The sequence below is a fragment of the Vicia villosa genome, linkage group LG4 (genome assembly GCF_029867415.1).
Source record: "Vicia villosa cultivar HV-30 ecotype Madison, WI linkage group LG4, Vvil1.0, whole genome shotgun sequence".
In the NCBI taxonomy this organism is placed as follows: Eukaryota; Viridiplantae; Streptophyta; class Magnoliopsida; order Fabales; family Fabaceae; genus Vicia; species Vicia villosa.
Window position 1 is genome coordinate 21,987,265 of NC_081183.1, and position 72,089 is coordinate 22,059,353.

Here is a 72,089-nt window from a genome sequence, read left to right on the forward strand (position 1 = left end):
AACATGATGAACCGAAAAAAAGAACATACTAGTGAATGTGATTTGGAACACTACCGGCGTAGATATTTCAATGAGTTGAACAAATGGTGATGATACTCTTAAGTCACTTAATGAGAATGCTGCTGAAGATGAGTTGCTTGTCTGGCCTTGGGTGGTAGTTCTAGCAAATAATGTTACAAAATTTGACCCGGACTCTCGTAAGTATGTAGGAAAGAGTAATAAAAAAATTAAGGAGGAACTGATTGCTCAAGGGTTTCAGCCGCTGAAAGTTAATACATTGTGGAATATTAATGGGCAAACACAGTTTGTGACAATTGAATGAAATGAATGGGATGGTTTCGCCAATGTTATGTCGCTAGAGAGAAGCTTTGAAGAAGAACATTGTGGCAAGAGAGATTACTTGGGTTCAAGGGAACGAGGAGATAAACTCTTTGGGTGGATAGCACGTAGCGATGACTATAACTCCAGTGACGTTGTTGGCAAACACCTCAGTGAAAAAGGAGATTTGAAAATTATTTTCGGAAAAGAAGTTGAGGATAATAGGAAAGCCTTGATGCTTCAATCTAGTTTGGAAAACACTTTAAAGCAAAAGAAGAAGGAATTAAAAGAAATATCAAGAAAGTATGACGAGATGGTTGATATTAAACCGGCTGCGGAGGCATCTAAAAGAAAGTTTTCTGCTGAAGAGAATTGGAAAGCATCTAAGATTAAACATGATGATGAAATGAAAATGAAAGAAACTCAGTGGAATGATTATCAAGGGAATTCCAAGGTATGACTTGTAGAATTATGATTGTTCAAGGTTAATGTTTCTTTTCGTGATGCCTACTGCATAATAGAAGACCATGATTGTAATATATGTTTGATATATATATATATATATATATATATATATATATATATATATATATATATATATATATATATATATATATATATATATATATGAAGCATGCAGGAGATATTAGATGAAAATGATGAAAAACAATGGAAGTTGTCCCAACAAAGGAAGGACCGTTAAACTTCAGCAGACCAGAAATGAAAGTAAAAAGCTAAGCAATGAGGGATTCAATGCCAATCATGTAATGTTTTAGGAAGTTTAGGAGAAAATCTAAAGGAATCTTGAGAAGTATTTATATAATGATTATTATTGTTTGAGTAAAAGTTGTTGCTAAATCTTTGAAATATATTTGGTTGTTTATTTCTTCTCAAATTAATCCCATCAAAATCTTTCAGTAGTATAAAAAACCCTACAAAAATCTTTCAGTAGTTTCCCTTGAATTAAATGTTAGTAGCAACATCCGAATTAAAAAATCATTTTGAGTTTAAAAAATGACACATTGTATTTGTTATACCAAAAAGTATTACTCAATTAAATATTATTTTTAATATGTAATAATATTATATTAAAATTTACGTATTATTAGAAAAATGTCAATACATGCAACTTGCAAAAATAATGAAGTATGACTCAAGTAAAAATAATTAATGACTTCCAAATAAGGGTTACCTAACGTCTATAAAGATATCGTATCAATTTGATACTGAAAATTGTAGCACCAATTTTTTTTCTAAAATTTAGTTAAAACTTGGAAATGTCATAAAAGAAAATATGCGACTCAAATAAAAGTAATTAATGGCTTCCGAATTAGTTAACATCATTCCTATAGAAAGATATCACTAATTTTTGATATTGAGGTTTTTTGTTTGTATAAATTTATCAGTAACACAAAGATTTACTAAAAGGAGTTTTTAATATGGTATTTTTTGAACTTTTTATTTAAGGTAAAATCAACGGCCGACAATAGCATCCGAAAGCATCTGAAGTGAAAAATCGTATTGAGTTTAAATATGGTGGTGTAAAGCAATGAGAATTTGAATTAGAAATTTAAAATGACACATACAAAATTTGGTGGAACAATGTATATATTCAACTAAACTAGTAATTGTACTCCTGTGATGCATGAAAAATGATCTTAAGGGAAAGTTAAAATAAAATTAAAAAAGTGCTTTGTTATAAAACTTGATTTGGTTGGAGAAATGAACAGTGATGGATTTGAACTTCGAATGCGGAAGAGAAGGAGATGACCAAGAAAATTAACACTCTAACGTTCAAGTTAATATAAGTGAAGGAGAAGAGTGAATGAAATTGTTTACATGAATTCTTTGCACGTATCACATGTACTCATGCTCAAGGTAGTCCCCATACACTACGAGCAATCCAGACGAATGATAACTTCTTCAGAGCGGTTGGTCGATGGTCAATCTGATAGGCCCCAGAGTAGTTTCTCCCCAAGCCCTTGTCTTTGTATGATAGTGAAAGCGTTTGTTGTGTCTTCCTCGTCTGTCGATCAATTTTTTAGTTTTCCTAAAATCCAAGAGAATGCGTTAGTACTTCTTGAGGAATTGCGATTTTAATGAGCCACATGCTTTCAAACGTCTTTTCACATTTCAGGGCCTTTTTAGAGGGCTTAAAGCATTTCAAAAATCAATTCTTATTGGTTACCCCCACTCCGCTTGCAGACTCATGAAATGGTCATGCATCGTCGAGGAAGGAATGGCAAGTGGATGCATTTGTTAATGCCGAATGAATTATATGTCTACAAATGAGACGACCTATCTCAGGAGGATTTATATCCAAAGAGGCGGCTAATGGGATTTGTCAAGGATTTGGGTTATCCCAAAAGTGTCATACCTCGGGATGAAACTTCACAAAAGTGCTTAAAACAACTCATTAACACCCGCCTATTGATGAAGGCTTTTACTAAGGAGAAAAGGAAGGTTATTTTTGGTAAGCCTTTGATGGACTTGGCATATTAGTCTTCCACTAAATTATACATAATGTGCCTAGTTTGGTAATAATTTTCTACTTATTCACTGAAAGATAATGAGGCATTCTTCCTTTTAAGAAGGGGAATCCAACAAACATGAAATGCAACATGCCCTTCAAATGCTTCTCAGCTTGTCGGGACTTCTTCACCCTCATAGCCCTATAGGAATTTTGATGTTTCAAATGATCCCCAGTCGTCGTTGCATGAGTCAGGTCCTCTGGCTCTTATATAGTTGGCAGGGTCAGGACCCCACCCTTTTAAAGAACATTAGGCATCTTCTTTAGAAGAATATTGTTCCTAATTATCCAACCAGATCGGCATGCTATTGAGGAAGAACTGTCGAATTTGGCACGTTATACTCGACATGCATCTACTGCTCTCTGGCCATTGGAGGGGTCAGACGTTGGAATGCTTTTTTGTATGACCAACAATGCAAAGAGAAATAACGGCTAGAGTAAAGGGTTTGTAGCTTGACACTTCAGTGGATATGTACCTACAAGAAATACATAAAGCTTATGTTTCTATTACTGGGGGTAGGTGATGTTTTACGCACCCTGAATCTACCTGAATCTCTTGTCGACATAATAACTCTTTTGGTGAGTTGTGCAATAATGAAGGATTAATCTCTAGCTTCTACTCTGACTACTTTATTGTCTAATCAGGTATCTCTTTATGTAGTTCAAAGAGATTTAGAGGCTCTGTATCTTGAAAACGCCTCTTTTTCTCAATGTTTAATCGAGTGATCCACTTCTAGTGTCGTGGTTATTTCAGAGTCCTTTTAAAATGCCTTGCAGTCATTGGAGCATTTCCACCATCCTCTTCATATTTCGAGAGAGAGGATTTGGCCAGGCTAGATACTCAAAGATGGGAAGTTGTCTCCCTTCAGAGCTATTTTTTTGTAGCAATGCATGTTGTAAAGTATAATTGAAATGAATTGAATATGGTGTTATTTTTACTTTTTTACGATATATGCGTTCAATCCCGAGTACATTGTTATGAGCTCCGTGCAAACTTACGAGGTCTTCCCTCAAATTTTATAGAACGTCTCAAGGGGGTTCCCAGCCAAAGGCTGATTCTTCTCCCCTTCCCCAGGTGAAAACTAGATCTGAGGTCAACATGGGGCCAACCCAATGCGGCCTCTAGAATATCTAGCTACTAGAGGGGTGGATCGTTGTTGTCGTTTTAGTGATTTTTCCACTTTCTTTGTGCCTGCTTAATGTTGTGGGGTTATGATTGTTGTTTTCGCACACTCGTGGAGTTTGAAATAATACCCCAGAGTTTTTGTGGTTGGGCTTCGATCCATTCGATATGCCCTTGTAATACGGTGAACTGACTTTAATCAAAATGCCGCGGTTAAGCAAGAGTCGCCACCGACTTTTATTTTATCCAAATTAATTAGAAAGGCTAAAAGAACAGGAAAAACCTTTTAAATAAAAACAGGGTTCGTGGGGTAATTATGTAAAGGGAAGGTGTAAGGCACCCCTTACATCCATGGTTTTCCATGGGCTCTTAATTGCTTTGCTCGTTTTGAAAAGAAATGTAGAAGAATAGAAAACGGACTTTATCTCATAAATGAGCGTAGCCATTTTGAAGGTTTATGAGAAAGAATATGAAAACGTTTCAGAGCAAGGCAAAGCAATTAGGGGCAATTACCTGGTTAGATGAAAAATGTTCTTTTAGCCTTTCAGGGTGAAAGGGTCTATCCATGCCATAAGAGGGTAGGAAGCCTTTCATTTGGAGGTTGAAGGGTCATCGAGAGTTCGTTCGCCATAGACTGTCCCATGCGATAGAGAGGCACGTAGTCTAAGGGAAGAACCAGAATAGCCTTTCGTAGGCAGCCAGAGGATACCTCAGCCTTTTCGTAGGCAACTTCTGAGGGTCGGGTCATATTGGTGTATCGAAGGCAGCATCATTTAGGGACTTTATGACCTTTGTATTTACCGAGGCAACATGGCTGAGGTATCCTCGTATTCGAGGGACATGGCTATTCTGCAAAAAAACACAAGGCAACAGGCAACAGAGAGGCTACCCCAAGAGTGTGCGTGTGTGCAACAATCACGTGATTTGATTCAGATATTTATCTTATAATTAGTTATTCTAGGTTAATTACAAGCATGCACTCCCTAGAATTACTAACCACAGCAGTCAATAAATAAATACAATTAAAGCAATACGTGGAAGGGAAAAAGAAACCAGCGGGGGGAAAGGGAAAATGAAACCAGCGGGATAATAATGCTATAGGTCTAACACAAGTAATAATTAAGATCAGGGTTTAAGGGTTACCGACTATTTGTAGCTTTGGCAATTGGAAAACCCTAAAAAGGTGGGAAAAATGGCAAGCAAAAATAGGGTTAGTGTATTATCAGTTCAGGGTTAATTAGGGTTAACCCTAATTAAATAAAAATAACATTAAATAAATAAACGTTTAAAACAGAAAATAGCACTTAGCTTTAATTTGATCTGATATGGTTGGCGGTTGGAGGAAGCCTCGGGTTTAACCCTGAAAAATGGCAAAGAAGAGGCAGAAAAGTGAATGTAGGCAAGATTTATTTAAAGGCAAACCCTAATTAAAAGGACACAAAATAGACTTTAAAACAAATAAATACTTAGCTTTGAATCTTGACCAGGCACATAGCCAGAAGGCACCTGAAAAATCAACCCTGAAAAGGACACAGAAAAATAATATTTTTCAGTGCAGGCCCGTTCTTGTAAACCCTGATTAGGGTATAAATTGACTAAGTTTAATAGGATAAATAAAATCGTGTTAATTAATTATTGGTTTTCAACCCAATTAATTAAATCAGTGAAATACGGTTTTGATTAGTTAATAAAAGTATTAACTTACTTAAACAATTAGACAAATTAAATTAAATAAGAATTATTATTAAATCAAATTAATTATTAAAAAGAAAGTTCAAAATAAATAGTTTTTATATATATAATAAAAAACTTAAAAGAATTTTTGGTTAAAAGTAAATTTAAAGAAAACTTATAAACAATTTATGAAAGTACTAATTTTAAACAAAAGGAAAATAGTAATAAATCAATAAATATTTAAAATTTAATTGAAATAGAAAAAATAATAAAAAATGACTTAGCTGAGATAATCGAGTGTGGTGACCTCTGGGTGTCCACCATAGACTGGCGTATTCTGGGCCTTTTGATCTTGAAGGAGAAGGATCAGATGGTTGTATGATGAGGCGCATCATGATAGCATACGCATGGCACACATTAATCGATGTTCTATCCGCTTTTTTAAAAATTTAAGTGGAACCTTGGGATCGAACCCAGGCTTTGCTGCTTACGCCAAACGAGCACGGCCATCTATACCAGCCTCGCTATCTGATATCACTATGAAACAAAAGAAATATAATATAAAGTAAATCAAGAAAAATTAAAATGGAAAAGCTGCGCGCCCAAAGTCATCTTCCTTGTTCGTTGCCTGCAGAAAATATGTAATGACTTTTACCCACGGTTTTTTTTGCCGTGGCTATACGTCCTAACCTCAAAACCTGCAAATAAACTGATAATCGACGCAAAAGGATAACCTAAATTAACCATATACGACCCTGCGAATCTAATGACAACCTTAATTTGACCTGCCATGGCTACTATACGGAATCCCTCATTTGGAGAACATAAACCCTAACAATGGCACATGATTATATTCGCGTTCAAACTTCAATTAAAGGGTACAGGGAGCTTCCAAATACCATCACAATCCAAAACATATACTTACATGTCGTTTATGATGAATACATGAACGAGATTGAATTCAAATTTTTTGATACTAACCGTGGCCAATTTGTGGATGTTTCTGGACACTTCAAGACATGCGAACGAGTGAGATCGCTTCACCAACCTTCAGGGAGTATTTCTCGATCCTCAGAACTCTTTAAGTGCCCTGGCAGATTCAAACATGAATTCACTTTTTTTCCCAAACTTTGAAGTTCCACGAGAGTTTTTATGGCTGCAGAATCCTTGTCCTTCTCGTTTCATGCTTTGTGTTGGTCAAATACTTATATCAGCAGAATTAGGTTAATGCAAATTGAATAAAATCTCCATGTATCAATGGTTGAAACTTGATTGGAAATTGGATTTCAATATTACTAAATATGGCTAATTTCAATATTTGTTTTCTTCATTATCCTTTTGCACGAAAATTCAGTCATAAAGGGTGATTTTTGGATGATTATATTTGATTGGAAACAAAACAAATAAAATCTTCCATTAGTTTCATTATTTTATATAATTAATTTATGATTTAAAATGATAAAAAAACCATAAAATAATTAATAAAATAACAATGCTCTTGTTTTGGGGCATGCATGGGCTTAAGATAAAGATTGGATAAAAAGAAAATAGGCCCATTTGGAATATTTGGAGTTTTGGATCTTTTCTCTTCATACATGCCCTTGCAAATAGGTGAACTTGTACACCTTGCCATTTCCTCATACTTCAACATTTTTCCAAGTTCTTGGACTTTTTAGAAACCTTGAAGAGTCCTCTAACCATTTTCTTTGGTCTCATATCAAAATGTTTTTCCGTGCTCCTTGTGTGTTCTTTTGGAAAAAAATGACTTTTGGTTGACTTTTGAAAAAGACCTATAATGTTTTGGTCCATATCTCTCAAATGAAGCATTTTTAGACTTGGCATGTGAGAGACAAAGTTGTAGAGAATCAAATTTACTTCAGTATGAGCTTTGGATGGAAAGTTTTGCATGTTCCATGTGAGAGTTATGGCTGGTCAAAGTTTAGTTGACTTTCTCCTATACAAACCCTAATTTAATTTTTTTTTTTAATTTGTTGATTTTTGATCTTTCATTGATGAACTAAGATCAATACTTGATCAAATGGTGAATGATACTTCAATATGAGGATCTTGACAAAAAAATCAGGAGTTTTGACTTTATTTTGACCACAATTGACTTTTAGGTTAACCCAGTCGACTGTTGATTTTCTGAACAATTGAATAACCAATTTCCTGAGCTGAGACTTGATACTTGTTGTAAAGGTAATGTGAGACATCATATATCAGATGGAAAGACTTGGAGCTATTGATTCATTGATTTTCCTTTGAACAATCCAAACCCTAGTTTCTGATCTTTTGCTTAGGAGAGTGTGTTTTGGAGCTTTATGTATTGATTTGAATTTGTATAAGAGAAATAGTATGGGCAAATTTTGGGGTATGACAACTGCCCCTGTTCAATTTTCTTATATCTGAAGATGTAGAGTGGTTTGTGCGCCAGTCGGAATCTAAAGGTAGAAGAGGATTGAACACTAGAATACCTAGAAATTTGCCCTTGCTGAAGTAGGGACCTTTGTCGGAGATAGGTTTGAAGATGCCATCCAGGTGTATGATGGGGATGGGCTTAAAGATGCCATCCAGCTTGATAGAATTGAGAACCAGAATACGTCGTACATTAGATCATTTCTGGAGAATAGATTGAGTCATGCGTTAGTCTGAATTTAGTTTGCATCAGCAGATGATGTCTGGAAAAACGTGCGTTAGGCTCGAAGGATGAGTCGTGCGTTAGAATGTATCCAATTTGCATCCATACATGTCTGGAAAACCGGTTGAATCTGAGCTTAGTATGTTGAGAAATGTTTTTTGGAGATTGATCATGTCAGCACCGTTCGTAGTAACTGAATTAGACTTGGGAAGGGTGATTATTTCTGAACTATCTCTAGAGAATACCCGGAACTAAGTATCAGAATTAAATTTTCGTCTTGATTATCTCTGAACTATCTCTGGAGAATACCCGAAACTAAGTATCAGAATTAAATCTTTGTTTTGATTATTTCTGAACTATCTTTGGAGGAAATCCAAAATTAAGTATCAGAATTCAATCTTCGTCTTGATTATTTCTTGAACTATCTCTGGAGGAAACCCAAAATTAAGTATTAGAATTAAATCTTCGTCTTGATTATTTCTGAACTATCTTTGGAGGAAACCCAAAATTAAGTATCAGAATTAAATCCTCGTCTTGATTATTTCTGAGTTATCTTTGGAAGAAATCCAAAATTAAGTATCAGAATTAAATCTTCGTCTTGATTATTTCTGAGCTATCTTTGGAAGAAATCCAAAATTAAGTATCAGAATTAAATCTTCGTATTGATTATCTCTGAGCTATCTTTGGAAGATATCCAAAATTAAGAGTCGGAAGTAAATCTCTATCTTGATTATATCTGAACTATCTTTGGAAGATATCCAAAATTAGGTGTCAGAACTAAATCTCTGTCTTGAATGAGTGTCAGAACTAAATCGTTGAATTGATTATATCTGCACTATATCTAGAAGATGTATAAGTAGACTGCAAAAGAAACATTAGTTTTATGCAATGTCGTGATGCATGCATTGTAATTTTTTTGAAATGAATGAGAGTGTTATGCATATGTCATAAAACGTATGTATGTTATGAATTAACTATGATATATGATGTATGAACATGAGTTATGCTATTTTGAAGTATCTTGATTGAGAAAATAAATCTCTAGGTCGTTGCGACTCTGATGCCTGATTTTGTTTGGAAGATACACAGCTGGGAATTTATGATTTCTGCTTGGGGATGATCAGTAACTTGATATACCTTGATTGGGGATTTGAGATATTAACAAACCATGTTTGGAGCAGAGAAGCAGGTCGGGGAACAGACGATGTCAAAGATGTGAACTCTGTTGAGGAGCTATGTCTTTGTCGGGACGAGAGCATTTGAAGATTTCTTCTTGAGGATTGCTCTGTGGGGATATGATCTTGTGAAGTCAGGAAGGCATGGATGCCCTGAACATTGCCCCCAGTATTATAGTAACTACCATTCCTGGATTCGTATTGATTGGAAAACACCAATAAATATTGATCGAAGCGTTGAACATGCCTTGTGTACCTTGCCCCCAGCTAGTAGGAACTTGAAGATTTTCACCTCGCGAGGACTTTATGAAGTGTATATTGTAAGTGACATGCCCCTAGTAATCGCACACTTAGGATGATACCCCTGACTGTTTGGCTTTTTGAGAGATTCTTGGAATCTTGACTTGATTGCCCCAGATTGATTGGGAAAAACGTGTCATGCCTATTGTATACGTAGGAGACATTGCTTCTTGGAGTAATATTGTCTGTCGGGATAACTTTCAGTCATTAGTTGTACCCTGTGCAAATTCTTTCTATTGCTAACATTTGAAATTATGTAGCAGAATTTGTTTAATAATGAATTCATGAGATGCAATGCATACGTTTGTCTTGAGTTTTTGAAAAACATTAAAACAAGAGATGTAAAAGCGTGATATTTATAAAACGCGATGTTTGTAAAGAACAGGATATCAACTCAGCATTTGTGGTAAACTTTAAGGAGTCGGGATACCTTTGTTGTGACAATATGCTTTTGAACTAACCAGGCTTCAATTAGGACTTTTAAGGGTTGTAACGTGGCTCGGTTCACGGTTTAAGAAACAAAAGATAAAGGCTCAAAATTTGATTGTACCCACCCCTCTTCGTGATGATCTTCAATCCTAGGCTCAGTTAATTCAACTGATGCATTCAGGTTCCAAGAGACTTTTGGATTTTCACTTTTGATAATGATGGTGGTTCACAAGCAAAGAGAACTTTTGAGATGGCAATCACTTCTTCCTTTTGGTAGTCACAACATTGTGCTGTTCAGGAATTTATTGACTTCTCTTTTCATCTTTTTGATATCCCTAACTTTTGCCTGAACTGTCTATTTTGAGCTTACAGTCAGCGAGATGCCTTGACTTTTTCCTAAGTCTTCTTTTTTTGATTTTTGACTTAGCAGGCTTTTCTTTGTATATATGTTTTTCCATTCATTCATTTTTTGAAATATATTGACTTCCTTGCTTAATGATTGATGAACCATTATTGGCTTTTGATTGACATCTCCAACACTTCTTTGATGTGTGTGGATGAACGCTTGTGATTGAAACCTTTGTTGAAAGGTGTACTGACTGATTCTCTTAAAATAGAATACACAGCCAAAATTAACTGAGAACTACCCTGCCCCAGGTTATGATCAAGGGTTTTAATTAGTACAAGAAAGAAACTTCTACTTCTTAGTCTCAGAGGGGTTGACGAGGGATTAACATCCTTATATCTCCACTGTTTAGGAATTGAAACAATGCCTGTACATCGTCAGTATAGTCCGCTCAAAAGCATACTGTATGAGGTTGCAGTATTGTTTTCGTCATTGTAAGACCCATAATTTTAAAGTAACAATAAGTATCAGGGTTTTGGACTAATAAGGGAGTGAGAAGTTTTTCGATCATTAATCCAAATAATTGTCTATAAATAACACCGAGTTGTTGAGACCTTGCTAGAACACTACCAAAACTTTAGTAAGATCGGCACAATGTTCTAATAATTCTAACTATCTATGCAAAATATTCTAATTTTAACCACATTTAAATATGAGTTTACTAGGCTGACCGGTCGAAGCAATTCAACACTATGCAAAAAATTAGCAGGCAAAATATTTCGAGTTTTAACATGTATCAGACTATTTTATTAATCTATGTTACACGTAGATCATGTCGATAATCTCGTTTTATTTTTTCGACGCTATTTACAATCATATTTTACCTGCCTGAATCTGTTTAACCGGGTTTTTTTATTTTTAATTTTAATCATTTTCAGTCTATTTTATTAAACTTCGCTCCGCATAGATCATTTTCATATATTCATTTTTAAAATTTGTATCCAACTGCTATTCGTTCCGGTCCCCTTTGTTACAATTTTGTTCGTGTAAAATAGTATTTCTTTTCACTTCATGTAGTATACTTAAAATCTTGTAGCCCAAATTATTTTAAATTCTACACGTTTACCATTAGAGTGATTAAATTAATCATTTAATTTTTAGAAAACAAAAAATATCATGATATTTTCCTTCAAGTAATCATTACTTATGCATGTGTGAGAGAGACATCTAATGGTTAGGAAGCATGCTTATCTCCAACACTATTTTATCCAATGGCTCTTAATCAAGCCTAGAGCTTATAAATACATAACATTAGATAATCCATAATTCACACAACACACAACTCTTACTCTCTCTCTCTCTCTCTCTCTCTCTCGGCAGAACAACAACATAAAAATCTTTCACATTCTCTTCTCTTCTACACCAATTAAATCACTTGATAGCTCACAAATTATTTAGGTATGAGTTATTTTCCTATTATTTATTAGTAATATAAACTCTTGTTTGTCATTTATGATCTTGCAAGAAAATAATGACACTTATATGTTGAGACAGGTTAAACTTTTCTGGAACTATTTAAGACTTTGAAATTATTGGTTTAAAAGTATCAACTCATTTATTTGGAAGTACTGTATTTCATAAGAACCTGATATAGATTACGTATATTAGAATTTTTTTTAAATATAGATTTAGAATTGAACCGAGGAAGGAGAATAATTTATTCTCAATTTTTATAGAGCCATTTGATATATTACTGTGTTTAATAACTACACCTTCACTTCTTTTAATTAAAAAGAATACATCCTTAATTTTATTTCTTTAAAATAAATGTTATTTTAATTTGGGATAGTTTTGAAAGAATGGGATAATAATTGCGTTAAAGTTTTTAAAATGGATTCTAAATTGGAATTACTATTTTTATTCTAATTTATAATTTATTTGTTGTATGTTATTTGACTTAGAACGTATATACTATGATAAATAAAAATGTATGATAATTATTATGAGTTAAATTAGTCAATGTTATTTTTTATAAATTATAATTTTAAGAAGTTAATAATAATAAGATATTTTAATTTTAATTTCAAATAGTATGGTTTTAGTATTATATTTTAGTTTAACTATTTCAATAACAATTTATTTTAAGTTATGGTTTGATTTATATTTTTTTGAGGAGACATATTTGATTTTACTGATGCTTTGAAATAAATGGTAGTTTTATTGTTCTAATTTTAATTGAGACTAGACGGAAACAAAAATTATGTGAGACTTAAATTGATTTATAATTTCTCTACTTTGTTTTGAAGATAAAATTTATATTATATAAATATGTCCTAATTAACTATACAAAATTACTGTGCATATAAACTTTGTTTATATTATATTACTTGATTTGTTGGTGTTTTTAACAACGCTCTTATTATTGTTGAAAAACAAAAGAGAAATTATCATATATTTGGTATGAATTCATTTTAAGATGGAAAATAATAACATTTTAAGGACTTTTGGATTTTGAATGATATCTTTTAAATGAAAATGGCAAGAGCCAATTGTTGATATAATAAATGAATTTAAAATAGTGATTTAGAAATCTTTGAATTAGTATGTTATTCTTTTAAGAAAAAAAATTCATTTTCTATTTGAAAAGATATATTCTTAATATAAAATATTTAGTTTATGGGAAATAAAATCTAAACCTAATTGATTAAGTAAGTGGCCAAGGTAAATCCCTCATTATGGATGTAATTGGGTTAGTGTTAACTTAATTAAATGGTGTATTTTAAAAGGTTGAAAGTGTGAACGGGATAGAGACCTAGTCGAGAGAGAGAGACATACCGTTCTCATGTAGCGTTAGTTGAATGTGTTTGACGCTTGCTAAGGTAAGGGCACTTTCTAACGATATTATATATGATTGAATGCATATGTGCTGGTATGAATGATTGTGTGCCCGGTTGGGGATGTGTGTTTCTGTTGTGATCCTAAACTTGATAATGTGTTTTCATATGATTTATGAAAATATATGAATTGACTTGTGGTTATGATTACATATGTGAAGATTATGTAAGTTCATATGATTTGTTGAATATATGAATTGACTATTGAGAAATATTATGGTGCATTTGCATATATGTGCTCATGCATATCATAGTTGTGTGTATGTCGAGAGGACTGCACCAGTGAGGACTCTAGAGGACGAGCCCACCTAATCCTGCGGAATTTTATTGAGTTGGTTTCTGTTGAGATCACTTCTAGTGAGGCAATACCTTGGTGTCTGTTGAGATCACTTTTAGTGAGGCAGTACCTTGGTGTCTGTTGAGATCACTTTTAGTGAGGCAGAACCTTTTAGTAGGATGTGCCTACGACTCTCTGCGGAGAGGTTAAATTCCGGAATTCATGCATGTGAGGAACCTGGTTAGGGGGATCACACCATGTAGAGTCAGCATTAGGCTATTGGTGCATTATTTTATTTATTGAAATAAATATTGTGACTGTTATATATCATGTATTACTTGCATGTGTGTATTCTTTCGTATATGCTATTTTTAGATCGTGACCCTCTACTATTATTTTGTTCTGACTAACGACCACCCAGGCTGTTAGCAATTGGGGATAGTTAAGGTATCTTGGTGTCGTGAAGACTTGCAAGATGTGAATGTCTTTGGCTAGGAGTTCAAGATCAGCTTAGGGTTTTGTTTCAGAGTGTTGTGTGTGTTTGTTTGGGAAGTTTGTTGTTAAAGCTGAATGCTTAATTTGTGTGTGTGGTTTTGAACTTTGCTTGTTGTCAAATACTCTGTACGCAATTATATTTAAGTGGTCAAATATTTCATGACCTTGGGCATTGCGCTGGGCCTATTTATGGAAAAAAACTTAGTTCGAAAAGCTCGTACTCTGATTTATCATTTTTATTATTCCTAAAAGGACAGTGGTCCATATTTTGTAAGGCATTAATTTTGAAAAAAAAATACACTCGCGTTGTCAAAAAGTGGGGTGTTACATTGTGGTATCAGAGCTTTGGTCTAGATTTTCATGGGGCTGTGTGAGTCGGGTGTCCTAAGCTGATCAAGTGTCGGGTTTAATGGGAGTAAATATTTAGAGTCCTATGTGTTATGTGCTTGGTGTCTTGAGTCAAGCATGATATATGCTTAGGTAATCGATTGTTTCTTAATTGGAGTTAATGTACCCTATAGTACTTCAGTAAGAAGGATAGTTATAACCCTAGAGCATCAGTCGACTTTGGTCGATATGTGTCTCTGAATTCTTTGGATGTGTTGGTATAGAAGGGACAAAATTGAAATCAAGTAAGAATTACAAGGTATTTCTTTGGTAATTATATGGATTAGTAGTTATGTTTTTTCTCGTCACTCAGAGATGCTGAGTGGAGACAAGTGGAAGTTAAACTTACAAATGATTACGATTAAGAACCTTATTTGAGGGGACCTTTTGAGAAAAATTATTGGATGTTCATTCTGGAGATATCAGAATGAGATGAGATGAAGCTTATTGACTATTAAGAAGATTTTATCACTTTGGAATTGAAGAGTAGATACGGATGTCAATTGGAAATAATTATAATACTTGGATATCAATGGAGCGTCTTCTCTAGGAAGAAAATGGGTGTTGAGCGTTAAAAGTGATCGAACCAGGGAAGTTATACAACAGTTATACTTTTGGCAGGTACCTGAAAGGTTAAAGTTGGTTTCTTATGTTAGATATGTAATTAAATGTATTAAGTAAGAATCATGTCATGATTAAAGGTAGGATACAAAGTATTACCCGGATAAGTAAGAAACTATACATAGTTATGGACGTTGGTGAGTATAAAGGTTGATATGAGATGAGGGTACAAATAGTATCATGAATTTAAGTGATCATAAGAGTTGAAATGGGAAAGGGTTAAATTATTCAAATCATGGATGACAATGTTTAGAAATTTACTAGGAATTTGGAGGAATAATTTGTATAGCATTAGATCGCGAGAAATATGTTTGTTGGTATCTTAGTAAAAGTTAGAAATGAATAAGAAAATCGATGAGTGAATAGACGTGCCAGGATGATTAGCAAGAACTTATGCGGAAAAGATTGAGTTGTGTTATAAAAGAATATTATGATCTTTGGATAGTCACGATAATTAAGATGTTTTTGCAATTAACAAGATAAAGGTTATGATGTGTTGGGAAACAACTATAGGCGGTTGATTGCTGAAATTTTGAATTTCTAAACTTTTAGATGATCGATGAAGATCTAGTATGAGGGTCTTTGGAGTTGGGGTATAGAAAAGATGGTCTATCGCAAAGGAAGATTGAAGTGGTGCACAAACAAGGAAGTGAGAAGGTAACTCACATTTTTAAGAGAGGTTGACAACCTCGTCGTTTAATTGGTCAAAGTTAAAAGGAGTTGTAAGAAGGACTACAATGAGATACCTCAATAGAATATGAGAAGGAGACAGAGCATTACATCAAGTGTGTATGCTATAAATGGTGAGGTTTCACTTGGACTTAAATCAAATATTTAAGAAGTGGTATAAGTGGAAGGAGACTAATCTCGCAGTTGGAAATCTTTTATCACAAGGATAATGAGTATTATATTTATGACTAGAAGGAAACTTACATTTGAAATCAAGATGGTAAATTTAAAAGGGAAAACGGTGTTAGAGATGTTACTTATGTTAGTTAAGAATTGTTAGGCCAAAAAGTTCTTTTGAGAAAAAGAGAATTTAATTGTAACAGGAAAGAAAATTAAGAGAGATTGAAAGCATGTTTGGGATAACACGAAAGACGTGATGTGCCAATAGTGATGTTCAACAAAGAGGAACATCTAATGTTAAGGAACTCAAAGATAAGCCAGGTAATGATTTGGAAATAAGGTAGATGTGTTAGATTGTGATGTAATAGTTTAAGACTGGTGTAAAGTGAATTGTGTCTTGTAGATGGCATAATTTTGGCATGTGGAAGAAAATTTAGGGAGTTTCAATCACCAACTGAATGTTGGGATGATATTATTATGATTGTAATTTCGAATGAGACTAGAATCTAAACATATACAATTCTCCACATTAATGAAATCAAATGAGTAACTAAGGATTTATGGATGTTGGTGAGTTTGTGAAGTTCTCTACGTAGATGACACAACTTCTTTTAGAGCCAAACAAGTTAGATTGTAGTCGGTGTAATTGCGTTTACTACTTTGAGGGATACTTAATAATTATTCAATGCTAAGTGAGTGTTAAAGGAGGCTGTAACTTGTTTTGGGAGATTGTGTCTCATTGTCGAGATCGAAGTAGTAGGGGATTGAGGAAATATTTAGTAAGCATCAATGGAATTATTTGACCCTTATGCCTTAGATGAATTTGAGCACAAGTTGCAAATAGTGCTTTTGTAGTTAGGCAAGAATGGTTTGTGTTACCATCATGGTTGTCGCCTACATATTGACAAATTGAGGAACTGATCACCCTTAATCTCTTGTTAATAGTAGATAGAATCGTGTTGAACGAAACAGACGAGTCTTGCCACAGCTTTGGTAGTGCGTAAAGTTAATTAGCATTTTATCATGAGGATAATTAGTCACCACTTAGTGTGAACCTAGTGGAATGGGTTGTGACGTGGAATCCAAAGGATTACTGTGAAAGTTTGAGCATGTACCTAGGATCATAGAGGGATTTTCGATACGAATGTGCTCTTGTAAGATTAATTATGATTCTATAACATAGTGGGATGTCTAGTCTTACATATAGAGTCTGAGTCAGTGTGACTTTGTAGAGGGTTGCAATAGGTGCACGATCGTGTTAGTAACGACGTTAGTAATAACAAGTTGAGTTGTTGCAATTACCTTAAGTTTCGAGGACGAAACTTCTTTTAGGAGGGTAGTAATGTAAGACCCATAATTTTAAAGTAACAATAAGTATCAGGGTTTTGGACTAATAAGGGAGTGAGAAGATTTTCGATCATTAATCCAAATAATTGTCTATAAATAACACCGAGTTGTTGAGACCTTGCTAGAACACTACCAAAACTTTAGTAAGATTGGCACAATGTTCTAATAATTCTAACTATCTATGCAAAATATTCTAATTTTAACCACATTTAAATATGAGTTTACTAGGCTGACCGGTCGAAGCAATTCAACACTGTGCAAAAAATTAGCAGGCAAAATATTTCGAGTTTTAACATGTATCAGACTATTTTATTAATCTATGTTACACGTAGATCATGTCGATAATCTCGTTTTATTTTTTCGACGCTATTTACAATCATATTTTACCTGCCTGAATCTGTTTAACCGGGTTTTTTTATTTTTAATTTTAATCATTTTCAGTCTGTTTTATTAAACTTCGCTCCGCATAGATCATTTTCATATATTCATTTTTATTTTTTGATAAAATACGTATCCAACTGCTATTCGTTCCGGTCCCCTTTCTTACAATTTTGTTCGTGTAAAATAGTATTTCTTTTCACTTCATGTAGTATACTTAAAACCTTGTAGCCCAAATTATTTTAAATTCTACACGTTTACCATTAGAGTGATTAAATTAATCATTTAATTTTTAGAAAACAAAAAATATCATGATATTTTCCTTCAAGTAATCATTACTTATGCATGTGTGAGAGAGACATCTAATGGTTAGGAAGCATGCTTATCTCCAACACTATTTTATCCAATGACTCTTAATCAAGCCTAGAGCTTATAAATACATAACATTAGATAATCCATAATTCACACAACACACAACTCTTACTCTCTCTCTCTCTCGGCAGAACAACAACATAAAAATCTTTCACATTCTCTCTTCTCTTCTACACCAATTAAATCACTTGAAAGCTCACAAATTATTTAGGTATGAGTTATTTTCCTATTATTTATTAGTAATATAAACTCTTGTTTGTCATTTATGATCTTGCAAGAAAATAATGACACTTATATGTTGAGACAGGTTAAACTTTTCTGGAACTATTTAAGACTTTGAAATTATTGGTTTAAAAGTATCAACTCATTTATTTGGAAGTACTGTATTTCATAAGAACCTGATATAGATTACGTATATTAGAATTTTTTTTAAATATAGATTTAGAATTGAACCGAGGAAGGAGAATAATTTATTCTCAATTTTTATAGAGCCATTTGATATATTACTGTGTTTAATAACTACACCTTCACTTCTTTTAATTAAAAAGAATACATCCTTAATTTTATTTCTTTAAAACAAATGTTATTTTAATTTGGGATAGTTTTGAAAGAATGGGATAATAATTGCGTTAAAGTTTTTAAAATGGATTCTAAATTGGAATTACTATTTTTATTCTAATTTATAATTTATTTGTTGTATGTTATTTGACTTAGAACGTATATACTATGATAAATAAAAATGTATGATAATTATTATGAGTTAAATTAGTCAATGTTATTTTTTATAAATTATAATTTTAAGAAGTTAATAATAATAAGATATTTTAATTTTAATTTCAAATAGTATGGTTTTAGTATTATATTTTAGTTTAACTATTTCAATAACAATTTATTTTAAGTTATGGTTTGATTTATATTTTTTTGAGGAGACATATTTGATTTTACTGATGCTTTGAAATAAATGGTAGTTTTATTGTTCTAATTTTAATTGAGACTAGACGGAAACAAAAATTATGTGAGACTTAAATTGATTTATAATTTCTCTACTTTGTTTTGAAGATAAAATTTATATTATATAAATATGTCCTAATTAACTATACAAAATTACTGTGCATATAAACTTTGTTTATAAAACTGTTATGATTTTCAAAACTTGATTTGTTGGTGTTTTTAACAACGCTCTTATTATTGTTGAAAAACAAAAGAGAAATTATCATATATTTGGTATGAATTCATTTTAAGATGGAAAATAATAACATTTTAAGGACTTTTCGATTTTGAATGATATCTTTTAAATGAAAATGGCAAGAGCCAATTGTTGATATAATAAATGAATTTAAAATAGTGATTTAGAAATCTTTGAATTAGTATGTTATTCTTTTAAGAAAAAAAATTCATTTTCTATTTGAAAAGATATATTCTTAATATAAAATATTTAGTTTATGGGAAATAAAATCTAAACCTAATTGATTAAGTAAGTGGCCAAGGTAAATCCCTCATTATGGATGTAATTGGGTTAGTGTTAACTTAATTAAATGGTGTATTTTAAAAGGTTGAAAGTGTGAACGGGATAGAGACCTAGTCGAGAGAGAGACATACCGTTCTCATGTAGCGTTAGTTGAATGTGTTTGACACTTGCTAAGGTAAGTGCACTTTCTAACGATATTATATATGATTGAATGCATATGTGCTGGTATGAATGATTGTGTGCCCGGTTGGGGATGTGTGTTTCTGTTGTGATCCTAAACTTGATAATGTGTTTTCATATGATTTATGAAAATATATGAATTGACTTGTGGTTATGATTACATATGTGAAGATTATGTAAGTTCATATGATTTGTTGAATATATGAATTGACTATTGAGAAATATTATGGTGCATTTGCATATATGTGCTCATGCATATCATAGTTGCGTGTATGTCGAGCGGACTGCACCAGTGAGGACTCTAGAGGACGAGCCCACCTAATCCTGCGAGATTTTATTGAGTTGGTTTCTGTTGAGATCACTTCTAGTGAGGCAGTACCTTGGTGTCTGTTGAGATCACTTTTAGTAAGGCAGTACCTTGGTGTCTGTTGAGATCACTTTTAGTGAGGCAGAACCTTTTAGTAGGATGTGCCTACGACTCTCTGCGGAGAGGTTAAATTCCGGAATTCATGCATATGAGGAACCCGGTTAGGGGGATCACACCATGTAGAGTCAGCATTAGGCTATTGGTGCATTATTTTATTTATTGAAATAAATATTGTGACTGTTATATATCATGTATTACTTGCATGTGTGTATTCTTTCGTATATGCTATTTTTAGATCGTGACCCTCTACTATTATTCTGTTGTGACTAATGACCACCCAGGCTGTTAGCAATTGGGGATAGTTAAGGTATCTTGGTGTCGTGAAGACTTGCAAGATGTGAATGTCTTTGGCTAGGAGTTCAAGATCAGCTTAGGGTTTTGTTTCAGAGTGTTGTGTGTGTTTGTTTGGGAAGTTTGTTGTTAAAGATGAATGCTTAATTTGTGTGTGTGGTTTTGACCTTTGCTTGTTGTCAAATACTCTGTACGCAATTATATTTAAGTGGTCAAATATTTTATGACCTTGGGCATTGCGCTGGGCCTATTTATGGAAAAAAACTTAGTTCGAAAAGCTCGTACTCTGATTTATCATTTTTATTATTCCTAAAAGGACAGTGGTCCATATTTCGTAAGGCATTAATTTTGAAAAAAAAATACACTCGCGTTGTCAAAAAGTGGGGTGTTACAGTCATCCTCCCTTTAAAGGCTTACGGCTTAGCAGGAGTTGAATATCACAAAACACATGCAAAGTAAATACATAATTAAAAATGAGTGATAGCGAAATAATTTATTCAAGACAAACATATGCAATGCACTGATGATGATTATTAAAGCAAATAATGTCTATCATAAGTCAAATGTTTAAACAAGAAGGAAAGAAATTGCAAATGAAAGTAAATCTAATGATCTAAAAGTCTATCTTTCTAGCCATCCACAGCATTAGCTATCTTGTTGTGATTAGGCATGGGAGCAGTGATCACATTAGGAGTTGCAGGAGGGTCGAACTCAATTTCACCAGTGTCGATCATATCTTGGATCTTATTCTTCAACGGCCAACAATTCTCCGTGTCATGTCCAGGACTGTTAGAATGATATGCGCACCTCGCATTAGGCTTGTAACTAGGAGCAGAGGTGTTAGGATTCTTAGGAGGACCCCTCAGAGTGATCAAATTTGCCTTTAGCAGATGTTGTAAGGCTTGAGCTAGCGACATATTGATCTTTGTGAATTGATGTCTGGGTGTATCTTGTTTGTTTTAACGACCTTGTTGAGGCACCGGTGTGGAGCTCAGAACTGCCCAAATAGATTAATCATGGCTTATCCTTTTCCGCCCATACACAACATTGGAATATGACCTCCCATTGGAATGCTTCTTTGTAGTACCTGAGGATGTAGCCATTTGAATCTTACCACTTCGAATACCACTCTTGACACGTTCCCCAATCAGTATGAGTTCAGTGCATCCAGATGATAAACTTCCCAGCAAATGACTATAGAAAGGACCAGTTAGTGTACTCATAAACATATCGACCAATTCTCTGTCAGCTAAGGAGGGTTTGACTCTTCCAGCTAGATCTCTCCATTTTTGAGCATACTCCTTGAAACTTTCCTCGGATCCCATATACATGCTTTGTAGTTGCATGCGAGTTGGTGCGAGGTCAGCATTGTATTGGTATTGCTGATAAAAAGCAACAACCAAATCTTCCCAGGTACGGATGTGGGTACTCTCCAGTTGATAGTACCATTCGAGTTGAGTTCCAGCTAAGCTCTCTTGGAAAAAGTGGATCCAGAGCTTCTTATCAGCAGTATGAGGTTGAATCTTCCTTACATAAGACCTCAAGTGTAGTTTAGGATAGGAGACTCCATCATACTTAGCAAAGGCGAGAGTTTTGAATTTTGGAGGAATAACGACCCCAGGAACGAGTCCAAGCTCTTCAAAATCCAACCCAGGTACCTTCTGAATTTCCATGCTTCTCAGACGCTCTTGTAACATCTTGTATTTGTCATCGGGATGTTCGTCCTCATGGTAATAGTCCTCTTCTTCTTTGGAGAGTTTGGCAGAATCATGGTTACTTTTTTCATGAGTTTTGATACTAGCATCATCATCTTGCTCATCCTCATCACTGTCTTCAGAGGCTTCGGCATCCCTGAGTTGCAAGATCGGTCTAAGCTTTTTCACCAGAGTCTTCTTACCCTTCTTCCTCTTCTTTTTAGTCAGCATGGCTTTCAGCTCTTCTTGCACCTTGGACAAATTCATAATCAAGGCTTGGAACTCAGTGTTTTGAGCTTGGAGATCCTTAACTGATTGTTCGAGATTAATGATGCTGAAGTAAACAGCGAGGAAGGATGAGAGACCTATTGTAAGAAACCTGTTATACGATGTTATGAATGCAAATGCAATATTTTCAAGGATCTTTAGGCATTTAGTTAGCAACATTAGAAAATGATTTGGTCGCGTCTTTGTCTGAAGAAATTTGACTTTCGTCTGTGAGTACCCTTCTTTGAGAATCAAGCTCACCATATCGAGTGGGTCATTGCCTCCGATTCGGGATGCTTCTGAATTTGAAGGTACATGGCTAGAGAAAAATAAATCCTCTTGCCCCTCGATAAGTATTGAGTCTCTGAATTGGAAGGTATGTGGCCAGAGGAAAATAAATCCTCTTGCCCCCTGACAGGAATTCAGTCTTTGATAAAGGCACCTGAAATTGTGCGCCCTAAATTCCTAAGATCCTTGAAAGGGTTAGTTAAATCATGTTATGCTTATGATGTCATGATGTCATGGTGTTATGCGAATGCAGTTCATTAGGCAAAGCGTGAGACAGTAAGGGCGAACAAGTCCTTTTAACAAAACCTGCAAGGAAACGAAGGTTAGTAGCAAACACAGGCAAGTCACACAAGTCACGCAAGTCACACAATTTTTGGCTTAAGGCTTGCATGGGGTCTGATCAGGTGTCCTTCCCAAGGGTATTTCTATGGATAAGGAGATTTCAGCAACGGGTTCTACAAGTTATCCATAATTGTCAGCCCTTCTAAAGCACCCTCGGACATGATGCATTTGCATCATGCAATTATACTTTGAGAAAGGACCTATCTGAATTGTAGCATCGAGTAGCGACTAGTTCTCAACATTTGTCAAGAGTAGTCCCCACACTACGTTCCTAAAGGCTAGGATGGGTTAAGGGTAACTAAAGGTCCTTGAGCTCCGGCGCACCTGTAGACACATACATAGACCCCCTCATTTGAGAAAGGTGTGCATATGCTATGGAGTCCTAACTCAAGTGTGAACTTCATATTGACTCATCTCCCACATATGTGAAAGAGGTCGCCATGACTATGCCACTCCTAATCTTAAGTTTTCTTGAATCCGGGTATAGGATTTGTCCTTCAGTTATTCCCGAAACGCCCTTGAAAAGTAAAGCAAGCAAAGCACACAATAGAAAACATTTAAATGAATCCTAAACTTTTAAGGTAACCCCTCTTTTATTCGAAAAATCCCCAGCAGAGTCGCCAGTTCTGTAATACGGTGAACTGACTTTAATCAAAATGTCGCGGTTAAGCAAGAGTTGCCACCAACTTTTATTTTATCCAAATTAATTAGAAAGGCTAAAAGAACAGGAAAAACCTTTTAAATAAAAACAGAGTTCGGGGGGTAATTATGTAAAGGGAAGGTGTAAGGCACCCTTTACATCCATGGTTTTCCATGGGCTCTTAATTGCTTTGCTCGTTTTGAAAAGAAATGTAGAAGAATATAAAACGGACTTTAGCTCGTAAATGAGCGTAGCCATTTTGAAGGTTTATGAGAAAGAATATGAAAAAGTTTTAGAGCAAGGCAAAGCAATTAGGGGCAATTACCTGGTTGGATGAAAAATGTTCTTTTAGCCTTTCAGGGTGAAAGAGTCTATCCATGCTGTAACTCGGTGAACTGACTTTTATTTTATAAAGCAACAATGTTGCGGTGAGCATGAGTCGCCACCGACTTTTATTTTGTCCAATGTTAGGAAAGATAAAAAGTACAGAAAAAAGACCCTTTTGAAAGAAAACGGGCTCGGGGGGTAAGTTATGAAAAGGGAAGGTGTAAGCACCCTTTTCATCCGTAATTATCTACGGGCTCTTAACTTGCTTAGCTCATGTTTGTTTGTTTTGAGTTGAAAAGAAATATAAGGACTTTAGCGTAAATGCGTAGCCTTAGTTTTTTTGAAATAGTGTGGAAAAGATGTCTTTTATTGAGCTAGGCAGGCAAAGAGAACTACCCCAATTAATTAGTCCTTTTCTGTACTTTTTACGATTCCCACGATCATCCACACTATATAGAATTAGGAAATCCTTGTTATATTGGACATGCGGGTCATCGAAGGGTCTTCGAGGTCGTTTGAAGTAGGGGTGATCGTATCCGAACCAATCCAAAAGGAAAACCGCAAACCGAACAAATCCAAACCGAAAACCGCAAAAACCGCGTTTGGTTTGGATGGTTTTGGATGATTTTTGAGCCAAACCGCACGGTTCGGTTCGGTTTGCGGTTTTCATTTTCCAAAACCGAACCAAACCGCATATTTGACTAAACTTTTGAATTTCTATAATTAATTTATTATATTTTCAATCCAATTGCAATATTGTACACTCACAACACGTGACTCACTATTCCTTCATTATTCCTTTTATTCAACATTTCAACTTTATTCTCTGATTTCTCTCTCACTCATTCTAGAGAAGTATTTGGTGTATATGTAGTAGTATTTGTGGTGTCGTTTTTTTTACCTCCCTGTTTCACTTGGGAGGACGGCACGCTAGACCCTTCACGCGAAATTTGTAACATCCCTATTTTTATTAATATTTTTATTAATTATATTAGTAATTATATTATTTGGTGTTTTTAATAATTGCTTATTTATTTAGTTATTATGTGATATAATAATTATTTGAAATATTTAATTGTATGTGTGTTTGTGTTAGTGTTATTTGGGTTTATTAAGTTGTATGAGAGATATAGCTAAATGGGCCTAAGTGATAGATTGGTGGGTTAAGCCCAAATGACATAAGTGAGATAGTAAGAGAAGGTTAAGGTTTTAGAGGTTACTATTTTCATTTGGGGGAAAAGATAGGAAGAAGAGAAAAGAGGCAAAAGGGAAGAGAACAATGGTGGAAGAGAAAAGGTAGAAGAACTCTCATTTTCGCAGCTATGTTTCAGCAAAGAGTCGCCTTAGCAAAACGGACGTATCTCTCAATCCAACCGTTGGATCGTTGCGGTACTTGGATACAACGTTCCTGACCCATAGAGGTAAGTTCTGACCGGAGCGATTTTGATTTTGAGGATTTTAAGTTCGTCTGATAAGCTGATTCCCGAACTGGTTTTTAGGTGTGTCTCCTAGTGATGTTAGAAAGGATTTCTTTTGGAGAAAAGCTTAGAGTTATGGTGAAAGAGTCCATATTTACCAAGGTAAGGGTGGGGTTCTTTCATGCTAAAGGGTTGTATGATAGTATGTTATAGTGGGTTTAATTCTATACTTTGATATCCATGTTCTTCTATGTTGCAATTTTGGGTATTTGATGATTTGTTGGAATGTGATGATATAAATGTGATAAGTTGTGTGCAATTGATAATCTATGTGTATTAGATTGTTATGTTTGTTGTGAGTAAACCATTGATAGTGAAATAATGGATTTTGTTATAGAATTGGAAAACAATGGAATAGAAATATAATAGTTGAATTGAAATTAATATAGTTTAATTATTAATTGGATAGTTAAATTATTAGTTGAATTGATTCCAATAAGTCTATGTGATTGAAATATACTTGAACTTGGACCAATTATTCGGTTTATCGGTAAATTACGGTATTTTGAGAAATTGTTTGTAATTGTGTTTTGGCTTGAATATGTATGTTGAGAAATATATATTGTCATGCCAATGATGTTGTTTTGATATTGATTCTTTATGGTTAGTTGGTTAGCATTAATTCTAATGACTAATTGCTTGATGTTGAAAATGTGTGTTCATGTATAATTGACAAAAATGAGAATTAACATGAGATAGTATGATTACTAGTGTTAATTGGATTGTGTGAATCGTAATTGATTAATTGGCCTCTCATATGTGAATGATGTGTGTGTGTTGTGAATGTTGTGTACAATTGGTGGATAATTCATAGAGTTAAATTATTGTGATATATGGAAAGTTAAGATGGTAGAGATGATCTTAATTGCATATATTTGTGAGATTGTACATACATTCATATCATAGTGTGCCTTGAAACATAGGTGGAATTGCTTTGAAACACAAGCGTGGCTTGGATTCTAGAGTGAATCGGAAAGCGGTAAACTATATGTTTACATTTGGTGGCTTTGGTCTTGTCCGGATCTGAAGCGTGGCTAGATTCTATATGAATCGGAAGCGGTGGAACTTTGGGTCCATATTGGGTACCACATGCATAGAGTCACATGTCTTGCATTGAGTTACATTGGAGTCATGTGATGTTTGAATATATGTAATTATGTGATTAGGTGATTGTTATGTGTGCATGAGATGTGATAATTAAATTTGGTGATGTTTGATACATGATTTTGGTGATATATGTAAATGAAACGTATATGATGAGAATGCAAATATATATATATATATATATATATATATATGTATTAATGATATATGTATATATGTGGAATATATGAACCATGTTTTGCCATTGTTGATAGTTGTATTAATTTACGTTGTGATTATGAAGTATATGTTATTATGTGCTTGAATGACATACTTGTAAACTTGAATACATTGTTATAGGTGATAGTTAACATTATTGTTGTGATGCAAATTGCTTATATTGAGAAGTGGTGAATTGTGTATGATTTTATCTTTGCTATATGTATTATCATACTTTCCTTTATAATGTTTGATATCTCACCCCTTCTACTGATGTTTCCCCTACCATGGGAAATGGGCAGGTACTCAAGTATAACTATGGAAGTTTGTAGGTTCATCGTATCCAGTTGGTGTGTCGCTCTGATACGTAGCACTCGGGGGTTGTCTATATTGTTGTTTCTATGTTGTTCATGTTTTAGTTGTTGAGTTCCAAATTGGATATTGAGAAGTACTATGATGTTTGAATTTGTTTCCGATTAAATAAGATGATTTGTTTATAAAGCTGAATGTTATGATTCCGCTGCATATTAAAATGAAGTTGGTTTGTCTAAGAGCTGTTATAAGTTGCTTTGTGCTTACCTGAGATTAAAGTGCTATGTATCTGTTTATGAGTTGTTAATATGAAGTAAATGTGATATCCCAAATACTTGTTGATAGTTTTTAAAATACTCTGATTTCACGCATGATATTTTCGGGTAGAATTTGGGGTGTTACATTAGTGGTATCAGAGCAGGTCGGTCCGTCCGGCCAAGTTGTCGAGTCAGTTGAGTAGTGTGACAGTTGAATGATGTTAGTGTTTTATTCCTTAGTACGCGACATGTGTGTGAAACACTGTTGGTACTTGTTCATTTTGTTGCAGGGTTAGTTTGAGCGAAGTAGGGAAGAAGCTGTACTTCTTGGATATGTTTCAGTTGTAAGTTATTGGTGCAATATATTTCTTAAGGAGACAGATCAAGCAATGTAGAAGTTTGTTGGTTTCCGAATTCGAAGGTAACATGGATTTAAGATTTTGGTTGTTTAACAAGTCGGAACGTCTTGGAATAAGGACAATTGTTATAAGATGGAATTTAGGAAGTTGTCATATTCAGCATTATTGGTGGACTGTGAAGTTATCAGTTTAAGTAACCGTTGCGTAGGATGTTGACGTAAGAATAATTATTAAGCGACGAATTACGGTAGACCTTGTCAAGGGATCCTTGGCAAGAGATTGGAAAAGTTGTCGAAGTTGTTGGAACGTTCAAGTCGGAGTTAGAAATGCGAAGGGACGAGTATGATTCCAAGAATAAAAAGTGTTGATAGTGGTGTAAAGGAATTATGTTCTAATGTTATCACAAGGTGTGTGTTAGCATGTTCAGATGATTTTGGGAGTTAATGAAGTATGGTACTTTTGGTGACGTAAAGGATTCTATTGCAGTTAAGTAACGATGGTTTACGCTACCATTATGGTTGTCGGCTATCTATTGACAAATTGAGGAACTGATCACCCTTAATCTCTTGTTGATAGTAGACAGAATCGTATTGGAATGAGATAGACTTGTCTTACCAGCTTGATAGTATTGGAAGTGAATGAGTTTGTGCAAGATGGTGCGATGTTCTTTAGGTTGCTTGCAACTTTGGATGTTCATGAGGAAAGAACAATTGAGGAATTGTCGATAGTTGGCGCATTTGCATAAGTGTTTCATGAAGATGTAAGTGATTTACCGCCGGAATGAAAAGTTGAGTTTTCGATCGATTTAGTTCCTGGAACTAGTCCTATATCGATGGCTTCATATTGGATGCCTGCTTCTGATGTTGAAAGAGTTGAAGAGTCAATTTGAATATTTGTTTGAGGAGAGGTTGATTCGTTCGAGTGTGTCACCGTGAGGTGCATCTGTTTTTGTTAGTTAAGAAGAAGGAAGGTTTTGCAAGGCTTTATGTTGAAACAAAAAGGACAAGTTGTAGCTTATGCTCCAAAGCAACTTAAGATTCATGAGAGAAATTATCTGACGCAAGATTTTGAGTTGGCCGCCGTTGTTTTTGTTTTAAAACTTTGAAGGTAATACTTATTTGGATCGAGATTCGATGTGTATAGTGACTACAAGAGTTTGAAGTATTTGCTTGATCAGAAAGAGTTGAATATGAGACAGAGAAGGTGGTTGGAATTCTTGAAGGACTAGGATTTTGCTTTGAATTATCATCCGGGAAAAGCGAACTTTGTAGCAAATGAATTGAGTAGGAAATAATTGCATATGTCTATGTTGATGATTCAAGAATTAGAATTGTTGGAATAATTTTGAGATTTGAGTTTGGTATGTTGAAGCTTACTTGTGGTATTCTTGATGAGATTAGAGAAGGTCAGAAAATCAGATTTGAAATTGGTTGACAAGATGAAATTGATTGATTGAGGATAAGGTGATAATTTTTGGATTGACGAGAACGGTGTCATGAGATGTCGTGATTGAATTTGTATTCCAGATGTTTCGGATTTAAAAAAGAGAATTTTTGGGATGAAGGGCATCAAAGTGGTTGAGTAATTATCCTGGTGCTACTAAGATGTATCAAGACTTGAGAAAGTTATTTTTGTGGCGAGGTATGAAGAAGGATATTGCGGAATTTGTGTATTCGTGTTTGACTTGTCAGAAGTCAAAGATTGAACATCAGAAACCGTCTGGTTTGATGCAACCGTTGTCCATTCCTGAGTGGAAGTGGGATAGCATTTCTATGGATTTGTTTTGGGTTTTTCTAGGAAATCGATTAATTGTGAGGCAATTTGGGTCATTGTAGATGGATTGACGAATTTTGCTCACTCTATTCCGATAAGCAGGGATTATCCGATGGAGAGACTTGCAAAGTTGTATTTTGAAAAGATTGTGAGTTGGCATGGTATTCCATCGAGTGTTGTTTCTGATAGAGATCCGAAGTTTACTTCTAGATTTTGGAAAGTTTTGTAGAGTACTTTGATTATTAAGTTGTGTTTGAGTTTTGTTTATCATCCGCAAGTTGATGGTCAAACGGAGAAGACGATTCAGTAACTTGAGGATCTTTTGAGAGCTTGTATTTTGAAGCTTTGTATGGTCGAAGGTGTGGAACGCCTTTGTGTTCGTGTGATTCTGGGGAGAGTAAGTGTAGTTTTGGAGATGAGATGGTAGTGTCGATGGTATTTTCGAGGACGAAAATATTCTAAGTGGGGGAGAGTTGTAACATCCCTATTTTTATTAATATTTTTATTAATTATATTAGTAATTATATTATTTGGTGTTTTTAATAATTGCTTATTTATTTAGTTATTATGTGATATAATAATTATTTGAAATATTTAATTGTATGTGTGTTTGTGTTAGTGTTATTTGGGTTTATTAAGTTGTATGAGAGATATAGCTAAATGGGCCTAAGTGATAGATTGGTGGGTTAAGCCCAATTGACATAAGTGAGATAGTAAGAGAAGGTTAAGGTTTTAGAGGTTACTATTTTCATTTGGGGGAAAAGATAGGAAGAAGAGAAAAGAGGCAAAAGGGAAGAGAACAATGGTGGAAGAGAAAAGGTAGAAGAACTCTCATTTTCGCAGCTATGTTTCAGCAAAGAGTCGCCTTAGCAAAACGGACGTATCTCTCAATCCAACCGTTGGATCGTTGCGGTACTTGGATACAACGTTCCTGACCCATAGAGGTAAGTTCTGACCGGAGCGATTTTGATTTTGAGGATTTTAAGTTCGTCTGATAAGCTGATTCCCGAACTGGTTTTTAGGTGTGTCTCCTAGTGATGTTAGAAAGGATTTCTTTTGGAGAAAAGCTTAGAGTTATGGTGAAAGAGTCCATATTTACCAAGGTAAGGGTGGGGTTCTTTCATGCTAAAGGGTTGTATGATAGTATGTTATAGTGGGTTTAATTCTATACTTTGATATCCATGTTCTTCTATGTTGCAATTTTGGGTATTTGATGATTTGTTGGAATGTGATGATATAAATGTGATAAGTTGTGTGCAATTGATAATCTATGTGTATTAGATTGTTATGTTTGTTGTGAGTAAACCATTGATAGTGAAATAATGGATTTTGTTATAGAATTGGAAAACAATGGAATAGAAATATAATAGTTGAATTGAAATTAATATAGTTTAATTATTAATTGGATAGTTAAATTATTAGTTGAATTGATTCCAATAAGTCTATGTGATTGAAATATACTTGAACTTGGACCAATTATTCGGTTTATCGGTAAATTACGGTATTTTGAGAAATTGTTTGTAATTGTGTTTTGGCTTGAATATGTATGTTGAGAAATATATATTGTCATGCCAATGATGTTGTTTTGATATTGATTCTTTATGGTTAGTTGGTTAGCATTAATTCTAATGACTAATTGCTTGATGTTGAAAATGTGTGTTCATGTATAATTGACAAAAATGAGAATTAACATGAGATAGTATGATTACTAGTGTTAATTGGATTGTGTGAATCGTAATTGATTAATTGGCCTCTCATATGTGAATGATGTGTGTGTGTTATGAATGTTGTGTACAATTGGTGGATAATTCATAGAGTTAAATTATTGTGATATGTGGAAAGTTAAGATGGTAGAGATGATCTTAATTGCATATATTTGTGAGATTGTACATACATTCATATCATAGTGTGCCTTGAAACATAGGTGGAATTGCTTTGAAACACAAGCGTGGCTTGGATTCTAGAGTGAATCGGAAAGCGGTAAACTATATGTTTACATTTGGTGGCTTTGGTCTTGTCCGGATCTGAAGCGTGGCTAGATTCTATATGAATCGGAAGCGGTGGAACTTTGGGTCCATATTGGGTACCACATGCATAGAGTCACATGTCTTGCATTGAGTTACATTGGAGTCATGTGATGTTTGAATATATGTAATTATGTGATTAGGTGATTGTTATGTGTGCATGAGATGTGATAATTAAATTTGGTGATGTTTGATACATGATTTTGGTGATATATGTAAATGAAACGTATATGATGAGAATGCAAATATATATATATATATATATATATATATATATATATATATATATATATATATATATATGTATTAATGATATATGTATATATGTGGAATATATGAACCATGTTTTGCCATTGTTGATAGTTGTATTAATTTACGTTGTGATTATGAAGTATATGTTATTATGTGCTTGAATGACATACTTTTAAACTTGAATACATTGTTATAGGTGATAGTTAACATTATTGTTGTGATGCAAATTGCTTATATTGAGAAGTGGTGAATTGTGTATGATTTTATCTTTGCTATATGTATTATCATACTTTCCTTTATAATGTTTGATATCTCACCCCTTCTACTGATGTTTCCCCTACCATGGGAAATGGGCAGGTACTCAAGTATAACTATGGAAGTTTGTAGGTTCATCGTATCCAGTTGGTGTGTCGCTCTGATACGTAGCACTCGGGGGTTGTCTATATTGTTGTTTCTATGTTGTTCATGTTTTAGTTGTTGAGTTCCAAATTGGATATTGAGAAGTACTATGATGTTTGAATTTGTTTCCGATTAAATAAGATGATTTGTTTATAAAGCTGAATGTTATGATTCCGCTGCATATTAAAATGAAGTTGGTTTGTCTAAGAGCTGTTATAAGTTGCTTTGTGCTTACCTGAGATTAAAGTGCTATGTATCTGTTTATGAGTTGTTAATATGAAGTAAATGTGATATCCCAAATACTTGTTGATAGTTTTTAAAATACTCTGATTTCACGCATGATATTTTCGGGTAGAATTTGGGGTGTTTCAAAATTCGGAAGGAGAATGCGCCCGTGGTGGGATGAATTTTGTTTCAGTTCTTCCTACGATATCACACGAACTTTCTTATTGTCCTACGAGTAGGAAAGGGGAAAAAAGATCTCAACTAAACCCTAAGAGTTTGCTAAGTGTGGGGATTCACCTAGACTAGAAATTCTGGAGTCCGGGGGGTCGGTTATACATAGGGAAGAGTTTAAGCACCCTACATATCCGTAGTACTCTACGGGAACCTTCTCTGTGTCATTGTGATTGTGTTTGTTGCTAATGATTGGGAAAGTTTCTCCTTTGTGTTAGGAGAGAGAATTGAATTGATTTAAAAAAAGACAGACAGACAAACAAACTGACTATTTTTGGTATTTTATTAGCTCGCTGAGATTCCTTGTGAACCTCATGCCTACATATCCCTAATGGAAGTCAGAGCTTAATGTAGTTCGGGGAACTAACTAGGGAAATTAATTATTTTTGGTGCCTTGCTTGAAGCTCAAGGTTGAAGCTTTGAATTAAATCTCTGTTTACAGTAAAGAGACATGAAGTCATCTTTATAAAGAAGTATTTATACAATTCCACCACAAACATTAAAAGAGTGACAGAATAACTGAATTCATTTCATTAAGAGAGTGACCTTACTTGTGTGTTTGCAAGTATGCTAGTATCTCTTAAATGAAAGAAAGATGCTCGTCCAATTTAGGGAAAGTTAATCACATGTCTGGGTTTTACTGCCATCTCATGCCTTTCAAAATCCTAAATGGGAGACTTTGATTGAAATTGAAATGTGTAATGTTTGTTTGTTTGAATGTGGTAGAGTAGTAAAAATATCTCTCTATAGAGATAAGCTATGTCTATCTACTGTATAAAAGATTTGATTTTTTTAGCTGGCTTGCATGAGGCCCAAGCTTGAGGCTTTTGATTGATTTATTTATTAAAAGACTGATTTTTTTGGAAGCTAACCCTTTCCAGGGGTTTTGACTCAGCAGGAGAAATTGACTATTAAAAGACTGAATTTTTATCATGTTTTTGGAGGCTGACCCTTTCCAGGGGTTTTGACTCTTTTGGGGAAATTATCTCTTAAGAGAATGAATTTTTGGATTTGAATGAGTGATTTTGGAGGCTGACCCTTTCCAGGGGTTTTTATTGAAATGAAAGAATGATTTGGAGGCTAACCCTTTCCAGGGGTTTTTGTTGAAATGAAAGAATGGTGTGGAGGCTAACCCTTTCCAGGGGTTTTTGTTAAAATGAAAGAATGTGTGGAGGCTGACCCTTCCCAGGGATTTTTGTTAAAAATGATGGCAGAAAGATTATCTAGTGAGACTTCTTGTTTAAAGCCCAAGATGAAGGCTTACACTGACTGAGGATAAACAAAACATGGGTCCTAGACTCTGCTAAGGAAGATTAATGAAGATAAGGGTGACAGAGATTGTCCATGTCTCTCATTCCAAAAAGTGTACTCAATATGAAATTGAGACAATCTTAGCTTGTCTACGGTCTGGTTTAAATTGGAAGAAACTCACCAGGGTATGTTAAAAGGTGACTAAAGACCTGTTCCTATGTTTATAAGAAACCTGATGGGTCCTTGTATACAAGCTCAAGAGGAAGCTGGAAATGCTTTTAAGAAGCTTGTGGGTCCTTGTACAAAGCCCAAGAGGAGGCTAATTGAGGGTCCTTGTTATAGCACAAGAGAAAGCTATGTAGTTTTGAACTTATTTTGGCTCTAAGCAAGTGGGTAAGAGGTTTCACCGGGAATAATTCCTCTTTAGGTGGATGTGTCCTATTTTTTTGGATTCCAAGGTGTTAGACGCTGGCCTAAGGATCTAGAGGGGGGGTGAATAGATCTCACAGAGTTTTTCGGAATTATTTCGAACTAAAGCGAAAGCGGTTCTAAATCGACTTGCGTCTATTCCGGACCGTTATTGCAAGGGTCGAATATGTGACAAAACCACAAGATAATTGAGATTAACGATGAAGTGATATGTTATCGAATCAATACGTTTCACAGTTGAAAATCAATTAACTTCTAAATTGACAAACTTTGGTTTGCAATGCAGTAATAATGGAATAAGCAAAAAGACAAACACTTGGTGATAATGTTCAAATTGATGATGATTCAAGATGTGGTGAATTGTGATGTTTATGCAGAATCTTAATTCACAATTTTAACACTTGAATCGTTAATCAATTTTGCAATTATGGCCAAATATGAACATAACGTAAATGAAAAGATAAAAGCGACAAGAACACGATATTTTTTCAGGCAGTTCGTCGACCGTCCTCGCTACGACTACGTCTGCCCCCAATTCCAAATTGAAATTGGGAAATCTTCCATTAATGTTGAAAGCAGTTTATACAAAGAAGAAAGCAAAGCGATAAACAATAAACCAAATTTGTCGATCCTTTGAATCTTCTTCCCCCTTAATCTTGAGCCAGATCAAGGTGTTCCAAGAGCTTCACTTGATCCCTTTTCTGCAGTGTCTTGAATTGCCTTGAACCCTTGTTCTTCAATCTTCACACTCAGATGGATCCTTGATGAAAACTCTTGATAAAAACCCCCAAGAATCACCTATCTTGGAGGACAAAACCCTCGGATTTTATTCACCAAAAACCCCACAAATCTTCACCCACTAGGAATCTTCAATTCCATTCCATGGACGTTATCGAACTCGATCACTAAACCTCAACGCAAGAATGATTATGTGTAATTGTGTTGGAGATGATGAAGAACGAAGATGAGAAGCCTTTGTGTATCTTTCAGTCGTTGGTGTTGTTTTTTGCAATAATGAACCTTGGACAATATATATGCGAGCTTATCAGTTGGAGCAGAGAAAACCAAAATTTTTGGCATTTTTGATCAATTAGGTCGACCTCTTGTAGTGCTTAGGTCGACCTAGAAGAGGTGCATTAGCTTTGAATGATATTTGCTCCCAGTTAGGTCGACCTGTTAGGGAAGTAGGTCGACCAGAATTCTCTTCAAATGCGTTTTGGGACATTCCTTCAGTTTAGGTCGACCTAGTTGATGTGTGGGTCGACCTAGCAGAAGTGTATGGAATTTTCTCCATTTTAGGTCGACCTGGATTGACAGTAGGTCGACCTAGCTGCTGCTTTTCTGCATTCTTCTTGTTTTGCTTGTGTTGAGTCGACCTATAGGCATAGTAGGTCGACCTGCTCTGTCATAAGTGACCAATGCTTGCTTTTATGCTTGTTGAGTTTGCCATGAATCAAAAACATCTTTGTGAGTGTGATCTTGTATTCACATAAGGTTTTTGCCAAGATGTTTCACCGGGAATAATTCATCTTGGGGGTTTGAACTACAAATCTCTAATTAGGAAAGAGCCTTCACCGGGAAGACATTCTCAATCCTAGGCCATATTCCTATAATATATATAGTTTAACTGTCCTAGGGTTTACACTCAAACGTAGTTCTAAACAAATATATGTACAGTTTATATTTGACAGTAATTTAAACAAAGACTGTAAATTGAAAGCTTGTAAAGCCTAACCTGGATGGAGTGGAGGCCTTTGAAGAAGTATGTACAAAGCCTTACCAGTAATTTTTTGTTGTTTTGTTGATAACAGTTGAATATTTATTATAAACAGTTAAGGGTTTTGAAAACAGAAGAAGTGAAGATGGACAAAGGTCACATAGGTATCTGAAGAGTTTCACCGGGAATAATGCCCTTCAAATACCAGAAGAATGTTTTGAAAACAGAAAGAAGATTTTGAAAATACAGTTTTTGAAAACAAACTATGAAAAGAAAGAAGGTGTTGGATCTTACACTCTAATAAAGGCCCAATGAAAATGATTTACTGTTTATGAAAACAGTTGAATGATTTTGAAATGATATAAGGCTTTGTTGTTTGAAAACCTTAATCATCTGTTTAATCGGAGACTGAAAACAGTTTTGAACATTGACAAAAGTCAACTTAATTAAGGCAAAGATGAAATCTATACCTAATTAAGACCTAAATAAATTAGGGTTTTATCATAAAATTATTCACAAAAATAATTAGGTTAAAACAAAATGAAGATATATATTTAATGTATTTAAGAAAACACTTAAAACATGCCATTTTAAACCTAAAAAATATATATAAAATAAATAATATTTTTATGATTTTTTTGATTATTCACAAAATAGATATATTAAATAACAAGTGTGTGAAAAATGAGGTGAAAATGGATTTATTTGATAGGTTAAATAATTGTGTGAAGTTTGTGAATAAAACAAAGAAAAATAGTGGTAAAAAATTGGGTTTGTCTCCTCCAAGGTTTGAACACACGCCCTCTAAGTCACCAGCTCAAAATAACACCACTGAGCCAACGCGCGCTTGGTGATTATAACACACACCCATTTGGTTATGTTTCAAAACAAGTGATAAATCATTGAAAAATAAAAGAATCAAAATGTTTGGGGCGAGGGGGATTCGAACCCCAGACTTGAGGCATGAGGAGACTAATAGCGCATGTGAGGCCACTAGGGCAAGTTATTCGTTCGTTTAGAAAACGCCTACCATTGAAAATAAAATAAACTCTGCCCAGAGATTTGAAATTTGCGCGCCATAGCCATAGTCGTCTTCTTCCTCAAGCTCTCAAATTTTGAATTTGTGAACTTGCTCATTTCTCAACCATTTGCAAAGATGTAAAGACCAAACTTGCTCTAAATTCACTCACGATTCTAAATATGTAACTAATATGAATTTATATTAACTACATCTACTGAATTATCTAAAATACGTGAAGAACCCTAAAATTTGAAATTTAAATTAAATGGCTATACTGAAGCATAAATGACTGATGATAGAGGGTTTTTAATCCTCCTATGATGCTGAATGAAATGATGTTGAGTTTTAACCAAAAAGATACACAAATTAAAGAGGTGGAGTTGAGAAACTTACCTCTGAAAATGGAGATCGTGAGGATGTTAGAGAGCACCTGGGCTTGTATGAATGATCCTAAAAGCTTCCTTGGGACTCAGTGATGCTAACTAGATGCTTGTTGTGACCTCAAACCTTCTGAATTGCTTTATGGACCTTCCTCGATTTGAACTTCAAGTGGACATGGAGGGTGATGATTCTTGAGTTACAGATGAGCTGCAGCCATCTGAACAGCTTCACTATGACCTGAGGAACGTGTCTGGATGCTTGGCTTTGTAGGAAACCTTCTGAATTGCCCTATGGACCTCCAACTGCAACAACTCCAAAGTGAGAGCAACAATGGTGTTCCTCCACTTACAGAAGTGATCCAGGTGCTTGGATCACCTCAAATGAACCCCCTTGAGATGTTAGAATGCTTACTTTCCAAAGATAAGCTCTAGTTTGAAGAAAACGATTCTTCTTGCCAAAGAACTTTGAAAAACCATAAGCATGAGAAGAGAAAGAGAAAGCAAGGAATATGGTTGCTTTTGTGTGTTTTCTGAATGAGAAAGAGCCCTCTATTTATAGGCAATTGGTTCAAAGTAATTGTGTGTAGTGAGCTTGCTTAGTGAAGTGAGTTTGGTTTCTTAGCCATGAAGAAAATTTGAAAAGATCCCAAATGCAATGATGCATTTTCGGGCTAGCTTCCCCAACCATTGATCTTGTATGATCTTAGGGAACATTTATGATTCAGAGGAGAGTTCTAATTGGCTTAGAGCAAGATTCCTTGATGATTCACCATTTGCCATAAATTCAAAAATGCAATCATTACATAATCACATGCCTTTGTTTTTTGGGAATCTTCTCTAATCCTTATGCAATGATGAATTTGGATGTATGGCATGTCTTCAGATGCATTAGAGGTCGGGTAGCATCATTTGGAGAAGTCACTTGCACAAAATTGCAAAGGTTCAAATTGTACATGACCTATAATTTTCACTTCTAGTGCCTAACTTTGATCAACCATATCTCTTAGCTCAAAATGAATTTGGGAGAGGTTGAACACAATTTTGAAAGACCTTAATATGTACTTTGATTCATTAGTTTAGTGTTTGCCCAAATTCTTTAGGGAAATTAGTGAAAAAGTCCCATGAAGTTTGAAGAAAACTAGGGTTTTCTTGCATGTTTTGTGAAGGCAGCCACTTTGAAGCTCCATAACTCTTCAATGGTTGATTTTTAGCCAAAACATCATACGTGTCAAAGTTGTTTATTGGATCAAAATCTACAACTTTGGAAGTTTTTAGCCACTTTGGAAGTTTTTTTCAGTTTGTAGGTGAAATTTTGAGAAAATCCCTTCCAAAGTTTGGCCAAAATCACTTGAAAACACTTAGAAAATTTTCTAAGTATGAAAAGTCAAACTTTTGACTTTTGATTTTTTGATTGATTTTCTTGATTTTCTTTGATCAAATGACTTTAAATATCATATATTGATGATTTAAAACTCCAAAAGTCATGGTTGACCAAAATTTCCAAAAAGTCAAAGGTAATCCTGTGTAGTTGACTTTTTCAAATGAAGTGAATTCTTGGACTTTTGTGATGAATCAAAATCTCCTCTTCAAATGAGTGATGTGAATGGATTATATTGAGGGAATAGGAGCTCTTGAGTCATGCTTTGAGTCATGGATCCATGTCCTGATTAAAAGTCAACTATCCTGGTGAATTAGGTCAAAAACCCTAATTGTCGACCAGATGAAAATGATGACTGTAGGCCTTGAATTGAGGTGTGATGTCCAGTGGATCTTGTCATATGAGATATTTGAAGATGATTGATGTCCTTGAATGATCCCCTGGGGCTTTTTAGGGTTTCCCAAAGGTGATCCCTGATTTCAATCCTTGATAGGCTAAAAAACCCTAGTCTAGTGACCTGAGTAAACCTGTACTCAGATGACTGGGTGTCTAATCAATCATAGGTGAATATAAAAGTGAAGATTTTGAGTCCTATGATTATGTTAGAGACCAATCCTTCTATTGATTGATCCTTTGCCTGAGTTTTCTTGTCTTTGAACATCCTTGATTAAATGCTAGATGAAGAAGTGACTGCTCTGGGTACTTGTTTTGACCTGATGAAAATCCTGAAGATATGTCATCTCAGGGGGGTAAAAAATTAGGTTATGTCAGATGCCCCTATTTAAGTTTCTTTTATCTGGAGGGAGAGAGATTGATATCTCGATCTCTCCTGCATGAAAGAGACTTAAATATCAAAGAATGCCCGAATTTTGGGCGCTCCTGAGATGTTGTAATTGATAAAATCTTTGCATGACTTGATCCCGTTGTCGCACCTGGCGGGGGATGAGGAGACAAACTCCTGTAGAAATACTTGATGTGGACTCTGGCGAATGGATGGCAGTGTAGGATGCGCAATCCATCTTCTTTAACTAAGTGTTGATACTTAGAAAAAGGTAAACAACCTCCCCTCGTTTCGGATGTCCATATCTCGAAACTGGTCTCAGCCGTGTTTAGACAATATCTCAGATAAAGAGAAAATTTCCAAAGGTTTGTTTCCTCATCAAACTTCTCATCAGCACTCGGAGATGAGACGCCATTTGATGGTAATAAAGAAACTTCAAAGGTTTGTTTCCTCATCAAACTTCTCATCAGCACTTGGAGATGAAACGCCATTTGATGGTAATAAAGAAACATCAAAGGTTTGTTTCCTCATCAAACTTCTCATCAGCACTTGGAGATGAGACGCCATTTGATGGTAATAAAGAAACTTCAAAGGTTTGTTTCCTCATCAAACTTCTCATCAGCACTTGGAGATGAGACGCCATTTTATGGTAATAAAGAAACTTCACCATCTTCCCTTTTAACTTGACGTCTTTGAAAGGATGTCATATGGCCTCATGATCCTTTGAGGGGCTAATGACTTTGTGTGAAAGCGGACGAACTATTTTCGGGGTGAAAACCAACATTCATCGACTTGTGCCAGGGAACCAACAAACTGTTTTCCTAAGAGGACAACCGCCATTTGTCGACTCATGCCGGGGAATCAACGAACTGTTTTCCTAAGAGGAAAACTGCCATTTGTCGACTCTGAGGGGAATTAACAAACTGTTTTCCTCGGAGGAAAACTGCCATTTGTCAACTCTGAAGGGGATGAAACATCCCAGAAACAGACAAATTGTTTAAAGAAACTGCCATTTGTCGATCTCTTGAGTGTTTAACAGACAAACTGTCTTTCCTTGGGGAAAAACTGCCATTTGCCAATTGCTAGGGGAACAAACTGTCTTCTACTGGGAGAGACTGCCATTTGTTGACCTTGCCGTGAAAGAAAGTGAGCAAACTGTCTTCTGCCGAAAGAGACTGCCATTTGCTGACTTTGTTGAGGAATCTTTAAGCGAAACGAACTATCTTCATGAAGAAGGCTGCCATTCGTTATTTTTGCCCGAAAAAGTGAGTGAACTGTCTTTTGTCGAAAGAGACTGCCATTCACTGACTCCGATGGGGATCATCTGTCGATCTGCTGGGGAGATTCCAAATTATTTTCTTTGACGAAAAGTGACATCTCTTGATCCTGCTGGGGAAATACCAAACTGTTTTCCAGGAGGAAAAACTACCACTTGACAATTATGTCGGGAAATCCACACTTCTTGGAGAAGAGAACCGCTCATCGACCATGTGGGGAATTCCAAAATGCGGAATAGACTATCTCATCTAAAGAAGACTGTCGAGTGTCGTTCTGCGGGAGAATCTCGGCTGGGGAACTCCAAAAGTGAACAAACTATTTCTTTGAGGGAGACCACCATTTGTTGACTTGCTTGGTGGATTTGGGTGTATGCCCAAGTAATTTGGGTATTAACACGATCAAAACCTGGCTCGACTCTCTCATTACACAAATATGGTGTGAGATGAAATGCATGAATATTACGATGATTATGAAATGCAAAGTGAATGTGAATAGAATTGTCGCGGATGTAAAATCCTATGATACGACTTGAATCTTGTTGATCAGAAGATGTCCTCTTTTTGTAGTTCGAACTCTGTTGGGAATACCTGGTTATCAGTTGTCCGCTGTCCGAAGTGAGTAATATGAATTGAAGTGAAGATCCGTCATCGGGAGATGTTCGCAAAGCGACCTCATGGGGAAATCTTGGTTCCCAGAGTCTCAACCGTTCTCGGAGCAACTGTTTGCATTCTTCCTATTGTTTGTAAACCTCAGAAAGAAATTTTTCACCTTTATTTTTTTTTGCAAGTAAATTCATTTTATTTTATGAAAACATTTGTTTCAAGAAAATGACTGTTTAAACTTAAAATGTATTTCAAGAAACTGAATAAGACTAGATTTGCAAAGAAAAAGCACAAGGCTCAAATTATTATATATGGAATGGTAATCAGCCAAATGCTTGATTCCATGGAGTATTTACAAAGTTGGAAATTGGTAGTTTTTCGGGAAAAGGGCTACGATGAAACGTGACGACCGTTATCTTTCCCTTTCACTCCGAGTTGCGCTGTATTCGTGCTTCGTAGAAGATGACCTACTGCTGATGAATACTCCGCTATGGATTTTTGAATGATCAAGTTTGTCCTGAACACAGTTACTTGCCATATATCCCTGACTTTTGCGTAAACTACCCCTTTCGGGTTTTAAGTCTACCGGGATTGATTATTTATTTTTTATGTCTCTAACTTTTGCCTGAATCGCCCTTTCGGGTTTTCGATTCACCGAGACGCTCTTTTTTGTCTAAGCCGCTCTTTGCGAGTTTTCAACTTAGCGAGCTGTTCTTTTAATTATTTAGGCGAAGTATTTCTTGACTGCGTCGACGTTCACAGGACGGGTGAATTCTTCTCCATCCATAGTCGTGAGTATTAAGGCTCCTCCTGAGAAAGCTCTCTTGACCACGTAGGGGCCGTCATAATTGGGAGTCCATTTCCCTCTCGAATCTGTGAGAAAAGATTGAATCTTTTTTAGTACAAGGTCGCCTTCTTTGATTGTGAGAGGTCGAACCTTTTTGTCGAAAGCTTTCTTCACTCTTTGTTGATATAGCTGACCGTGGCATAAAGCTGTCATGCGCTTTTCTTTGAGCAAGTTCAATTCATCAAATCTGCTTTGACACCACTCGGCTTCTGTTAATTTCTCCTCCATCAAGACTCTCATTGATGGAATCTCAACCTCTATGGGAAGGACTGCCTCCATGCCATATACAAGGGAGAAAGGAGTTGCTCCAGTCAAAGTACGTACTGATGTACGGTAACCATGAAGAGCAAACGGGAGCATTTCATGCCAATCTTTGTAAGTGATGACCATCTTCTGAACGATTTTCTTGATGTTTTTATGAGCTGCTTCTACAACTCCATTCATCTTTGGTCTGTAAGGAGATGAGTTGTGATGTTCAAGCCTGAATTCTTCACAAAGCTCCTTCATCATTTTGTTATTCAAATTTGACCCATTGTCAGTGATTATCTTGCTAGGAATGCCGTAGCGACAGATGATGTGATTCTTGATAAACCTGACAACAACTTGTCTTGTAACGTTTGCATATGAAGCTACTTCAACCCATTTGGTGAAATAGTCTATAGCTACCAAGATGAAGCGATGTCCGTTGGACGCTTTCGGCTCGATCATTCCAATCATGTTGATTCCCCACATGGAGAAAGGCCAAGGGGAAGAGAGTATGTTGAGAATAGATGGTGGCACATGAATTCTATCGGCGTAAATCTGACATTTGTGACACCTCTTTCCGTACTGGTAGCAATCTGACTCCATCGTCAGCCAATAATATCCTGCTCTCAGTATTTTTCTTGTCATGGTATGTCCATTGGTGTGAGTACCAAAGGAACCTTCATGTATTTCTCTCATGAGTATTTCTGCTTCTTTTCTGTCAACGCATTTGAGCAGAACCATGTCGAAGTTTCTCTTGTACATAACATCTTCATTCAGGAAGAATCTACAAGTTAACTTTCTCAAAGTCTTTCTATCTTTCTTTGACGCCCCAAGAGGGTACTCTTGCTTTTGAAGAAAGTTCTTGATGTCGTGATACCATGGTTTGTCGTCGATGATGGCTTCTACTGTGAAAACATGAGCGGGCCTATCCAGGCGCATAACATCGATTCGAGGAATGTCATTCCAATGATTTATCCTAATCATGGAAGAGAGTGTGGCTAATGCATCAGCCAAGTTATTTTCTTCACGAGGAATGTGATGAAATTCTACCCTGTCGAAGAATGGTAACAATCTCCTCGCGTAGTCTTTGTAAGGAATTAGCCCAGGCTGGCGTGTTTCCCATTCTCCTTTGATTTGATTGATGACCAAAGCAGAATCCCCGTATACATCCAAGTGTTTGATTCTTAGATCCACGACTTCTTCGAGACCCATGATGCAAGCTTCATATTCGGCCTCATTGTTTGTGCACTTGAAAGTTAATCTGGCAGTAAATGGAATATGGGTACCCTGAGGTGTAACAATGATTGCCCCAATTCCTCGTCCATAAGCATTGACAGCTCCGTCAAAGATTAAGCCCCACTAGGATCCTATCTCAGGTCCTTCGTCTGGTAGTGGCTCGTCGTAATCTTTCATCTTGAGGTACATGACGTCCTCGTCCGGAAAGTCGAAACTGGTTGATTCATGACCATTGAGTGGGTGGTGAGCCAGGTGCTCAGCTAGAATGCTTCCTTTCACGGCTTTCTATGTGTGATACTCAATGTCATATTCTGATAACAACATCTGCCAACGAGCAATTCTCCCAGTTAAAGAAGGCTTCTCAAAGATGTACTTGATTGGATCCATATGAGAGATCAAACAAGTAGTATGTCGAATCATGTACTGGCGGAGACGCTTGGCAGCCCAGGCCAAAGCACAACACGTCTTCTCGAGCATGGAGTAGCGGGATTCACAGTCAGTGAATTTCTTGCTCAGGTAATAGATGGCATGCTCTTTTCTCTTTGTCTCGTCTTGCTGTCCAAGGACACAACCCATGGAATCTTCTAAGACGGTTAAGTACATTATCAAAGGTATTCCTTCCACTGGAGGAGACAAGATGGGTGGTTCGAGCAGATATTCTTTAATGCTGTCGAACGCTTTCTGACAATCGTCTGTCCAGACGCAACTTTGATTTTTCCGTAGAAGTTTGAAAATAGGAGTGCAAGTTGCAGTCATGAGATATATGAATCTCGATATGTAATTCAGACGTCCAAGAAATCCTCTAACTTGTTTCTCGGTTCTGGGTGAAGGCATTTCTTGAATTGCCTTGACTTTGTCTGGATCTACTTCAATTCCTCGTTTGCTGACAATGAAACCAAAGAGTTTTCCTGAGTAGACACCAAAGGTGCACTTGTTGGGGTTCAGGCGAAGCTGAAACTTCCGTAAGCGTTGAAATAACTTCGTCAGATTTTGTATGTGATCTTCTTCATTTTCTGATTTGGCAATCATGTCGTCCACATAGACTTCCACTTCTTTATGCATCATGTCGTGGAAAAGCGTAGTCATGGCCCTTTGATAAGTTGCCCCTGCGTTTTTTAGTCCAAAAGGCATAACACAATAGCAGAACGTGCCCCAGGGGGTGATGAAAGCTGTTTTCTCCATATCTTCAGGTGCCATTTTGATTTGGTTGTATCCCGAAAATCCGTCCATGAACGAGAAAACTTTGGATTTTGCTGTACTGTCAACCAACATGTCAATATGTGGTAAAGGAAAATCATCCTTAGGGCTAGCATTGTTCAGATCTCTGTAGTCGACGCACATGCGGACTTTTCCGTCTTACTTAGGAACGGGAACAATGTTAGCTAACCACTGAGGGTATTCTAATGTGACGAGGAAACCTGCGTTGATCTGCTTTTGAACTTCCTCTTTGATTTTCATGGCCATCTCCGGATGAGTTCTTCTTAATTTTTGCTTGACCGGAGGGCATTCTGCTTTTAATGGCAAGTGATGCTCCACTATAATGGTATCCAACCCTGGCACATCTTGATAAGACCAAGCGAAGACATCTGAGAATTCTCTGAGCAGTTGTATCAAACTCTCTCTGATCTCTGAACTAAGCGAAGCTCCAATCTTAACCTCTTTTCTATTTCCATCGGAACCAAGGTTAATGATCTCTAGAGGCTCATTGTATGGCTGAATGGCCTCTTCCTTTTGTTGAAGTAATCGTGAAATTTCCTTTGATATTTTTTCGTCTTCTTCTTCCTCTGCCTCGAATACAAGAAACCCAAAGCTTGGAGAAGTCATATGGTCGTTCGTTTCAACGGGGTATTTTATGATTAATCTGCATATGTGTGATAAGTTTTATTTAGACAACGAGGGGAGACTCGGTGTATGCATTTAATGGAATATTTTGATGTTTTTTAGGGGTGTTTTTTAGGATTACCAATTTTCGAAAAAGAAAAGGAAAAACTAAACGAAGGAACAAAATGACATTTTTATTTATTGACAGTCATTTCTTGAAACAAAGACCCTATAAAAAAAACTCTATTGCTTTGGGCGAAACAAAGAGGGACATTTTCCTAAGAAATAGTAAAATGCAAAGCCCTATGAAACATCTCTTCACCCTGGGCTATGGTGAGAGGACAAAATAACGGTGAAAGTTCCTACTTAGGAGTGCGAACAACAGTTGAAACTTCAACAGCTGTCCAGTAGTGGCGAACCCCATTGTGCATTAAGTAATCTGGAACCTTAGGCTTAAGCTGGACTGTGGTAGGTCTTAATTTACCAACCACTGTCTTTGCAACACTCAGACGATCTTCTTCTACTTCAGCAGACTGAGCGGTGTGAGCATACCTATTTCCAAGTAGAGTATGTCGGTTTTTCTTTTGAGGAAACTTCCAATCTTCTGAATGGAGAGACTCGTTGTCGGAGACACTTTCGAGATCATCCTCTTCTGTATTTTGGTCTTGCTCTTCTCCCAAGATGGCATTGACTAGATATGTGAACTCTAGATCCGTAGCCTCAGAAGGTGACTTGGGGATATAATCCTCAATGATGATTTCACCAGTCGATGATGATGAATAGCAAGGGTTATACATCTCTTTTGGCTGAGAGAGGTACTCATAATCAATGTTCCATCCAGTTAGAACAATATCTTCAAGAGAGATTCTTGAACTTTCAGGAGCGGAGTATTTCACCATGTAGTCGAATTTTCCGCTTGGTTCTCCTAATGTATCCCAAGTCTCTTCGGGGATAGGAGGAACTTCTTCTGATGAACCATGACTTCTGGTGGTGAAGCTGTTAGTAACTTCATCACTGCTTGGTTGAGTCTTACTTTCAGATCCTTTAGTCGGATAACAGTAAGGTGAATCAGACTCTGATAGGGCTATGTATCCTGCCTCGAGAAGATAGGACATCCGTACCGATGGTATTGACTGTTTGTTGAACGGGTTGAAGAAAACCTCCACTGCAGAAAGTTTCTTGAATTGGGAGAACTACCTCAATCACTGGGATAGCTTTTGATGATGTCGGAAAGAATCCAATTCTTGTTCTGTTCTTGTTGTTGGTAGGAATATTAATGTGCCCCCAACCACTGGTAGTACCATCCTTTACAACTTGGATTGCATCTTTGTATGAAGAGATAGACGCTGCTTTCTCCTTTCCTTTGTCCAAGGAAAGTGCTTGGAATTTAGTTCCAACAACTTCTTTTGGTTCTATGTTGGAGAATGATGACAGGTTACTGACGATCAGAGCTCATTCTCCACATATGGTTACCAATTTGTCATTTCTTATGAACTTCAGTTTCTGATGAAGTGTTGAAGTAATTGCCCCAGCCTCATGAATCCATGGGCGACCTAGCAAACAACTGTATTATGCTGGAATGTCCATGACCTGGAAAGTGATTTTGAACGTCTGAGGTCCAATAGTTATGGGAAGATCCACTTCTCCAAAAACTGACTTTCTTGATCCATCAAATGCTTTGACGATGACATGACTTTTTCTTAGAGGGTAATCTTCGAAAGATAATCTTGATAATGTGGATTTAGGCATGACGTTGAGAGAGGATCCATTGTCTATTAGGACTCCTGTGAGTATATCACCCATGCAGCCAACTGAGATGTGAAGTGGAAGATTGTGGTCCACTCCTTCTTCAGGAAGATCTTCGTCACAGAAACTTAGGTTAGTTCCGGCGGAGATGTTGGCAACGATGTTGTTGAATTGGCTTATTGTGACGCTAGGTTCTACAAAAGCTTGTTCCAAAACTTTCTGTAGAGCTTCCCTATGAGCTTCAGAACTCAATAGCAGGGAAATAACAGAAATCCTAGACGGAGTATGTAGTAATTGATCTACAATGTTGTATTCACTCCTCTGGATTAACTTCAATATCTCATCATTTTCTTTCGCTTGAACAACATTGGTCGGATGATTGTCTTGCCTATGTGGTACTTCCTCCGAAGGTTTCTCCACATTTTCTGTTGTTCTGTTGAAGACTCGTCCACTTCTGGTGACTCGACTAATGTCAGCAATGTTGACAACTGACAGTAATGGTGTTTCCATTCCATTTTCAATGTATGTAGCATTGTACTTGTATGGTATAGCCTTGCTGGACTCATACGGTACAGGACCTGGTAAGTAGATGACTAGTGGAGCAATTGTTGTCTTCCTGCTATCGTACTTAACTTGCATTGGTTCAACTTGATTAATTTGAGGAGATATGGTAAAGACTTCATCTTCTCTGTTGGCAAGAACAGTAATGGTATTGTCATCCATCAGCTTTTGAATGTTGTTGCGAACACGCAAACATCCTCGTGAATTTCTTCGACAAATTCTGCATCTACTATAAGCGTGGAAATCTGTTCCAAAGTAGGCAAGTCCATTTAAAGTTTTATGGAACCTGACTACCGATCTTTCAAGATCTTCAACTTTGTAGATTTGGTATTCTCCTGGACATCCTTGCACCATGTTGACGTCATGTTCAGTTCTGACTCGGATATGTTGAATCCATCCTAAGTCCATTTGTTCTTGTAATGCAGCTTGAACTACGGCACATCCTTTATTATTCTTTGGACAAATATCGCATGTGAAGTAGTTGTGAGGTGGTACATGGCCGTACCCATTTTGTTTAGTGTGCATCTTGACAAGATTTTCCCCTATCTAACGAATGTCGTAGATTTGAATGACGTTAGGGTGTTGATCTATCCAATTCACTGAAGCTTCTTTATGCTGCGGCAAAGGATTTGCTTGGACGTTTGGACTAGTATCTTTGAAGGATAGCATTCCGCTCTTCACTAACCGTTGGACGTCAATCTTGAAAGGGAAACAGTTCTCAATATTGTGACCTGGTGCCCCCTGATGATAGGGACAAGACTGGTCAACCTTATACCATGGTGAGGAACTGTTTGTAGGATTTGGAGGACTTCTTGTCTGAATGAGTCCTTTTGTCAGTAATGTTGGAAACAATTCCGCATACGGCATTGGTACGGGGTCAAAGGCAGGATATCTTGGAGCCCGATTGTTGTAATTTGGAGGTCGAACCTGCTGCTGAGGTTGCTGCGACCTTTGTTGAATTTGTTGTTGCGGGACCTGAGGTTGATAAGCTGGCGCTGAGTTAACAACTGGAGTTATTGCTGCAACTTGAGGTTGGAATTTCTTCTTGATTTTGTGCATGACATTGCTGACATCTTGATCCTTTTTCTTCTGGAAAGAACTTCCATACTTCCTTGGACCAATAGAAGATTCTGGTTCTTTGTTCAAGCGTCCTTCCCGAACTGCTTCTTCTAAACGTATACCCATGTTTACCATCTCGGTGAAGTCACTTGGTGCACTTGCAACCATTCGTCTGTAGTAAACTGGACTCAAAGTTTTGAGATAGATTTTTTTCATTTCTTTCTCTTCAAGTGGTGGACAAATTTGAGCAGCAACTTCACGCCATCTTTGAGCGTATTCCTTGAAGATTTCTCTATCCTTTTGAGTCATGGCCCAGAGTTGATCTCTGTCGGGAGCCATATCCAGATTGTACTTATACTGTTTGACGAAGGCCTCTCCGAGGTCTCTAAAAGTACGAATCTCTGAACTGTCCAAGTTCATGTACCATTTGAGTGCAGCCCCAGTCAGGCTGTCTTGAAAATAATGAATGAGTAATTGTTGATTGTCAGTCTGAGTTGACATTCTTCGAGCGTACATTACGAGATGACTTTGTGGGCATGAATTCCCTTTGTACTTCTCGAAATCTGGTACTTTGAATTTGTGAGGAATCTTAACATTTAGAACCAGATAGAGGTCTGCAGCATTCTTTCCAAATAGGTTTTGTCCTCGGAGAGTCTTGAGTTCCTTCTGCATTTGCAGAAACTATTCCTGGAACTCGTCTAATCTTTCATACACGCCAGCATCCTCACTTGGAGCGTGATGATATACTTGTCCGCCCGGTGGAGGAAAAGTATGCATAATCGGTCGTGGAGAAGCCATGACAGCAGATCTTGGAATCTCAGCATTCTGTTGTGCGAAACCCATTGTCGTTGCTCTTGGAACTTCAATTTCCAGAGGTTTGTAACCCTCCGGTGGACGCATATCCATGGTGACTTTTGGAGCTTCAGAAGCTGGAGGTATGTACCCTTCTGGAATAAAGTTATACGGCATGCCCCAAGGTCAATCGGGCGGCATGGTATACTGAGTAATGGGAGTAGAATCAATCTCGGAAACCACAGTCCTTTGCGGTTCTTCTGGCGTTGGTCGATTCTGCGCAACTACCATGGGCTTCTACAATACTATTGAGTCTTTCAACAGTACCTTTGAGAGTATTAATCTCTCCTCTGAGTTCTTCATTCTCTTGCTCAAAGTCTTCCATTCTTTTCTTACGACTTGAACGAGTGTTGTATGGATGAGACAGCTTGAAAGTCTTGGTTCACCTCCTTCTCCTCCTCTCTTTCTGGAGAAAGAAAAGTGAATATTAGATCCGCGACAATTCTCGTGTCAGTGCGTACGACTAAAGCGATGCATGATTAAGTTAATATTTTTCAAGGAAACACCATAATTACGTTATGAAACATCAAACTTTTATTAATTAAGCGAAAACGCCGTTTTTACACACTTTGAAAAGGGAAATACAGAGAAACTGAGAGAAAGGACTCTAAAATTTTGACGAAGATCCGACTTCACGTTCTAACATCTTCTTCTGTTTCTTGAGCTGAGCGTTTTCTGACGTGAGCTGATCGATGATCCAGGAAGCAGGAGGGATATGATGAGAAAGTGATGATTGTGTCACTTGTCGATCGAGTACTTCAAGTAACTCATCCTTCCTTCTTAGGATGTTTTGAATCTCAACATTTTCCGTGTTGACGATTCGATACTTGTTCCTCCAAGCATTCCTTTCTTGGCATACCTTGTTTAATGCTGCTTGTAATTTTTCAACATCGGTGGAGAAAAGGTAAATTGGTTCCCTTAGGGGAATAGGTTCTTGATGTTGATATGGCATCCTGAGCTTGAATGCTCTGACGCGTACCCATTGAAGGTAAGTATCCAGGGAGATGCAAAGATATTTTCCTAACAATCTTCTCCCTTTGTTGTGTACAAGACGCCAGGCTTGGACAATTTCCTTCTTCAGCATGTTTCCATGATCGTCGATGTTCTTGAAGAACAGACCCTCCAATTGGATGTTACTTGGTATATTTTTCATGGGATAGCCGTATTGACGACGGGCTAAAGTTGGATTGTAACTGATTACTCCCTTAGTTCCAATAAGGGGTATGTTGGGAAAACTTACGCATCTGAAGATAATCTTGGTTTCGTCGTTGTTAGGACTACACCACTCAATGTCCGTATGAGTGAGAGACATGATTTTCTGTGACCAGTAAAGGCCATCCCTCATGTTCCAGAAAGTGCTAGACTTTGGCAGGTGCGAAACGAACCATTCGTATAACAACGGTACGCAGCATGTGATTAATCCTCCTTGCTGCAGGTTTCTTGAATGCATAGAGTGATAAGCATCCGCAAGCAAGGTTGGAAATGGATTTCCAATTAAGAAGATCTTAATTGCGTTGATTTCGACGAAATGGTTAATGTTAGGGAACAAAAACAATCCGTAGATAAGCAAAGCCAAGATTTCCTCAAAAGCGCTCATATCTTGGATGCTGACGAGGTACCGAGCCTGATTACACAGGAATTTGGAGGGAAATCCTTGAATTCCTCCTCTACTCACCATATGAGTTCTGATGTCGACTACGTTCAAAGGAGTAGTTGCAGCAATGATAATGTCGTCAGGATTCTTTTCCAAACCGGAGTACGGATCTTGCGCGTACACGGGTATTCCAATTAGACGAGAGTACTCCTCCAATGTAGGCATGAGCTGATAATCTGGAAAGGAGAAGCAGTGATACGTTGGATCGTAAAACTGTACCAAGGTGGGAAGGATCCCATCCACAATGTTGGTATTGAGGAAAGGCAGAAGTTTTCCATACTTCTCCTTGAAAGCCTGGGGGTTGACCACCAGTTTTCCGAGCTTTCCTAGTTCCTCAACCTGGGGAATCTTGAAGGTGTATTTCCTAGCTCTCTTTCTTCCGTAATCCATGGTATAGATCCTTAAGTCCTTTCTCCGTTTCTCTCTTTCTATGAAGTTTAAAACGTTCGTTATTTAGTTTCCTTGAAAAACGACTCGAAAAAGACTCTTTTGTTTTTAGTTGTTATTAATGAATGATACATGAATGCATGAATGCACACACAAGAGTTTTAAACAAACATGGCGTTAAAGGGTATAGTGGTCATGAAGTCAAAACGCAAACCTCGCCCCAATGGTAAACTAAGGATAAGGATTTTTGTACCTGTAGAACGGGTTCTAGGGGTCTCAGAGTTTTTGCTCAACCTTAAAGATACGTTGATTGGTATCTATAAGAGAGTTTTCTTTGAGTGTAGTATCTGCGTGACAATTACTTTCGTAATCACCCCTCTACGTCCTAAAAAAGGCTTTAAGTGGGGTTAATGTGTTTCTAGGTCCTCCTGGTACAAATCAGTCTCAGAATGCAGTGGCGCAGTTAATTACAACCAGCCAGGCAAATCCCAAGAGTAGACTTGGAAACCAAGATTAGAGGGTCTTCACCGGGAAGACATCCTCCATCCTATGTTATGTTACACTCAAATCCGGGTATAGGATTTCTCACCACAAGGGGGAATCAAGCCCTTTCCCGATACAAAATAAACAAAATAAATAAATATAAATGCAGCAAACACATGATATGACACAGAGGTTAGGCAGGATCTCTCTTGTTTGAGGGGGAATTTAGCATCCCTAATTCCTCATTGGGGCTGGACCAGCAACAGGTCAACCATTGGTTTGGATGAAAAACCAAGGTTTTTAACACTTATATCCCCAGCAGAGTCGCCATTTGTTACTGTGGTGTCGTTTTTTTTACCTCCCCGTTTCACTTGGGAGGACGGCACGCTAGACCCTTCACGCGAAATTTGGAAGGAGAATGCACCCGTGGTGGGATGAATTTTGTTTCAGTTCTTCCTACGATATCACACGAACTTTCTTATTGTCCTACGAGTAGGAAAGGGGAAAAAAGATCTCAACTAAACCCTAAGAGTTTGCTAAGTGTGGGGATTCACCTAGACTAGAAATTCTGGAGTCCGGGGGGTCGGTTATACATAGGGAAGAGTTTAAGCACCCTACATATCCGTAGTACTCTACGGGAACCTTCTCTGTGTCATTGTGATTGTGTTTATTGCTAATGATTGGGAAAGTTTCTCCTTTGTGTTAGGAGAGAGAATTGAATTGATTTAAAAAAAGACAGACAGACAAATAAACTGACTATTTTTGGTATTTTATTAGCTCGCTGATCGGTCACCATTTCTACTTAATTTCGTCATAAATTTGGCATAAGATCGTCATACTTGGTAACACTTTGTGGTTGTTTTCATGAGTTTTTCGTTGATTCCTTTAATATTAGTTAATTGCTTGCATTATGTTTTTGTGCCCTTTATCATATCTTTTTAGATGCTTTTGATCTCTCTACTTGGTGGTTGTAGGTTAATTCTGGATCAGATGGAAATTGCACAAGTGTTGGTGTAACAGAAGCTGAAAATCGTGACAGGCGTGTAGTATTTTGATCATAACTGGAGTTTCGTAACTCGGAATGACGCGGTTCCGGTGGCAAAATTTCGCTAACGAAAAGGGCTACAACTTTGATGTTGAAGTCAAAGCCAAAAGAGGGAGGGTCGGACACGGTCAGACCGTGTCAAGTGACACGGCCGTGTCCGACCTGCCGAAGAATTTTCCCCAAAAGTGGCAGAAGCTGACACGGTCAGCCCGTGTCAAGTGACACGGCCGTGTCAGCCTGTGCGGACAGAATTTCTGATTTTCTATGTTTTTGCAATTTTAAAGTTCCGGGGGCAATTTGGGTATTCCGGCTGAGATCTGAAAACCTAGAGGGATTAAAAGAGGATTGAGAGACAAGGAGAAGGCACTTTTTGGATCGTACGATAGAATTGAGAAGAAAGGAGAGATAGCTTCATCAAGGATTGGGAAGACGAAGAGATTCAACGGTGGACACCATTGAAGATCAGAGTTCTCCTAATTGTTGTAATGTCTAAACTCTTTGATTTTGGTTTCTTGAATATTATGAGAGGCTAAACCCCCCAATGCCAGGGGGGTGTCCCTGATTTGAATTGTAATGACTTTTGAATTCCGTATTTCTTTAATCAAGTATTAGTTTTATGCAATTTGATTGTTTAATGTTTTTATGCCTTCTTTGTCGGAAAAACAAAGATTGATCTACGGTTAACAATTTGTAGGACTACGGTTGTTAAGGTTTTTAAACAATTTGATCTAGTAGTTATCACCTAGGACTAGGGATACCGAAAGGTTATTTGAACATTCTTGATTATTTACATCTTTGGTTTGCAAACCTTTGTTTCTAAGGACTTAGGCAATAGGATTGCAAACCAAAAGGTTTTCCACTAAGGACTTAGGGAAACACCCTTAAGAACAAATAGTTGCATTCTATCAACTTGTTGAAGAGATCTTTTTACAGAGTCATTATAAGGAAGATCAAACACCTACCCTGGCATTACCTCAAATTACATCTAAAAAGTCAAACTTTAATTTCAGCTTATTTTTATTATTTCTTTTATTTTAATTTACTTATTGCATTATAACAAAACACCTATTTGCTCTTTTATTTAATTGACTCAAATAACTTGTGTTTCCTACGCAATCCTCGTGATCGATACTTGGGGTAAAACCCATTATAACTACACCGGTGAAAATAGTACACTTGCTATTTTTCCGATCAAGTTTTTGGCGCCGTTGCCGGGGATTGCCAAAATATAAGTTTTATTTTAGTCAATTAAAATTTTATTGCTCTGCAATTAAAATTCTTTTTGCTGAAATTTTTATTTGCTTATTTTAATTGTAATTTTTTTAACTTATCTACTAATCGATTTCTAATCTTGTATGCGAGGTAAAGCCTCAGCTGAACTTCTTTTTAACGCAGAACCAGAAAGACTATTGAGAGCACGACTCCGAGAAGTCAAGCGAAAAAGACTGGCATCGAAAGAAGACTCCCCTGTAGTTTCAGAATCAGAAGACGAAGAAGTAATATCTATTCAGTCCGAGCAGTCAGATTCTGAGCCTGAAACTGTGGCAGCTGATCCACCTCCTCCAGAGAGACTTTTGGGTGATTATGGAAGGGCCAATGCACCGCTTGGAAAAATGACCATTGTAAACCAACCGGTCAATGTTGCACACTTCCAACTTCATCCTTCAACTATCCGACAGTTGGAGAGCAAGCCGTTTGCGGGACGAATCAATGAAGATGCAAATAAGCATCTACAAAGATTCCTCGCCACGACAACGTCATTAAAGATTGAAGGTCATTCTGAAGAAGCTAAGAGACTTGTAATGTTTCCTTTTACCTTATCTGAAGATGCGGAAGAGTGGTTTTACTCACTTCCAGCTGGAAGCATCACAACATGGCAACAGATGGAAACCGCTTTCTTGAACGAATACTTCCCCGCGTCAGTCTTCATTCGAAAAAGATATGATATAGTGAATTTTAAGCAGAAAGAAGGGGAATCGTTGGGAGATGCATATAAAAGGTTCAAGAGGTGTTTGGTTGCTTGTCCTACTCATAACATGGACCCAACCGAGCAAATGCAGACTTTTGTTAATGGCCTCCGACTTAAGACAAAACAGCTTATCGACACTGCTGCCGGTGGCTCAACTAACTTTGCAACAGCCACTGGTATCAAGAGAATCATAGAAGCGATTGCCGCCAATGAGCACATTGAGTTATATGACCGCGCTATGAGCCAACCAGAAGGTAAAATTGATTTGAAGCTTGCTGATCAGGTAGTTAAAATGGAAGACCAAATTGCAGCTGAAGTAGAAAGAAGACTGAAGAAGATGAATCTTAGTGAACAAAAGGTAACACAAATTGAACCAGCTGCCTCAGTTGTATGTGAAATATGTAGTGGACCACATTTTGCTATGCATTGTGTGGCAACGCAGGAACAGGTGGAACAGATTCATATGTTGAGGCAAAATAATCCATACGCCAATACTTATAATCCGGGTTGGAAAAATCATCCTAATTTCGCATGGAAGGACCAACAAGGAAACTTTCAAAAGCAAGGATCAACCCAATTTCAAACTCCAGCGCAACCACAACAACAACTTCCATATCAACAACAATTCCAACATCATCCTCAACAATTTCAACAACAGGTACCAAAGAAAGAAGATTGGGAGATCGCTCTTGAAAAAGTGGCAACCCAAAACTCTCAGTTTCAAGAAGAGACAAGAGCCAACCTCAGGAACACCACGGCTTCAATCAAAAATCTTGAAGTTCAAATAGGTCAAATAGCACAACATCTCACTCTACAGGCACAAGGAAACTATCCGAACGAAACTGTGAAAGATCAGAAAAATCTAGAGAAGATTAATGCTGTTACTACAAGGAGTAAGAAAGTGGCAGAATCGGAAAAAGAAAAAGAGGAAATAGATGACCCCTTTGTGATTGAGGTAGATTTGGAGATAAGAGAGAATGTGAAAGAGCCCGAAATTGTGATACCACCGGTTAAGCAACTTGAAGAGAAAAATAAGAAAGATGCTAAACCGGCAATCAAGCTTCCTTTTCCCTCTAAAGTGACAAAGAAGAATTCAACAGAGAAGGATTTTGAGAAGTTTGCAGCCTTGTTTAAAAAATTAGAGGTTAATCTACCTTTCTTTGAAGCACTTGAGCAAATGCCTTTGTACAAGAAGTTTATGAAGGAGGTTATCGGTAAAAAGAGGCCAATGGGGGGAGAACCAGAAATTGCAACAGAAAAGTGTAGTATAGTCTCTCCAGCAAGGAAGATTCCCATCAAGAAGAAAGACCCTGGAGCAGCGGCGATACCATGCACTATCAAGAACAGAATGTTTAAAAAGGTACTCATTGATTCGGGTTCTAGTGTGAGTTTAATGCCACTATCTATCTTTAAAAAGCTCGAATTGGGAAAGATAAGTGAAAGTGAGACAAAGTTGAAGTTCGCTGATCACACCATCAAGAAATCATATGGGATAGCTGAAGACGTATTAGTGGAGATTGACAAGTTTGTATTCCCTGTTGACTTCCACATCATGGACAGTCCTGAAGATGAAGAAACTCCTATCCTTCTTGGGAGACCATTTTTGTTGACAAGTCGTTGCAACTTTGACATTGAGAAAGGGACTCTAACGGTGAAATCATTTGATGAAGAAGTAACCTTGAAGATGTTAGAAGTCAAGAAACAAAGTGAAGGTGTACATGATCAAGCTTCTGTTGGTATGATCGAAAGTGAGGGAGAAGACAAAAGTCCTAAACATCTCCAAGAAAAAGTTTCAAGCATAGCTTCTCAGGTGGAACTAGCTCATGCTTCTATCAAAAGTCCTAAGGTCGCTATAGAAGTTAAGAAGAAAAAGAAAGAAGAAAACCAAGGTGAGAAGATGAAGGTTGAAAGTGAGTTAAAGAGAAAAGTGGTCCATGCCTTTCATCTTCATGAGTTCTTGGTGGAGAAAGTAACAAGCAAAAAGGTTTGGAGAAGGAAATACCCTCCATAATAAAGGGTAATGGACCGTCGAGCCATGCGATGTTAAACGAAGCGCTTCGTGGGAGGCAACCCACGGTTTTAATAATAAATCTTTCTGGTTGTTTGTTTTATTTTCAGGAAATAAAAGAGAGCATCTCCAGTGGAATCGAGGAAGTGATCATTGGAATGCAATACCTCTGTAAGCAACCTCTCTGAGGCTGGTTCTAAAACATTGAGGACAATGTTTAGTTCAAGTGTGGGAGGGGTTCTTTGCATTTGCTTTTAGTTGTTTTCCATTTTTGTTTTTGTTTGTGTGTTGTGTTGACATTGTGTTATAGATTGAGTGATGGATGCCGAATGACTGATGATTGGTAGTTAGTGGATGAAAGGTGCAACCCGAACTTAATCTCTCGAGGTACTTTGGAAGTGGACATAGCCGAAAGTGTCGGACGCAACTTGAAGAACTGGACTGAGAAGGTAAGTGGTGAAATCGAGCCGGAAAGGAAGTCACATGACATAAAGGGTTTGTTGAAACTGCAAACTTAGCTTACATGGTGAGGAACATAAAAAGCCAAACACATGTAAAGATCATCATGAGAGTGAAATCAGGTATGACTTTATCTCTCTAATTTTGCGTTTGTCCTGCCGACACAGTACAAATATGAAATCACACACTGAGGCACTTGTTTGTTCTCCCCAGAGCCTTTCCGTCCTTCATTTATTTTTGTTTTATCCCTCGTTAAACCCGTTGCGCCATTCCCCCTTGTTTGTTTAAATCCACACATGTCATCCTTAACCATAATTCTATCACTTTTGTTTGGCACTTGTGTAATTATTGTTTCTTTTGAACTTGTGTGAAATCGTAAGTTTGGGGTGGGGCTTAAGAAAATAAAAGGGCAACTGTGATATGAAAAAAAAAGGATAAGAAAAACGTGTAAAGCACAAGAAAAAGAAAAAAAAAAGTTTGAAACACTTGCCTAAAAAGATTTGAAAGACTCGAACGATGTTGATTACCCAGAAATTAGGTAAAAAGGAGAGTCTAAGAAGAAACCCCCTCACACAAAACCGAACACAAAGACAAGAAAAATAACATAAGTGCTAGTTCATAAATCATTTGCATATCACTCTCTTGTTTACCCTTTCTTCCACCTCAGCCCCGTTACAACCTAAAAAGTCCTCAAAAGTGTGTGAACTCTTTTTGTGTAGTGAAAGTATGATGTATGCAAAGTCAAGGGTTGATATTGCATATCGTGATGTTGAGCGAAAAACACTCTAACCCCGAGAGACAATGTGAGAAGTGTGAAAAGTTTGCAGGTGAAATACACTCTGTTGTGAAGTGTGATGGACAACAAGGTTTGATAAGTCCAAAAGCTTAATCAAGAAAGGGAAGTAAGTTGCGAAAGACATCGACTATGTTGTGGAAAAGAAAATTTTAAGGTGACCTCGGTTTGATCTCTTGCATCACTTAAGGACAAGCAATGAGATAAGTTTGGGGTTGTGATCGGTCACCATTTCTACTTAATTTCGTCATAAATTTGGCATAAGATCGTCATACTTGGTAACACTTTGTGGTTGTTTTCATGAGTTTTTCGTTGATTCCTTTAATATTAGTTAATTGCTTGCATTATGTTTTTGTGCCCTTTATCATGTCTTTTTAGATGCTTTTGATCTCTCTACTTGGTGGTTGTAGGTTAATTCTGGATCAGATGGAAATTGCACAAGTGTTGGTGTAACAGAAGCTGAAAATCGTGACAGGCGTGTAGTATTTTGATCATAACTGGAGTTTCGTAACTCGGAATGACGCGGTTCCGGTGGCAAAATTTCGCTAACGAAAAGGGCTACAACTTTGATGTTGAAGTCAAAGCCAAAAGAGGGAGGGTCGGACACGGTCAGACCGTGTCAAGTGACACGGCCGTGTCCGACCTGCCGAAGAATTTTCCCCAAAAGTGGCAGAAGCTGACACGGTCAGCCCGTGTCAAGTGACACGGCCGTGTCAGCCTGTGCGGACAAAATTTCTGATTTTCTATGTTTTTACAATTTTAAAGTTCCGGGGGCAATTTGGGTATTCCGGCTGAGATCTGAAAACCTAGAGGGATTAAAAGAGGATTGAGAGACAAGGAGAAGGCACTTTTTGGATTGTACGATAGAATTGAGAAGAAAGGAGAGATAGCTTCATCAAGGATTGGGAAGACGAAGAGATTCAACGGTGGACACCATTGAAGATCAGAGTTCTCCTAATTGTTGTAATGTCTAAACTCTTTGATTTTGGTTTCTTGAATATTATGAGAGGCTAAACCCCCCAATGACAGGGGGTGTCCCTGATTTGAATTGTAATGACTTTTGAATTCCGTATTTCTTTAATCAAGTATTAGTTTTATGCAATTTGATTGTTTAATGTTTTTATGCCTTCTTTGTCGGAAAAACAAAGATTGATCTACGGTTAACAATTTGTAGGACTACGGTTGTTAAGGTTTTTAAACAATTTGATCTAGTAGTTATCACCTAGGACTACGGATACCGAAAGGTTATTTGAACATTCTTGATTATTTACATCTTTGGTTTGCAAACCTTTGTTTCTAAGGACTTAGGCAATAGGATTGCAAACCAAAAGGTTTTCCACTAAGGACTTAGGGAAACACCCTTAAGAACAAATAGTTGCATTCTATGAACTTGTTGAAGAGATCTTTTTACAGAGTCATTATAAGGAAGATCAAACACCTACCCTGGCATTACCTCAAATTACATCTAAAAAGTCAAACTTTAATTTCAGCTTATTTTTATTATTTCTTTTATTTTAATTTACTTATTGCATTATAACAAAACACCTATTTGCTCTTTTATTTAATTGACTCAAATAACTTGTGTTTCCTACGCAATCCTCGTGATCGATACTTGGGGTAAAACCCATTATAACTACACCGGTGAAAATAGTACACTTGCTATTTTTCCGATCACTCGCTGAGATTCCTTGTGAACCTCATGCCTACATATCCCTAATGGAAGTCAGAGCTTAATGTAGTTCGGGGAACTAACTAGGGAAATTAATTATTTTTGGTGCCTTGCTTGAAGCTCAAGGTTGAAGCTTTGAATTAAATCTCTGTTTACAGTAAAGAGACATGAAGTCATCTTTATAGAGAAGTATTTCTACTATTCCACCACAATCATTAAAAGAGTGACAGAATAACTGAATTCATTTCATTAAGAGAGTGACCTTACTTGTGTGTTTGCAAGTATGCTAGTATCTCTTAAATGAAAGAAAGATGCTCGTCCAAATTAGGGAAAGTTAATCACATGTCTGGGTTTTACTGCCAGCTCATGCCTTTCAAAATCCTAAATGGGAGACTTTGATTGAAATTGAAATGTGTAATGTTTGTTTGTTTGAATGTCGTAGAGTAGTAAAAATATCTCTCTATAGAGATAAGCTATGTCTATCTACTGTATAAAAGATTTGATTTTTTTAGCTGGCTTGCATGAGGCCCAAGCTTGAGGCTTTTGATTGATTTATTTATTAAAAGATTGATTTTTTTGGAAGCTAACCCTTTCCAGGGGTTTTGACTCAGCAGGAGAAATTGACTATTAAAAGACTGAATTTTTATCATGTTTTTGGAGGCTGACTCTTTCCAGGGGTTTTGACTCTTTTGGGGAAATTATCTCTTAAGAGAATGAATTTTTGGATTTGAATGAGTGATTTTGGAGGCTGACCCTTTCCAGGGGTTTTTATTGAAATGAAAGAATGATTTGGAGGCTAACCCTTTCCAGGGGTTTTTGTTGAAATGAAAGAATGGTGTGGAGGCTAACCCTTTCCAGGGGTTTTTGTTAAAATGAAAGAATGTGTGGAGGCTGACCCTTTCCAGGGATTTTTGTTAAAAATGATGGCAGAAAGATTATCTAGTGAGACTTCTTGTTTAAAGCCCAAGATGAAGGCTGACATTGACTGAGGATAAACAAAACATGGGTCCTAGACTCTGCTAAGGAAGATTAATGAAGATAAGGGTGACAGAGACTCTCCCATGTCTCTCATTCCAAAAAGTGTACTCAATATGAAATTGAGACAATCTTAGCTTGTTTAAGGTCTGGTTTAAATTGGAAGAAACTCACCAGGGTATGTTAAAAGGTGACTAAAGACCTGTTCCTATGTTTATAAGAAACCTGATGGGTCCTTGTATACAAGTTCAACAGGAAGCTGGAAATGCTTTTAAGAAGCCTGTGGGTCCTTGTACAAAGCCCAAGAGGAGGCTAATCGAGGGTCCTTGTTATAGCACAAGAGAAAGCTATGTAGTTTTGAACTTATTTTGGCTCTAAGCAAATGGGTAAGAGGTTTCACCGGGAATAATTCCTGTTTGGGTGGATGTGTCCTATTTTTTTGGATTCTAAGGTTTTTGCCAAGATGTTTCACCGGGAATAATTCATCTTGGGGGTTTGAACTACAGATCTCTAATTAGGAAAGAGCCTTCACCGGGAAGACATTCTCAATCCTAGGCCATATTCCTATAATATATATATATAGTTTAACTGTCCTAGGGTTTACACTCAAACGTAGTTCTAAACAAATATATGTACAGTTTATATTTGACAGTAATTTAAACAAAGACTGTAAATTGAAAGCTTGTAAAGCCTAACCTGGATGGAGTGGAGGCCTTTGAAGAAGTATGTACAAAGCCTTACCAGTAATTTTTTGTTGTTTTGTTGATAACAGTTGAATATTTATTATAAACAGTTAAGGGTTTTGAAAACAGAAGAAGTGAAGATGGACAAAGGTCACATAGGTATCTGAAGAGTTTCACCGGGAATAATGCCCTTCAAATACCAGAAGAATGTTTTGAAAACAGAAAGGAGATTTTGAAAATACAGTTTTTGAAAACAAACTATGAAAAGAAAGAAGGTGTTGGGTCTTACACTCTAATAGAGGCCCAATGAAAATGATTTACTGTTTATGAAAACAGTTGAATGATTTTGAAATGATATAAGGCTTTATTGTTTGAAAACCTTAATCATCTGTTTAATCGGAGACTGAAAACAGTTTTGAACATTGACAAAAGTCAACTTAATTAAGGCAAAGATGAAATCTATACCTAATTAAGACCTAAATAAATTAGGGTTTTATCATAAAATTATTCACCAAAATAATTAGGTTAAAACAAAATGAAGATATATATTTAAAGTATTTAAGAAAACACTTAAAACATGCCATTTTAAACCTAAAAAATATATATAAAACAAATAATATTTTTATGATTTTTTTGATTATTCACAAAATAGATATATTAAATAACAAGTGTGTGAAATATGAGGTGAAAATGGATTTATTTGATAGGTTAAATAATTGTGTGAAGTTTGTGAATAAAACAAAGAAAAATAGTGGTAAAAAATTGGGTTTGTCTCCTCCAAGGTTTGAACACACGCCCTCTAAGTCACCAGCTCAAAATAACACCACTGAGCCAACGCGCGCTTGGTGATTATAACACACACCCATTTGGTTATGTTTCAAAACAAGTGATAAATCATTGAAAAATAAAAGAATCAAAAAGTATGGGGCGAGGGGGATTCGAACCCCAGACTTGAGGCATGAGGAGACTAAGAGCGCATGTGAGGCCACTAGGGCAAGTTATTCATTCGTTTAGAAAACGCCTACCATTGAAAATAAAATAAACTCTGCCCAGAGATTTGAAATTTGCGCGCCATAGCCATAGTCGTCTTCTTCCTCAAGCTCTCAAATTTTGAATTTGTGAACTTGCTCATTTCTCAACCATTTGCAAAGATGTAAAGACCAAACTTGCTCTAAATTCACTCACGATTCTAAATATGTAACTAATATGAATTTATATTAACTACATCTACTGAATTATCTAAAATACATGAAGAACCCTAAAATTTGAAATTTAAAATAAATGGCTATACTGAAGCATAAATGACTGATGATAGAGGGTTTTTAATCCTCTTATGATGTTGAATGAAATGATGTTGAGTTTTAACCAAAAAGATACACAAATTAAAGAGGTGGAGTTGAGAAACTTACCTCTGAAAATGGAGATCGTGAGGATGTTAGAGAGCACCTGGGCTTGTATGAATGATCCTAAAAGCTTCCTTGGGACTCAGTGATGCTAACTAGATGCTTGTTGTGACCTCAAACCTTCTGAATTTCTCTATGGACCTCCCTCGATTTGAGCTTCAAGTGGACATAGAGGGTGATGATTCTTGAGTTACAGATGAGCTGCAGCCATCTGAACAGCTTCACTATGACCTGAGGAACGTGTCTGGATGCTTGGCTTTGTTGGAAACCTTCTGAATTGCTCTATGGACCTCCAACTGCAACAGCTCCAAAGTGAGAGCAACAATGGTGTTCCTCCACTTACAGAAGTGATCCAGGTGCTTGGATCACCTCAAATGAACCCCCTTGAGATGTTAGAATGCTTACTTTCCAAAGATAAGCTCTGGTTTGAAGAAAACGATTCTTCTTGCCAAAGAACTTTGAAAAACCATAAGCATGAGAAGAGAAAGAGAAAGCAAGAAATATGGTTGCTTTTGTGTGTTTTCTGAATGAGAAAGAGCCCTCTATTTATAGGCAATTGGTTCAGAGTAATTGTGTGTAGTGAGCTTGCTTAGTGAAGTGAGTTTGGTTTCTTAGCCATGAAGAAAATTTGAAAAGATCCCAAATGCAATGATGCATTTTCGGGCTAGCTTCCCCAACCATTGATCTTGTATGATCTTAGGGAAAATTTATGATTCATAGGAGAGTTCTAATTGGCTTAGAGCAAGATTCCTTGATGATTCACCATTTGCCATAAATTCAAAAATGCAATCATTACATTATCACATGCCTTTGTTTTTTGGGAATCTTCTCTAATCCTTATGCAATGATGAATTTGGATGTATGGCATGTCTTCACATGCATTAGAGGTCGGGTAGCATCATTTGGAGAAGTCACTTGCACAAAATTGCAAAGTTTCAAATTGTACATGACCTATAATTTTCACTTCAAGTGCCTAACTTTGATCAACCATATCTCTTAGCTCAAAATGAATTTGGGAGAGGTTGAACACAATTTGGAAAGCCCTTAATATGTACTTTGATTCATTAGCTTAGTGTTTGCCCAAATTCTTTAGGGAAATTAGTGAAAAAGTCCTATGAAGTTTGAAGAAAACTAGGGTTTTCTTGCATGTTTTGTGAAGGCAGCCACTTTGAAGCTCCATAACTCTTCAATGGTTAATTTTTAGCCAAAACATCATATGTGTCAAAGTTGTTTATTTGATCAAAATCTACAACTTTCATGTTGGAAGTTTTTTTCAGTTTGTAGGTGAAATTTTAAGAAAATCCCTTCCAAAGTTTGGCAAAAATCACTTGAAAACACTTAGAAAATTTTCAAAGTATGAAAAGTCAAACTTTTGACTTTTTGATTGATTTTCTTGATTTTCTTTGATCAAATGACTTTAAATATCATACATTGATGATTTAAAACTCCAAAAGTCATGGTTGACCAAAATTTCCAAAAAGTCAAAGGTAATCCTATGCAGTTGACTTTTTCAGATGATGTGAATTCTTGGACTTTTGTGATGAATCAAAATCTCCTCTTCAAATGAGTGATGTGAATGGATTATATTGAGGGAATAGAAGCTCTTGAGTCATGCTTTGAGTCTTGGATCCATGTCCTGATTAAAAGTCAACTATCCTGGTGAATTAGGTCAAAAACCCTAATTGTCGACCAGATGAAAATGATGACTGTAGGCCTTGAATTGAGGTGTGATGTCCAGTGGATCTTGTCATATGAGCTATTTTAATATGATTGATGTCCTTGAATGATCCCCTGGGGCTTTTTAGGGTTTCCCAAAGGTGATCCCTGATTTCAATCCTTGATAGGCTCAAAAACCCTAGTCTGGTGACCTGAGTAAACCTGTACTCAAATGACTGGGTGTCTAATCAATCATAGGTGAATATAAAAGTGAAGCTTTTGAGTCCTATGATTGTGTTAGAGACCAATCCTTCTATTGATTGATCCTTTGCCTGAGTTTTCTTGTCTTTGAACATCCTTGATTAAATGCCAGATGAAGAAGTGACTGCTCTGGGTACTTGTTTTGACCTGATGAAAATCCTGAATATATGTCATCTCAGGGGGGTCAAAAAATAGGGTATGACAGTATTTATGATATTTAATCCTGAAGTTGTAATGTTGTATTAATATTTATATCTGAAGTTATCTGATACTTGTATATATGTAGTATGTAGTTGATTAGTTAGTATATAGTTTATTAGTATGAAAAACTGTATCTAATATGTAGTATGAATAACTGAATTTATATTAGTAATTTAGTATGTAGTATATGTAAAATACATGATACACTTATATGGTTGTAATTTTGGTGTAAAATACTTATATGGAAGAATGAATTGTTTTGGTGTAATTAGTATGAAAAACTTCTTTTTAATGGTATTGTAATATATGTAATATATGTATGGAAGAATGAATTATTTTCCTTTTTTTTTATTCCAGTACACATGGTGTAAACCGCAGCCACCGAACCGATCCTAACCGCATTGGTTTGGTTTGGTTTGGTTTGGATGACTTTTTAAAAATTAATCGAACCAAACCGAACCGCATGCATTTTTTTCTCGCGGTTAGGATGACTTTTATGCTCAAAACCGAACAAAACCGCACCACGAACACCCCTAGTTTGAAGGCAACAGGTAGAGGTACCTTTAGCAATATTCGAAGGGACGATCATTGTTTCGTAGGCAACCATTCGAGGGACTAGATCATATTATCGTAGGCAACATCGCGGGTCATCGAGGGACTTATGATCTTTGCAATAATTGTTAATCGAGAGACTTTGCTAACGGATACCTCTACATTTCGAGGGACACGACCTTTTAATTGAAGGCAACCAAGAGGGGCGTGCCTTAGGGGTGAGTGCGTGCAAAGTGTGTTGTATTCGATTACAATTTATCTTCTATTTTTGATGAGCTAACTATTGATTAAATTATCTTGCCATACACGCCCTAATTAGCATACATCTAAGCATAATATATATACAACAAAAATACGGAAATTAAAAATGCGGGAAAGTAAAGAGACTTATTTAAATATTTACATTTTTTGACCTATATACATTCTAATGTCTAAATAAAAGCAATAAAATAAATCAAACATGCGCCATACACGGGATTTTGAGATGAGAAGAAATCGGAAGAAAATAAAAAAAACTAATGGTTAATTAAATTAAAATTACTTGATTAATTCCTAAATTAAAATTAATTATTAAGTTATTTAAATCATTAACTAACTTAAATCTATTTAATTAAATTATAAAGAAAATAAAAGCTATATTTAAAATTATCAAACCTAATTTACTAATTTATTAAAATTAAAAAAATATTTAAAATTTTATGGTGAAGTTAAATTATTGGTTAGTTATTTATGGTTTTATTGGTTAATGGTTTTGTAATAAAAATAGGTTAGAAAATAAAGTTAGAACAAAGAAAACAAATAAAACACACCGAGGGATCGATCCCTGGTTTCCTAGGTCATGAGTATACACCCTTGACCAATTGAGGTGCAATGGTTAGTTGTTAGAATACCAATTATCAATTAACAAAAACCAAAACATGTGAAAATTGGAAAAAAGTCAAACAAATACTCCGACTGGGCCCCGCGCGTAACGAACCAACGAATCAGAAGAGCCTAAAACGCCACGCGTTCATCTTCCCCATCCTTCATCACCTGGATATTTTGACCCATAATAGCTACGAATCTGCTGCACTTTAGCTATGGTTTCCTCATGAAGATTTCGTAGCAAAATTCTGCACTTTGAACACCTGCAGAAAACGGATCAAACGAAAACACAAATAGCACAGGTCGACTGGAAATCTTCTTCTGAATACAAATATGACGTGAGTTTGGGCTATAAACGTCCATAAATATGAAACCGATGGGAAGCTTCTCTTTGCCCTAGAAATGGTGGATTCTATTCCACGCGTTTAAACTTCATTCTAAAGGCCCAATCCTGTCTTAAACAATACCATGAACTCATACAAAACATTAGATTTAATGGAAAAACGTCAAAACATGATAAACGAAAAAATAATAGTGTATGAATAATATGAACATGAGATTAACGTTATGCATGTTATGGGACATTATCATTGGTCCATTATCACTTCATACTACCTGTAGAGAAGATTGGAATGACTGCTTAACCTTGAAGGAGGCTGAAGATCCGAAAACGAAAAGTTGTGTTGTTTGAGATTTTTTGGAACTTTTGAGAGGCACTTTGAGGCAAGGGTTTCATGGAGAGGGAGGCTGCACACTTTAGGTATTTATATGGGATGATTTAGGGTTAGGAGTTTTGGAAAGAAACAATTTGATTCATTGCAAAAGATTTTTGTTTGAAAATCAAATGAAAACTTTCTTATTCAAGCTCCAATCTATTTTCCAAGGTTTTTTTCACGTGTGATTGGGATTATGGAATGCATTTGGTCATGTTTTTGTGAATAGAAATCTTTTACATGATTTGATTTTAATTTATTTTGATTTTATTTGATTTTAAATGAAATAAAATCAAAATAAAAAGAAATAAAATCATAAGACAACAAGGAAAATTAGGGGCAAATTTTGGGGTATGATAGCCCTAAACTTGTTGTTACCTTAAACAATCGCAAAGAAAATATATATTTCATAAATTGCAATATCTTTATCATTAATCGGGAGTTCATTATACACTTAAAAAATTGGTTATACTGTAAGCTCTTTCTCTCCTTTTTAGTCCTGTAGCCCCTCTTTCTCAAATTCTGTTTTTTTTACGTATTGATAACTAAAAAACTCTTAAACTTTGGTTATGCTCCTAATTTATATCATTAGGGTAAATCTTATTATAATTATAATTTTGACCCAAACTCCTATCCATGTTACTCCTTCCTCCCTTCCACTTCTCAAAATTTATATTATTTGCCCAAACCCTTTATCTTTCCTTAAAATTAAATAAATCTAATAAAATACTATTATTTTAATTATTAAACCAAACTCTTTATTTTAATTTAACTCTAACAACCTCTAATTATTCTTTACACTCTCACCTCAAGGTCACATACCTCCATTGCCCAAATTAATTCAATTACCGCCCCTAGTAAATACACTAAAATACAATTAAATCATAAATAATCAAATAAAATAATAACTTAAAAATTAGGGTGTTACAACTTTTGCACTATCAGCCTAGCCTCTGTGATAACACGAAAACGTATCATATATTTAGCTTAATTTACATGTCAGCCTAGCCTCCATGAACCAAAAGCCCAAGATGAAGATGGAGATGCACGTCACCTAGTGGCCCATGACGAGTGGCACCCACCAGGCCACACCGTTCCTCAACCACCCCTACTGCCGGTCGGCATGCCTCATTTATTTTAGTGTGTGACGTGAGTCCCACATTCACACCCAGAGAAGAAGCGTCGTCAACCCTATTATCTCTCCGCCTATTTTTTCCTCCGTAAAGCAAGCACTGAGACGAAACAATTCAAGATTCAAGAACCTAATGCTACTCTATAAATACCCAGCAAGAAGATTTGAAAAGGGGGTGAAGTTTTAACCTGCTGTCGTCAAATTCCTTTTGTCTGCAATTTATTTCCAGCTCATTCAAGTCTTCTTCCCAACCTATTTTCAACAATAGATTTCCACACCGAAAATACTATTGCAATTTAAATTCTTTTCCAGCTTCAAAATTTAGATTTAGTTTTAGGAATAGAATTTGTTTTAGCAATTTAATTCCATTTTCGGATTCAAGACTGGGTACTATCGGATTGATACTTCCAGTTATGCAATTTAATTCAGGTTTTATTTTCAGCATTAACTATTGTTTATCGTTTATGTTAAATTGTCTATTTATGCCCGGAATAATATTTACCTGCTGTCATACCCCAAATTTGTCCTACCTCTCTAACTTTCATCTGGCTTAGGCTTATGCATTTCATAGTCTCATGTACATACCTCCATTAGGTCATCTTACATATCATGCGTCATTAACCAATAAATCTGGCATTGGGATCAAGGATCGTGAAGAATTAGGGTTCCTATATTGCTTTGAGGCTCTCACATTCATTCAAAGGATACAGTGGTACTATCTCTCAAGATGTACCAAGTTCGAAGGATTAAGGTCTACATCCTCGTGTGTATCAAGAGATTAGAGTTACCTACACATTGTGTCTAAGATTGTTGTTCACTGGATTTCGTGTTAAGGCGTTCTTCTATGCTCAATTATTATCTTCTTCAAGGATTCCTTCGAAACATTATTGTTATGGGGGGATTGAACTACAAATGCAACAACATGGAAGATTGAGTTGCTCAACACAATTTCTAATTCTCATCATATATTTGTTACTTCAATAGCAAGTTAATTTGGACCGTGAGAATTAAAGTCAAAGATTCAAGAGTTGTCATTAAAATTTGAAGGTGAAGACTTGTTAGGTGAACCAAGCTTTCTTAAGATGCAAGGTGATTGGAAGTCATTCGTTGAGATGTGAAGCGGATCTAAATTTGTAGATAACCAAAGTGAGCCGATGTTCTTAAGATTTGATGTGCAATGTTGTGTATTGGCAACAGGTCTTTGAGGTCACAAGGATTACAAGAGCACCAACACCTTTTCAAGTTTCATTCAACATCATCATTCATTACAAACTCACAATTCCATTCAAAATCCATTGCAAAAAGTCCACATTTCAATATCGCTGTTCAAGTTCCATTTACATTCGTTCCGAGTACAAAACAGCATTCACATACATTCAAATCCCATACAACATACCCTATTCGTTATACATCCAATCCTATCACTACATCACAAAATTTCTAAGGCTACTTATTACAAGGGAAGCATAGATACATGTCAAAGAAAAACAGTAGCTCTGCCTCTTAACCGCTATGACATCTCAAGCCAATCCAAATTCAAATAAACACCAAAACCGGCTCACTTCAATATATGGCGGATAAATCGCGTACAGCACCGATTCAAACCAAAACAGACTTGTAGCACATTCAATGTTCGTCCCTGCACATATCTACAACATTCCAAACCTGCCGCACAAGGAAGAGCCAAAGTCAGAACCTCACTTGCACATAAACAAACCAGAAACAGTACAAAACAGAATTTCCCTCCATATATTCTCATAAAACCATTCTCAGAACAGAAAATACAAGGAGAGTAAATATCAGTTCACAATAACAATTACCAAGCCATTGACAGATTTCTAAAACTCCTAACCAACAATTCCCTTCTAACCGACACCTAACTGTCAAAACAGAATCCCCACACCATATAACAAACTTCAAACAGAATTTCCCTCCCTTTCAATTAACCAAATTCGTCACCCTTCAATCGAGAACCATCCCTAACAACCTCATAACAGAAAATGAGGGGGAAAGGATCCATAACGAAATATCAGAAAAAAGAAAAAAGAAGAGAGAATCGGTTCAGAAGTGGAAACTCACCAATAACTGAATTGAAACCAATTCTTGAAGCCTTCCCTCTTTTGACCATTCTTCATTTTTCGATTCATCTCATTTTCCTCTCTGCATCATCTTCATCACAACATCAAAACCTTCATCATCTTCAATTATACTCTCTGAATCCACACATGAAATAACCTCATTCAGATTCCTGAACCATTCTCTCACACACACCATTTCACTGATTCACCTTCCATCACCATTCTTCGACTCTTCTTAATCTCTCTCCCTCATCTCCACGATTCGTTTTTCATCAAAAACTCAGAAAAATCAATCTCGAACCATAACCGTTCCCTGCGATCTCCATCCATCATTCATCTAATCTTGAGTTCGCTTCTTGCTCTAAGAACCTGCAGAAAATTGTAACAGAAAAAGCACAATCACTCAAAGATTCATCTCCAATCATCATCATCGATTCATCACGATCTTTGCCTTCGCTTAGCATCATTGAATCCGCTACAACAACGGACCTGCAAGCAACAACAACGTATCAACATCATTGCCTCGGCATACTCAAGAACAGAAGAAGGAGAAGAATCAGATAGAAGAACAATCTTCGATTCTCCATCACTACTTGCAACAATAACGGTGTTCAACGTCAACTCAGAAGCGCATCTGCAACTTTACTCACGACATCGTCATCGCTCTGCGTGTAACAACTTCGACGATTTGCGTATCAGCGAGAGGTGTGAATCGGAGACGAACTGAGTGAGATCGATGTGAAGAGAAATGGATCCGGAGAAGTTATCAAGAGAGGTGGGACTTCGAATCGAGGGAGAGAACTGAGATCGGAACAGAACGGAGAAGGAGCTCCGCCGCGCCACCATCGTAATACAATCGGAGGAGAGGAGGTTCGCCGCCGTTTTCATTAATCGAGATCGCGAGAGAGACTGAGACGGAATAGTGTGAGGGAGCGGATGGAGAGGCTTTGGCCGGAGACGTTGGTTCCACCGCCGCACCGCCTGAGTTCAAGGAAGAAGAAGACGCGTTCAGAAGTTCAAAAGCCACAAAACAAGTAACCTAATTCCTCATTTTATTTTGTTTTGATTAGCTGAGTAATTGAGATTAATGTGATAATTGAGATAGGATTGTGAATTAACGTGAGTTTAATGTGATTAACTGATAGTTTAATTGTTTGAAGATTGGATTCAAAATTCTGAAAACTGCCATAACAAAATTGCTTTTGGGCCC

The 72,089-nt window shown here is 36.5% G+C and overlaps 2 long non-coding RNA genes across 2 annotated transcripts; both read left to right on the plus strand.

Annotated features, from left to right (window-relative positions):
- The first annotated feature begins 11,881 nt into the window (after window positions 1–11,881).
- Window positions 11,882–28,305, plus strand: LOC131594629 (uncharacterized). Its single transcript, XR_009281433.1, has 3 exons — window positions 11,882–25,498; window positions 25,577–25,657; window positions 27,160–28,305. It is a non-coding gene; the product is annotated as an uncharacterized LOC131594629 (long non-coding RNA).
- A 1,988-nt stretch (window positions 28,306–30,293) lies between these two features.
- Window positions 30,294–32,360, plus strand: LOC131598962 (uncharacterized). The gene is made up of 3 exons (XR_009282461.1): window positions 30,294–30,502; window positions 30,581–30,661; window positions 32,192–32,360. It is a non-coding gene; the product is annotated as an uncharacterized LOC131598962 (long non-coding RNA).
- Window positions 32,361–72,089: the final 39,729 nt, after the last annotated feature.